At 36.5% G+C, this 72,089-nt stretch overlaps 2 protein-coding genes and 1 pseudogene across 2 annotated transcripts; all 3 read right to left on the reverse strand.

Annotated features, from left to right (window-relative positions):
* Positions 1-7,399: 7,399 nt before the first annotated feature.
* On the reverse strand, positions 7,400-8,367 carry LOC101389399 (olfactory receptor 8B3-like). Its single transcript, XM_004438402.2, has one exon. It carries the CDS (start codon positions 8,342-8,344, stop codon positions 7,400-7,402), a length of 945 nt encoding a protein of 314 aa, XP_004438459.1. The 5' UTR covers positions 8,345-8,367.
* An 18,931-nt stretch (positions 8,368-27,298) lies between these two features.
* Positions 27,299-28,243, reverse strand: LOC101389642 (olfactory receptor 8B8-like). The gene has a single exon (XM_004438403.2). The coding sequence runs from the start codon at positions 28,241-28,243 to the stop codon at positions 27,299-27,301; it is 945 nt and encodes a 314-aa protein (XP_004438460.1).
* Positions 28,244-49,500: 21,257 nt separating this feature from the next.
* Positions 49,501-50,423, reverse strand: LOC101393405 (olfactory receptor 8B3-like; annotated as a pseudogene).
* Positions 50,424-72,089: the final 21,666 nt, after the last annotated feature.

The raw sequence follows: 72,089 nt of genomic DNA on the forward strand, positions 1-72,089 counted from the left end.
GTATTGTGGTTTTCATTTCTAATTCCAATTATCCACTTGCTGGTATATAGGAAAGTAATTGACTTTTGTATGTTAACTTTGTATCCTGTGACTTTCCTATAGTCACTTCTTAGTTCCAGGAGGTTTTTTTGTTCATTTGTTTGTTTTAATAGTTGTTGCTGTCGGTGTTGAGGGATTGTTTACAGAGACAATCATGTCATCTGTGAACAAAGATAGTTTTTTTTCTAATAGGTATAACTAACAAATTTTTAAAGTTACCAGTCCAAGAAGCAATACACACTCAGATATTAGTAAATTTGAAAAACTTTTTATCAGCGCCCTTTGTCCTAAAGAAAATTGAATTGAAGCTATAATGAAATGCCACTGTATACACACCAGAATGGCTAAAATTAATAAAACCAACAAAACCAAATGTACATATGAGTGTGAAACAATGGGAACTTTCATACATTCCTGTTAGGAGAGTAAAATTGTATAAGTGCTAGGAAACAAATTGGTGTTTTCTAATAAAATTACACAGACATGTAGCCTCTGATCCAGACATTTCTCTTCTAGTTCTATATCCAGACAAATTAGTGCATCTTTCAAAAAAAAAAACCCAAAATTATGGGGTGGGCGGATGGCGAAAGGGGAAAAGGGGCACATATATATGGTGATGGATGGAAACTAGACTTTTGGTGGTGAACACAATGCAGTCTATACAGAAGTCAAAATATAATGATGTACACCTGAAATTTATATAATATGATAAACCAGTGTGATCTCAACAAAATAAATTAAAAAAATAACTTGCACAAGAATGTTCATTGAAGTTTTATTTATAGTAGCCAAATTTCTATCAATAAGAGAATAGATTAGTAAATTGTGGAAAATACATTCAGTGAGATAATTCTCATAAAATAATGTTCTGATACATGGACCAATATGGTTGAAATACAAAAATCATTATGTTGAACAAAGAAGGCAGACACAAAAGACTATGAAATAGTATAATTTTATTTATAAGATTTTTAAAACAGGAAAAACTACATTAAGGTGATAGAAATTAGAGCAACAATTACCTCAAGTTGTGGATGGGGGTTGACTATTGACTAACATTGACTGAAAAGGGACATGAGGGAAATTTGTGGGGTCATAGAGATGTTCCACATTTTTTTTGGGTGGTGATTAAATGAATTGATACTTAGGTAAAACGTCGTCAAGCTGTATACTTCATATTTATGTATTTTACTATATATAAACTAGGCCTCATTAAATAAAATTTTAAATATTTTTATAAAACTTTATATTTATAAGTAAAATGTATTTGTGTAAAAATTTATAGAGCTCAATATTTTAAACAATTCATCATTGAGTAGATTTATCAGAACTTATTATGGAAAACTAGTGTGTGATTTTTGTAACACATATTTCAAGGCGTATTAGCGAAGACATCCACCTAAAGTATAACTATACTGTGAATGTCTCCTGACCACTTAATCTAATTTGAGAGCAAAGTTAACTAAATGAGATATTTAACAACTTTAGTATCTGGTGTTGTTGGGCTAGGTTATTGGGATGTAACCACCCACTGAAAACAGCTAAAAACACTGAATAAAATATTCCACAATATTCTATTTTATGACCTAGTTTGTGATTACATAGATTTTTGAAATATTTATTAAGCTGCAAGTGTATCTTTTATGAACTTTTCAGGATTGTGTTATATTTGACGGTAACATCTGAAAAATTGATATATTCATTATCTAGTATATTCATGTAAATTTTTCAAAAGTCAAAAATATCCTTCTGAAAAAGATATATGATATTTTTCTTTTTATTATATAATATCCCTAAATAAAATATAATCGTAATTCTTACTAAAAATTTGTGCTTGCTTCTGGAACATAATTTCTTATATCAGGCTTTGTGCTTGAAACAGTTATTTGCAATTCTTGATCAAGAATTTTTCATAGTTGTATCTCCAATCTCTTTTATAATCACCATCAATGAGAAATTGTGTATGCAAAAGTGATAACATTTCATGGCTGGCCCAGTGGCGCAAGCCGTTAAGTATGCGCGCTTGGCTGCGGTGGCCTGGGGTTCGCTGATTCGGATCCTGGGCAAGCACCAAAGCACCGCTTGGCAAGCCATGCTCTGGCGATGTCCCATATAAAGTGGAGGAAGATGGCCACGGATGTTAGCCCAGGGCCAGTCTTCCTCAGCAAAAAAAGAGGAGGATTGGCAGATGTTAACACAGGGCTGATCTTCCTCACCAAAAAAAAAAAAAAAAAAAGTGATAAAGTTTTAAGTCATTTTTACTACCATTTAAAACTTTGCAATTGAAATTAAATTTAAATAATGTAGGAGTACTTTTCTTTCATTGACAGATTTAATGTTGAACCAGTTTGGAACGAATTTCACTGTTTCACTTCAAATGTTTCAAAATAACAAAGAAGCCCTAATTTGCAGAAGGCTTTTGCATTCTTAGTGCAACTAGTTTAGATGTCACTAAAAGGAAACATTTTATCATTGAAATGGACAGAAGTATCTGAAATGAGAAGACAGAGATTGGGAACGTCAGGTTTCCTTGCCTGGCCTCCCACCACCACAGACTGCAGCACCTAAGGCTGAGCACTGTGCTCGCTGGGCACCCGAAACAAACTCCTCCAGCAGCATCATAGGCCTTTTGTCCACAATGGACACTGTCCTTCTGCACGTGGCAGCTGTTGCTGGTGACAGGTGGTGGAGCACCTCGTTGGTTGGGCTGTTGAATTAGAGCAGCGAATGCCTCACTTGGCTGACCATTGTTGCCTCCAGCCAACGCATGATACGTACCATCCCATCAGACACGTTCCACTCTTGCCCTCCCAAATCATCTATCTAGGCTATGCTCTAGTCTCTATGCCTTAACATGTACTCATATGGGGATTCCATACAAATGAAACAAACTTTTTCCCAATTAAAATTGTGTTTATGAAGCACATACAGAAGGATGATAAAGCCATATATGACACTATTCGTATCTTCAAGAAATTCATCAATTTAAAGATATATTTATTGAAATATCTGAAAGTTGTCTTTAAAAATGCTTAATATATTGAAACAATTTTTACTTCAAAATTTCTAATTTTATTAATTTAAAATATTATTTTATTTTTAATCATTTTAGTTTTATGTGGATTGTGATTTTAACTTAAAAAATTGATATTTTTTTGCCAGTAGATCAAAAGAATGTAAAGTTAACTTGTAAAATAAGCCTGTTGATTTATAGTGCTGAGCCAGACAGTTTGCTGACTCAGACTGTCACCAGGGAGTGCTGGGGACTTGGATATCACATTCATACTACAGGACATGTGTCATGTCTGCAACTCATATTTTGCCTAGTTACACCAACATACACCAAAAAAGTGTGTGAAACTAGTAGTTCAAGGGTGTACATGGCCTATTACTTGGCTGGACAGCACCAATCATTCATGGGGGTTTGCCTCTCTCCTCACTTTTCATACTGCTTTGTTCTGCGCCATTTTAATCTCAGATGGACTCTTCCCATATAGGAAAATAGGACTACCAGAATCCTAGATTTAATCTTACTAATTCAGTAACTCCAAGGGTAAAAAGTAAAGTTTGTTATAAATAATATTGGTAGAAAAGACGATAGTCAAATAACTATTTCTGACTAATCACTGCCATCAGGATTTGGCATGTGCTGATTGCACAAAATTATGTCTTGTGAGGTGGGCAAGTCAAACCATCTAAATCACATAATACGTGTTCCCTGTATCAGACAAATTCCAATCAAAAAAAATAGCATACTATGTACTTCCTAAAGAGGGTATTTTTAAAAAAGAATTGGATATATAGATATTGCAAGGAGGAAAGACCAAAAAGATGAAGCAGAGAAAATATAGGGACTAATAGCTACCATTCCCATGACATAGTGGGACAAATAGAAGGAGAAACATTAACCAGATTTTAGAAGCTCAGAGGAGAAGCTCTATAGGATTCATGCTTAGATTAATGGAGGGTTTGGAGGTGCCTCAGAGCTGGTGCTTGGACCTCTGAAGTAAAGGCCCCACCCAGAGGATGCAGTGTTCAACATGGAGGGAGACCAACAAGAAGGTCTGACAAGTGCTTGAACGACTAAAGGGGCACAGCCCAGGTAATGTAGTGAGAGAGGATGGTATAGCTGGTAAGGGACTGTTGTCCACCTACTGACTATACATCTAAGGGCTGCAGCAAGCTAGACACATTTTGATGTGCTTGCTGGCATTTGCACACCTTCTTTTGGGATTTCTCTTTCAAATCATTTGCTCGTGTATGAAAGGGTCTTTTTATCGTTGAGATATATTTTAATTATTAAGTTGTTATACATTCCGGGTACAATACCTTTATCAGATATATGTATTGCAAATATTCTTCTAGTCTGTGGCTTGCCCATGAATATTTTTTGATAAATAGATTTTCTAATTTAAATCAAGTTCATTTTATCTTTTTTTCTTTAATTTTTAGTGCCTTTTCTTTAGATTTAGAATATGACTAAAAAATCTATGCCTACAATATAATTTTTTATGTTTTCTTCTAGAAAACTTAAGTTTAAACTTTATGTGTTTACTTTTGATCCATTTAAAATTAATTCTTCGCATGATGTGAGATAGAGGTCAAAGTTCATTGTTTTCCTCATGAATAGTTAGTACTTCCAGCATCAATTGCTTAGAATATTTTCTTTTACCTATCGATTTATTTAGTTTCTTGGTCAAAAATCCATTGACCCTGGGCCGGCCCGGTGGCACAAGCGGTTAAGTGTACACACTCCGCGTTGGCGGCCTGGGGTTCGCTGGTTCGGATCCCGGGCGCGCAGCAACGCATTGCTTGGCAAGCCATGCTGTGGCAGCCTCCCATATAAAGTAGAGGAAGATGGGCACGGATGTTGAGCCCAGGGCCAGTCTTCCTCAGCAAAAAAAGTGGAGGATTGGCAGATGTTAGCATAGGGCTGATCTCCTCACAAAAAAAAAAAAAAATCCATTGACCCTATAAGTGAGGATCTGTTCCTGAATGTTTTATTCTCTCCCACGGATTTATTTGTCTATGTTTATAACAAAACCAATATGTCATGATTATCAGAACATAAAACTAAGTTTAAAATCAGTTAGTATAAATCATCTGTGTCATTTAGACTTCCTTAGGAAACAGATTCCAAGAAATGTTAGAGTTGAAAGACATTTATTGTGGTAAATGCCTGTGAAGGATAAAATGGGAGGGAGGCAGAGTCAGAGATAAATGCTTCAGATCAGGTTGAAATTCTGATATCTAAGAATGGAGAGAGAGAAGGAAGGATACGGTAGGAAAATCTCAGATCACAGTGCTGTTCTAAAAAGTCTCAGTCAGGATGATAGGAAGTTCCTAAGGAAAGATTGCCTTTCAGAAGAGACCCATGTTACACAGCAATAGGCCAGCTCCTGTATGAAAACTATGCTAAGCCATTGGCCAAGGACATCTCAGAGTGAGTGTGGACTCTGCCTGAACACCATGGTGGTTCCAAAGGAGTATCAGCTATAGACTTTCATATTGATGCTCCCCGCAACTGGTTCCCTCAAAGGCAGTTAGAAGCACCTCTCTACGGCTGCCCATTCCTCTCCCAAAAAGAAATTAGGCCACAAATTTCTGATTTATTATTGTTATTTTTTATTATGTTTTAATAATTATTATTTATAACATTAAATTTATTATTGTTGTTTTTCAAACAAGATAATCTAATTCAATGAGCATTTCTTGACCCCCCACTATATTTGATATTATTAATATACAAACAGAAAAATCATTGGAGAAATAGGGAAATTATAGGAAAAAGCATCTCATTAAATATATTTATCATCTATTGGTGAGACAAGGTTTAAGTAATTTCACAAAATATTGCTAGAAATATAGTTTATTATCATTAATATACATTTTTTTCATGATATACCTCAATAAATAAGCAAAACAATGGCTAATATGTATCTCCTAACACTATGTGTAGTATTTTCCTTAAGTGATAAATAAAATTTACAGTAAGAACTATATGAGGGCCGGCCCCATGGCTTAGCGGTTAAGTGCGTGAGCTCCACTACTGGCGGCCCGGGTTCGACCCTGGGCACGCACCAACGCACCACTTCTCCGGCCATGCTGAGGCCGTGTCCCACATACAGCAACTAGAAGGATGTGCAGCTGTGACATACAACAATCTACTGGGGCTTTGGAGAAAAAAAAGGAGAAGGATTGGCAATAGATGTTAGCTCATGGCCGGTCTTCCTCAGCAAAAAGAGGAGGATTAGCATGGATGTTAGCTCAGGGCTGATCTTCCTCACAAAAAAAAAAAAAGAAGGAAAAAAAACCAAGAACTATACTATATTTTTCAAAATATTTTGTGTCATTTTAGACACTAATGAATGCAAGTTTTATAATAAACCACTCACCCCCTTGTTGGGATCCTGAGGTATATACATATTCCTCTAATCATCCTCTCTTAATCCTGTGTTTGGCCATAAACAATGGAGTTATTTGTATTCTTGTGAATATTAAATGCATTGGGCTGCTAGAATCTCTCAAAAGCAGGTGGCACGTGGCACAGATTTTGCCATTCTCAAAGGGAACAAGAAAAGTCAGAATAATAAAAGGAAAAGTGTTAAGAAAAATAGAACAAAGGGACAACATCAGGGGATCTGGTCCTACTTTAAGGTACATATACAATTTGCTATGTAGACATTTCTTTGAATTTTGCTGTCTATATGTACCAGTAACAATATTGTCAGGAAGAGAATTCTTCTGTGTGTTATATACTTCTGCAACTAGATCCAAAAGCTCTAATTTTAACTTGGTGTACTTATCAAATGCACCATACTTATCCAGATTAGGATAGCTGTAGAGACAAAAAGAGTTTTAAAAAATAATGAAAAATAGGGCCGGCCCCGTGGCTTAGCGGTTAGGTGCGTGCGCTCCGCTGCCGGCGGCCCGGGTTCGGATCCCGGGTGCGCACCGAGGCACCACTCCTCCAGCCATGCTGAGGCCGCGTCCCACATACAGCAACTAGAAGGATGTGCAGCTATGACAGACAACTATGTACTGGGGCTTTGGGGGAAAAATAAATAAATAAAATCTTTAAAAAAAAAAAAAAAAAAAAAAAAAAATAATGAAAAATATAAGTGCATATGTTCCTTTTTAAAAACATGCTGTTAGTTATGTAGTAAACTTGTACAAGGTGAAGGAGATAGACAAGTGAAAAAAGAGACAAGGTTAGCTATAAGGGAAATATAAGACAGTCATTTACACCACACATATCATGATCTGTAGAAGCAATATGGTTATGGGCAAATCTCACATTGAAAAACAGCAATAAAATTAAACGAAAAATTGAATGTCTTTGCATTAGTGCTCCTTATAGTCAGAACGTGTTTCTCCTCTGAATTTTAATCAGGGATCCCCGCAGTGCAACTCTGATATCCTTGTTCCTCAAACTGTAGATCAAAGGATTGACCATGGGCCCCACATTCGTATAGAACACAGAAGAAACTTTTTCCTGCTCCATAGATCCAGGAGAAGAATATTTAAGATACATGAAAGCTGCTGATCCAAAAAAAAAAGAAAGGACAATGATGTGGGAACTACAGGTACTGAAGGCTTTTGATCTTCCTTCGGTGGATTTGATATGAAGAATGCTAATGATGATAAAGATGTAAGAAATTAGAATGGTAAAACTGGGTACCGTGATATTAATACCCACAACAATGAGAACTACTATCTCATTGACATAGGTGCTGGTGCAAGAGAGTCGGAGGAGTGGGAGGATGTCACACAAGTAATGATTGATGATATTAATGTTGCAGAAGGTTAATCTAAGCATGCACCCTGTGTGGGCAATGGCTCCAGCAAATCCCATCAAATATGCAGCAAAAGTTAGCACAAAACAAACCTGATGGGACATGGTGACCTTGTACATCAATGGATTACAAATGGCCACATAGCGATCATAAGCCATTGAGGTCAACATATAGCATTCAGAAATGACAAAAAAGAGAAAGAAGAAGAGCTGAGTCATGCACCCGACATAGGAGATGACATTCTTCTTTGATATAAAGTTCATCAGCATCTTGGGAGTGAAAACAGAAGAGTAACAGAGATCAATGAAAGATAGGTTGAAGAGGAAATAGTACATGGGGTTGTGGAGGTGAGAATTTAGACTAATAAGAGTGATCAAGCCAAGGTTGCCCACCATGGTGACAATGTAGATCATTAGAAATAGGTAAAAGAGGGGTTTCTGGAGCTCTGGACGGTCTGTTAATCCAGCAAGAATAAATTCAGTCACTAATGAGTCATTTCTAGCCAGCATTCTCAACTTTGGAAATCTGTGAGAACAGAAGAAATTTTCATTAATAAAGGACACAGCTTTGTCCTTACCAGCTCTCATTGATGAGAAAGGGACTCAGACTGGTGGAAATCAAACAAGTCCTCCTTGGCTTCATAGGGTCTAAATGCATTACCACACACTCCTTAACATTAAATCAGTCTGTCTTTTGTCACATGAGATGCATGTGACAAACAACTGCTCCTGTCTTTGTTAGAACATAGAGGGATGAAGTGGCTGAGGAACAAAGCTTCCTGTTGATGAGCTGCAGTAGTGGGGATGTATCCTGCATCTCTCCCTCTCACTCCTCTGATCCTTCACTTCCTCGTTCCTAGTTATCTTTCCGTTATCCTACTAGAAACCTCAATTCCCCTGTGATGACCATCAAGAAAGAGAAGATTCCTCTAGGGTAGAGACCATACAGGTATTCTGGTTCCTAAAGGGAAGTCTCATAGTCTATAGGGTTTCCAGATGCCTTACTGTCAGAATCCATAAAGTCAGTAACTGATAAAAGATATTGAGGAGAGCCTCAGTGGCCTGAGTTTTATAATTAACTGTACATTCCAATGTTTCTACACATTCTCCTCCTTTATTCCATCCTAGCTGGACAGAGAATGAATCAAGGAAGGTGAAAGTGCTTTCCTTGGTTTTGTATTATGGCATAAACAAGAAAAAATTTATTTAGGTGCTGATTAAATTATTTACGTTTGTGAACATGTATCAAGCTGTATACTTATTTTGACATGTAAACTTTTCTATATGTATAGTATATTTAAATAAAAATTTTTTAAGGAAATAAAGATCTCTTCTTCCTCTGATGTTGCCATGTTCTAGATGTCATTTGAAACTGCTATAGTTCTCTTGCTACTGGAGTGAGGATTAATCCAACACAGAGAATATATGCTGAGAATAATGCAGGCAGTAGAGTAAAAGCTCCATACTTTTGACTTTTTTGTTATTCAATGTAAATATTTAACCTCATTTTTTTTTCTTTTTTTGGTGAGGAAGATTGGCCCTGAGCTAACATCTGTGCCCATCTTCCTCTATTTTGTACGTGGGACACCTCCACAGCATGGCTTGATAAGTGGTGTATAGCTCCACACCCGGGATCCAAACCTACTAACCCAGGGCCGCCAAAGCGGAGCGTGCAAACCCAAGCACTATGCTACTGGGCTGGTCCCTATCCTCATTTTTTAAAAACAGAGAGAGTGAGAAAAAAATATAAACTTGATTAACTCACTGTCCTTCCATTGAGAGAATTCAGTGTCAGCCCTTTTGGCAAGTTTCACCCCCACTGTCCTGGAAGAACTCATAACTGAGTAGTTGTAGTCATAGAATGTTCTTCTCCTTTTATTGGCAAAAGAGTCACAGTATAGATCTCACAGTCTGAGTGTTCCAGGAGTCATTCTGAAATGTAGATCAAATTTGTAGTTATAAATTTACTAATATAGTGTGACGCAAAACCACAAACTTGACACCTGAGCTGTCACGTCAGAAAGCACATGGTATTTGCTTAAAGATTATAATTCTTTTATACTTGCTTAGAAATTCAATTATAGGTCTCCCCTAGGACCTTCCCATCATGATAAGCTCTGCAGAGAAGAAATTGGTGTCTGTGTTTACACCCTAATTATGAGAGTAAAAATTAATTTCCCTTCAGGGACTATACATTCCCCAGGGCATAAGAGAAAGGATCCTCTGCTGGCCCTTATAATGATGCAAATAATTAATGCCGTTGAAAGTTTCAATGGTTATAGGTAACATATTAGTTTTAGTAAGAATTTAGACGTTTCAGTAAATTTTACTTATTACGCTCTTTTTTAAAATTTTGTGTACCTTTAAAGAACATTGTTTATGCATATTTTATAGACATATGACAAAAGGACATTTTTTGATTTGTTTCAGAGATCATTGTTTTAATAAAAAGTTACTTGATAAAATAACAGTACATTATTCCATGAGAATTTACTTTAAGTTGTTCTGACTCAATATGCCTTTGCTTTTAACAGACTAAAATCAAACCTATAAAAAAAAAATCACTGTTAATAGGTTTCCATGTCAAGAAAATATGACTTTAGAATTCCCATGTATGTACTAACTTCTATTTGTGCTTGTGAAAAGGTACTTAATTTTATTTTAAAATGAGTATAGATTCACAAGAATTACAAAAATAACACAGAGAGTCCCTGGAACTCCACCCAGCTTCCCACCATGGCAACATCTTCAACAACTGTAGTACAATAGAAAATCAGGAAATTGACACTGTACAATAATGTTAACTAGACTTCAGGACTACAGACGTTATTCAGGTTTTAGCAGTTTTACGTTCATTGAGTGTTTGCATCTTGTGTGTGCGCACATGTGTAGATCTATGTGATTTGATCACTTTTACAGATTGATGTAACCACCACCACCATTAGAATACAGAACCGTTCCACCACAATTTAGGAACTCCTTTATATTACCCCCTTATAGTCACACCCTTCCACTCCAACCTTCATCTCTGTCTTCTGGCAACCTCTAACCAGTTCTCTGCATCTGTGTTTGAGTCATTTGGAGGACAATAAATGAAGTCGTACAATACGTAACCTCTGAGATTGGCTTTTGTCTCTAAGCATGATGCGCTTGGGGTTCATCTCAGTCGTTGTTCTCTCCTGTAACATTTATATTTAAGCTTTATGTGTATGGTTTTCATCCAATTAAAATTAATTTTTGTTTATGATGTGAGGTAGTGATCAATGGCCTGTTCCTTTTATTGTTGAGTTGTATTGCATTTTTTACAATTCAAGATTTTGCAACCTTCTGTAGAAATTTAAATATTACCAGGTTCTTATTTTGATACAAAACTAAATCTGCTTTATTTACTGAAAATTTTTCAGGGGCAGGTGCTAGAAGATCACAGTTGAAACTGGTTCTTCTTGGAATTCTCTTTAGGCCAACCTGAATCAAGGCTCTCATACTTCTCATACTTCCTCCTCTAAGAATAAAGCCTGGGACATCCATATTTTGAGTAGGTCTTATAATCAGTCAAAGACAAGGGGAACAGAAAGTTTGTCCCACCATTACTCTTTGTGAAAGTGTACAACATCATCATTATTAGTCATAAGGAAAATAAATAAATAAATAAATAAATTCAAAGGAAAAGGCCTTTGAATATAACAACATTTCTATTATGTACAATTTATTTTGTTATTTCATTCAATCACAGTCTACATGTGATAGAGTTTCAAAGTTGCAAACCCATACTCTTGTGGGAAAGAAATTAACCAACTAGAGTACAGTGTTTATATATAGCTATTTTTGTCCTTAGCCTTACAATGAGTCAAATAAGCAAATCTCATTGTCATAGAAAGAAGTTTCAAATATACAAAAGGGGGATCTAGAATGAACCCTGCGGTGCTAGATTAGAGTTGGAGATACCATGTTTATATTAAATATATACTAAGATACATAGATACAGAAATAATTATAGATAGACAGATAAATGCGTGATATATAGATAGATGATAGGTAGAGAGATAGGTGATAGATGGATGGATAGATAGATAGATAGATAGATAGATAGATAGATAGATAGATAGATAGAGATATACACAAGGGTTTGAATACTTACATCTATTTACTACCTCTCTCCACTGAGAGGGCCCAAAAGCAGTGATACTCTAGTAACAATGAACACATCCAGCACCCAGATCTTGGTTTCTGAATAACATTCTCTGATAATAGGAACTAGGCTCCTTGAAGAAGTGATTCATTTTAGGGCTGGACCAGGGAAATCACAACATGATCTTGAAGCATCTTGTAGTATCAGAAAGTAAAGAATTTATTTTTTAAAAGAGAAGATCAGTCATGGTGAAAAAGTTCCAGAGTCTAACCTGAGAGCTCTTAAGGACCAAAGCTAGACCAATTTGAGGAACAAAATAAATAACAATATTATTGTATTACAACCCAAAGAATAAAGTAAATATCCATGAGTCCATATTGTTATAAGAATAGGGGAGAGAAAGGACAAATGTTCCTCGAGAAGAGTTTCAAAAGTACATATCTAGATAATCCCCCTTCAGGAAGTATACCTTAATTTCACTCTCTGGGCTTTGTGACTTGATTCCAAAGAATTCAGTGTGGAAAGGGAAAAAGAGTAAATTTACATTGGAGAAAGCTTACATACATCAACTTAACAAGGTGATCAGGGGGCTGGCCCGGTGGCGTAGAGGTTAAGTGCTCACATTCTGCTTTGGCGGTCGGGGTCTGGCAGATTCAGATCCCGGGCGCATACCGATGCACCACTTGTCAAACCATGCTGTGGTGGCGTCTGATATAAAGTAGAGGAAGATGAGCACAGATGTTAGCCCAGGGCCAATCTTCCTTGGCAAAAAGAGGAGAATTGGCATGGATGTTAGCTCAGGGCTGATCTTCCTCACACACACACACACAAAAAACAGGGTGATCAGGGTCACCATCACCAGTGGTAAGTCATGTGGATATCATGTAGACCTTGCTATGATACATACTTCACTCTACATTATTCTTCACAAAACCTATAACCCAGTCTAATAATGAGAAACCACCATACAAACCCAAATAACAGCACTATACAACATATCTCTTCAAAATTGTTATAGTCATCAATAAAAAGGTAAAAACCGAGAAATCGTTACAGATCAGAGAAGACTAAAGAGACATACCAACTAAAAGTGTTGTGGTTTCCTAAATTGGATCCAGAAATAGAAAAATTACATTAGTGGAAAAACTGGTGAAATCCAAATAAAGTCAGTATTTTCATTAACAGTGTTGTTACCAATGTTAATTTCTTAGTCTTTGGAAATCTATCATGGATGTGTAAGATGTTTACACTGGGGGAATTTGGGTGAAGGGTGTATACAGGAGTACTCTGCACTCTCTGCAACTTTTCTATAAATCTAAAATTATTTTAAAATTAAAAGTTTATATAAAAAATCACAGATACCTCATCTCACAAAAAGATATAATATATGATCTTATATAAATAGACCTATCTATAGATTTGAAAACACAAGTTCTTCCTTTCTATAAATATGAAAGCATATTTGTACACACATTTGTCTTTTGAGGGAATGAACAGGAGTCCCACTTCATACATAGGGGTTGTGTCATCCTGGTGGAATGCAATATCCAACCTCCCACTACAGAAGCCACAAGGGAGAGAAACTGTCCCTACATTCCTTGGCAGACAGAAGACAGGCACATTGACCCCAACTCAGCCAATCTCATACTCCCACCTGAGATTAACATCTGGAGCAAATTATGCAAAAATAACGGGACAGTTAGGAACCATTTATGTAGCTGTGGCTGTGTCCAGGGGCTATTTCAGTGGTAAGAATAGGTTGGGGACCTGACAGCTTCAGAGTAGCATTGTAGTCAGACCGTTCCTCTGAAATACATCCTGCTTTTGGCCCCTGGAGTTTGTTTAGTTCTACTTGTCGATGAAAATAATCCATAATCAATCCATAAATCAAAATTAGAATGAGTTTATTAAGGAGCCAGGTTTAAAGACTGTACCCTGAGGTACAGGGTACAGTCTAAGGGCACCTAAGGAAGGAAGGGCACCAAAGAAGTGGGGTGTACAGAGTCGTTATATACCATCTTGGAACAAAAAGCATACATCACATATGATAGGAATGTCCCCTTTACAGCAATCATGAGATTGCTTTGCTGGCACAGCAGGTGAGTGGTCACAGGTGAGCGCAGCAGGTCCGTAAGCAATCCTTAGTTTTTAGGAAGAGATGCTTATCCTTAAGGGAATGCCAATATGGGGGAAGATACATCCTTATCTTTAAGGGCATCATTCTTGTCTTTGGGGAATCATAAATGTTTAAAGCAAATGTACAATGTATGCTCAACAGGTCACGTTAGGCCTTTTTGAAAAAACAAAGTCAGGCCAAATTAGTTTTCAACCAAATGGCTTCTTCATATACTCCAACATATCCTATTGCTTTTCACTTATTTATCATGCCTATTCTCCAACTCTGGTTTTACAAGCTTACACCAAGTCTCTGAATTCCCCATATTCTTTCTATTAACTCCTATTCTATATAAAGGATCTAGAGTCACTTTCTATTGCTTGCCAACATAAACCCTGATACAATATTTTTCCCCATATACATAAGCCAAAGCATTGTCTAAATGACAAAACACACGTTTGTAAAATGGGTTAAATTCTAAGTTAGAAATATGCATAAAAACAGCAATTTTAGGGGCTGGCCCCGTGGACTAGTGGTTTAAGTTCCACGTGCTCCACTTCGGTGGCCCAGTTTCAGACATTCGGATCCCGGGCACAGACCTACATCACTTGTCGGCTATGCTGTAGCAGCGACCCACATAAAAAATAGAGGAAGATTGGTAAAGATGTTAGCTCAGGGTGAATCTTTGTCAGCCAAAAATAAAATAAAATTGTAATTTTAATATATAGAAATAATTTTTACTTCAAAATTTCTAATTTTATTAACTTAAAAAACACTGTTTAATTTTTAATCATTTTAGTTTGATGTGAATTGTGATTTTAATTTAAAAAATTGATACTTTGTGCCAAGTTGATCAAAAGAATATAAAGTCAACCTATAAAATAAGCCTGCTGATTTACATCACTGAGCAAGGCATTTTGCTGACTCAAACTGCCATCAGGTAGTGCTGGGGACTTGGATATCACATCCAGACTAGGAGGCATGTATAACGCCTGTAACTCACATTTTGCCTAGATAAACCAACATACACCAAAAAAAAATGTGTGTTAAAATGATAAGTCAAGGATATACATGGCTTCTTACTTGGCTGGACAGTGACAATCATTAATGGGAGTTTGCCTCTCTTCCCACTTTTTGTTCTGCTTTGTTCTGCTCCATTTTAATCTCAGATAGTCTCTTCCCATATAGTGAAACTAGGACTACCAGAATCCCTAGGTTTAATCTTGCTGATTCAGTAATTCCAAGGAGGAAAAAACAAGGTGGTTAAAAATAATTTTGGCAGGGCCAGCCTGGTGGAGTAGTGGTTAAGTGTGTGCCCTCCGCTGTGGCGGCCCGGGGTTCAGATCTTGGGTGCACACTGATGCACCCTTGTCAAGCCATGCTGTGGTGGCGTCCCATATAAAGTGGAGGAAGATGGGCATAGATGTTAGCCCAGAGCCAGTCTTCCTCAGCAAAAAGAGGAGGATTGGCAGATGTTAGCTCAGGGCTGATCTTCCTCACAAAAAAAGAAAATAATAATAATAATTTTGGCAAAAAAGATGATAGTCAAAAAACTATTTCTGACTAATCACTGTCATCAGGGTTTGGCCTTTGCTAATTGCACAGGATTATGTCTTGTGAGGTGGTGACATCAATGTATCTAAATCAAATAAAATGTGTTCCCTGTATCAGACAAATTCCAGTCAAAAAAAAAAATCACATACTACGTACTTTCCCATGAAGGATATTTAAAAAAGAATTGGATATAAAGATATTGCAACAAGGAAAGAGCAAAAAGATGAAGCAGAGAAAACGTAAAGACTAACAAGGAACGGAAAATACCTACCACTCTCTGGATTGGTGGAACAAAGAGAAAGAGGAAGGAGAACCAGATTCTAGAACCTCAGAGGAGAAGCTCTATATGTTTGGTCCTTGGATTAATGGAGGATTTCAAGGTGTCCCACCACCGGTACTTGAACCTCTGAAGTAATGGATCCGTCTAGCAGGTGCAGGGTCCCACATGGAGCGAGACCAAGAAGAAGGCCTGACATTTGCTTGAACCACTCAAGGGGCACAGCCCAGGTAATGAAGTGAGAGACAACAGTATAGCTGGTAAGAGAAAGTTGTCCACCTACTTAGTATACATCTTACGAGTGTAGCACGTAAGACACACTTACTTATTGGTCTTTTGTCCACATTCCTTTGGGATTATTCTTTCAAATCATTTGCTCATTTGTAAATAATCTTTTATCACTGAGATATTTGTTAATTATTAAGTTGTTATATATTCTGGATACAATACCTATATCAGATATATATTGCAAATATTCTCGTCTCTGATTTGCCTATGAATATTTTTTGATAAATAGATGTCTCATTTAAATGAAGTTAATTTTATTTTTTTTCTTTTAGGTTTAGTGCCTTGTAGAATACGTCTAAGAAATCTATGTCTAACTCACGTACGTTTTTATGTTCTCTTCTAGAACATTTATATTTAAGTATTATGTGTATTGTTTTTATCCAATTACAATTGATTTTTGTGTATGGTGTGAGGTAAAGATCAAAGTTCATTATTTTCTCATGAATAGTTAGTATTTCTAGCCTCAATTACTCTGAAGAATTTCTTTTACTTATGGATTTATTTAGTTGCTTGGTCAAAGATCAGTTGACTCTGTAGTGAGGATCTCTTTCTGAATATTCTATCTTGTCTCCTGGATTTTTTTTGTCTATCTTTATAACAAAACCAATCTGCCATGATTATCAGAACCTAAAACTAAGTTTTAAAATCAGTTAGTGTAAATCCTCTGTGTCATTTAGAGTTCCCAAGAAGCAAATGCTAATAAATGTTAGATTTGCAAGATATTTATTGTGGCAAATGCCTTTGAAAGATAAAATGGGAGGGAATGAGAGTCAGTGATATATGCTTCAGACCAGGTTGGAAATATGACACCTAGGAAAGGAGAGAGACAAGGAAGGATTAGGTAGGAAAATCTCAGATCACAGCACAGTTCAAAAAAGTCTCAGTTGCGATGATAGAAAGTCCCTAAGCAAAGATTGCCTTTCAGAAGAAATCGATGTCACACAAATTGCCCAGCTCCTCTATGACAACCATGCTAACTATTGGCGGGGGATGTCTCAGAGTAAGCATGGACTCTGTCTCAACACTATGATGGATTCAAAGGAGTGTCAGCTGTGGACTTGCAGCCAGTGATGCTCCCCACAATTGACTATCTTGAAGGGAAGTTAACAGACCCTCTCTATAGGTGACACATTCCACTCCCCAAAAGAAATTATACCCCAAAGTTTTTCTGATTATTTATTAATTTATTATCTGTTATTTATTAATTTATTTTATTAATTATTTAAAACATTAAATTTATCATTGTTGTTATTCAAATGAGATAATTCAATTCAACAACTATTTCTCGACCCACAACTCTATTTGATATTTAAAATAGACAAATGGGAAAGTCATTGGAGATATAGGGAAATTATAGGAAATAGCATGTAGTTAAATACACTTATTGTCTTATTGATGAGACAAGGTTTAATGAATTTCACAAAATGTTGTCAGGAATAGAGTTTACTATCATTAATATATACCTATTTCATGATAAACCTCACTAGATAAGTAAAACAAGGGCTAAAATCTTTCTCCCAGCACTACATGCAGTACTTTCCTTAATTGATAAATGACAAAATTTACTGTAAGAACTTTATTACCTTTTTCAAAATATTTTGCATCATTTTAGATTGTAATGAAGCAAGTTTTATAATAAATCAGCCATCCTCTTTATTGAGATCCTAAGATACATACACATTTTCTTCTAATCATCCTCTCTTAATGCTGTGTTTGGCAATAAGCCATGGAGTTATACATTGTCTTGTGAATATTAAAAGCACTGAGCTGAAAGAAGCTCTCAGAAGAAGGTGGCATGTGGAACAGATTTTGCCATACTCAAAAGGAATAAGAAAATTCAGAATAATAAATGGAAAAGTGGTAATAAAAATAGAATAAAAGACCAGCATTGGAAGATCCGACCCTACTTTAAGTTGTATATACAATTTTCAATGAAGACATTTCTTTGAATCCTGATGCCTACGGGTACAGTAACAATATTGATAAGAATGAAAATTCTTCTATGTGTTTCGCACTTCTGTGTCTAGATCAGCAAACTGTAATTTTAACTTGATGTACTTATGAAACTCATCACATTTGTCCAGATTAGGACAGGCACACATCTCCTTTCATGGACATCCTCATACTTACTCAGTAAACTTCTGCAAGGTAAAAAAGATACAGAAGCAAAAAGTGAAACAGGAAAACCTATAAGAGATATAATAAGAAAATTCTATTAAATCACACATAACACATCTACAGAAGAAACAAGGTTATGAACAAACCCTATCTTGAAACAAACCAATACAAATTAAATAAAAAATTGAATGTCTTTACACTATTGCTACTTCTAACTAGAACATGTATTGCCTCTGATTTTAATCAGACCAATCAAAAGTAAAGATACTGAAACAGTAATCAAAAACATCCCAAAAATGCAGGGATGGTTCAACATTCACAAATCAGTCAACGTGATACACCACATTAATAAAAAGGAAGAATAAAAATCACGTGATCATCCCAATAGATGCAGAAAAAACATTTGACAAGATACGGCATCCATTTATGATAAAAACTCTGAATAAAATGGGTATAGAAGGAAAGTACCTCAACATAATAAAGCCCATATATGACAAACCACCATCTTCAATGGTGAAAAACTGAAAGCTATCCCTCTAAGAACAGGAACCAGACAAGGGTGCCCACTCTCATCTCTCCTATTTAACATAGTATTGAAAGTCCTAGCCAGATCAATCAGGCAAACAAAAGAAATAAAAGAGATCCAAATTAGAAAGGAAGAAGTGAAACTGTCACTATTTGCAGAGGACATGATTTTATATATAGAAAACCCTAAAGAATCCACCAAAAACTTTTAGAAGTAATAAACGAGTATGGTAAAGTTGCAGGATACAAAATCAACATACAAAAATCAGTTGCATTTCTATACACTAACAACAAAGTAGCAGAAAGAGAAATTAAGAATACAGTCCCATTTACAATTGCAACAAAAAGAATAAAATATCTATGAATAAATTTAACCAAAGAGGGCTGGCCCCGTGGCTTAGTGGTTAAGTGCGCGCGCTCCACTACTGGCGGCCTGGGGTTCGGATCCTGGGCGCACACCGACGCACCGCTTCTCCGGCCGTGCTGAGGCCGTGTCCCACATACAGCAACTAGAAGGATGTGCAGCTATGACATACAACTATCTACTGGAGCTTTGGGGGAAAAATAAATAAATAAAATTATTAAAAAAAAAAAAAATTTAACCAAAGAGGTGAAAGATCTGTACACTGAAAACTATAAAACATTGCTGAAAGAAATTGAAGAAGACACAAAGAAATGGAAAGATATTCCATGCTCTTGGATTGGCAGAATTAACATAGTTAAGATGTCCATATTTCCTAAAGCAAACTATAGATTCAATGCAGTCCCTATCAAAGTCCCAACAAAATTTTTATAGAAATAGAACAAAGAATCCTAAAATTTATATGGAAAAACAGAAGACCCCAAATAGCTAAAGGAATCCTGAGGGAAAAAAACAAAGCTGGAGGTATCACGCACCCTGATTTCAAAATATACTACAAAGCTATAGTAACCAAAACAGCATGGTACTGGCACAAAAACAGACACACAGATCAATGGAATAGAATCAAAAGCCCAGAAATAAACCCACACATCTATGGGGAGCTGATCTTTGACAAAGGAGCCAGGAACATACAATGGAGAAAAGAAAGTTTCTTCAACAAATGGTGTTGGGAAAACTGGATAGCCACATGCAAAAAAATGAAAGTAGACCCTTACCTTACACCATACACAAAAATTAACTCCAAATGGATTAAAGACTTGAATGTAAGACCTGAAACTATGAAACTTCTAGAAGAAAACATAGGCAGTACGCTCTTCGGTCTTAGCAACAGATTTTCAAGCACCATGTCTGACCGGGCAAGAAAAACAATAGAAAAAATAAACAGATGGCACTACATGAAACTAAAAAGCTTCTGCACAGCAAAGGAAACCATCAACAAAATGAAAAAACAACCTAACAATTGGGAGAAGATATTTGCAAACCATACATCTGATAAGGGATTAATCTCCAAAATATATAAAGAACACATGCATCTCAATGACAAAAAAACTAACAACTCAATTAAAAAATGGGCTAAAGACCTGAACAGATATTTCTCCAAAGATGATATACAGATGGCCAACAGGCACATGAAAAGATGTTCAACATCATTAACTATCAGGGAAATGCAAATGAAAACTACAATGAGATATCACCTCACACCCATGAGAATGGCTACAATTAACAAGACAGGAAACAACAAGTGTTGGAGAGGATGTGGAGAGAAGGGAACTCTCATACACTGCTGGTGGGAGTGCAAACTGGTACAGCCACTATGGAAAACAGTATGCAGATTCCTCAAAAATTAAGGACGGAACTACCATATGTATAGTTTAATATCTAGAAAAACTATATTAAAAAATATGCAAAGAGATAAACTTAGAAAAATCAAAGTTTCACTGGAGAGAAATGAAAATAGAATTGTAAAACAAGTTCAATTAACAAACAGAAAGGCAGAAAAAAGAAAACAGAAATAAAAAAAACAGAAAGAAAGAAAAAGAGAAAACAAATGGAAAACAAAAGATAAAATGGCAGGTGTAATCCCAAATATAATCAATAATTATATCAATAGTAAATATAAATGATCTAAATGTACCAATTAAAAGGCAGATTTAAATCATGAATTAGAAAACATAAACCAATTAAATGCAGTCTACCACATAGTTACTTCAAAATATACTAACATAGGGGGGCTGGCCCCATGGCCTAGTGGTTAAGTTCAGCATGCTCTGCTTCAGTGGCCTAGGTTCGGTTCCCAGGCACAGACCTATGCTACTTGTTGACCGCCATGCCGTGGCGGTGACCCACATATAAAATAGAGGAAGACTGACACAGACATTAGCTCAAGGTGAATCTTTCTCAAGCAAAATGAGGAAGATTGGCAACCTTTGTTAGCTCAGGGTGAATCTTCCTCACCAAAAGAAATAAAATGTAATTTAATTTAATTTTAAAAAATACATATATATATACTAACATAGGGAAGTTGAAAGTAAAAGAATGGAAATAACTCTATCCTGTAAATATTAATCAGATGAAAGTAGGAGTGTCTGTATTTATATTAGATAAAATAGATCAGAGAAAAAAATTATCAGAGATAAAGACATACATATTACCTAATGATAAAGGTTTCAATCTCCCAAGAGCACACAGCAATCTTAAATGTGCAGGCACAAAGAACAGAGCCCCAAAAAAAGTGAAATAAAAACTGATAGCACTGAAAGGATAAAGAGACAAATGCACAGAGACTTCAACACTCTTCTTTCAAAAACTGATAAAACAACTAGACAAAAAAATCAGGAAGAAGGGCCGGCCCCATGACGTAGCGGTTAAGTGCGCTCTTTCCACTGCTGGTGGCCCAGGTTTGGATCCCCGGCATGCACCGCCGTACCGCTTGTCAGGCCGTGCTGTGGCAGCATCCCATATAAAGTGGAGGAAGATGGGGCACAGATGTTAGCCCAGGGCCAGTCTTCCTCAGCAAAAAGAGGAGGATTGCCATGGATGTTAGCTCAGGGCTGATCTTCCTCACACAAAAAAAAAGAAAAAAAAAAGAAATCAGGGAGGATATAGAAGAACTCAAGATCATCAACCAATAGGATTTAATGACATTTATAGAATATTCACTTAATAGCAAAAGAATACATGCCCTTTTCAAGTGTCTGTGGAACATATACAAAGAGTTCCCATATCCTGATAATAAAACAAAGCTCAAAAAATTTAAAGGAAATAAAATCATATTAAATGTGTTCTAAGACCACAGTGGAATTAAACAAGAAATCAGTGATAGAAAGATAACAGTAAAGTCTCTAAAGACATGAAAACTAAACAACACATCTCTAAATAATCCATGGAAAATTATATTGAAGACTTCTGATTTATGATTAGACACATAACGAGCTTGAAAGACAGCACTACTATCATTACAACAAGAAAAAGCTGAACAAACTGAGAATAAATTACCTTGCTGGACCCATCAGAGAACTGAGGTTGAAGGGAAAATTGTCACCGTGAAGTATGGAGATACAGGCTCACCTAGAGAGACAGAGCCAAGATCAGCTTACCTGGGGCAGCCACTGAAGCAATAAACTTGTAGAAACACTTAAATGGTGCTTTTGATGAATTTCTGGAGGCTGAGTGTGGACTGTGGTAACAGTGGGGAACTTCAGAGAACCACAGTTTTAGGGAGACCTCCACACTTTCTTGGACTGTGCCTCTGGAAACCCCACCAGGTTCTCATAGTGAAGATCTGAGAAAGAACCATCATGGCTCTGGCAGAGGGTGGAAAAAGTAATAATTGTGAAATGTACCCAGAGCCTTCTCCAGAACATAGTCCCATGCTCAAAGAAAAAAGTCTTTGCCAGAGCGTTTTCACAGTTGGGAAGAGGACATACCTTCCATTCCAGCCTCTCCTGTACTTCCTATCTTTATCAAAGGAAAAATAAATAGTCATCAGGGGTCAGGGCATGAAGGAAATAGATTAGAAGTGCTGAAGCCAGGGAAGGGAGTAAGGGATCAAGGAAATAAAAAGGATATAACACTGGAGAAACATCTGTGAAAGTCACAGCCTCACTTAAACACTGAGATTTAATCAGGTGATTATAAAATACTCCCACCCCTACACATGGTACTACCATACCGAAAGGAATCCAGTGTAATCAGTGGATTACAGCTGAAAGATTTGCAAGATTAAGACACTCTCTGAGGAAGGGTACTTAGGGAAGCCCAGAGTCAAGCGTGGGAAAACAAACTTGAAATTTGAAGACTCTGGTACCTACAGATTCTACAAAATTAAACACAGCCAAAATTCTAGCCAGAATACCAAAAATTCTTGCACAAATGGCCATTTACCTAAGTTGTTAGTGACCGATACAGCATGTCTATCATTCAACAAAAAATTATAAGGCATGACAGAAGGCAAGATGGAAAAACACTGTCTGAAGGATAATGCAAGCCATAGGAGCAGACTCAGATAAGGATCAGATGTAAGAACTAACAAATAGGAATTTAAAATAACTATAAAAAGTATGTTAATGGCTCTAAGCGAAAAATAGACAATATGGAAGAATAGATGGTTAATATAAACAGGAAGATGGAAACTCTAAGAAAAATTATCAAAATAAAATGCTGGAAATAAAAGGCACGTTAACACAAAGGAAGCATTCCTTCTGTGTGCTCATCAGAACTCAACACAGTATAGAAAATAGTCAGTGAGCTTGAAGATAGATCAATTGAAACTTCTCAAACTCAAATCCAGAGAGAAAAAGGAGTGAAAAAACAGAACAGAACATCCAATAGCTTTGGAATAGTTTCAAAAGTGAAAAATATGCATAATTGGAATATCAGAAGGATAAGAGAGAGTGGAGCAAAAGAAATATTTGAAATGATAACGGCCAAGGATTTTCTAAAATGAATAACAGACACCAAGCTACAAATCTAAGAAGCTCAGAGAACCCCAGCAAGATAAATACCACACACACACACACACACACACACACACACACACACACAGACAACTGGGCTTATATTCCAACTGCAGAAAATTAATAACCTTGAAAGAAGACAAAGGAAGAAATTGTTTTACCTAGAGGGAACGGGGATAATAATTACAGTACAACTCTCATCAGAAATATTCAATCTATAAAAGAGTGGAGTGAAATGTTTAAAGTGTTGAAATAAAAAAATAATCAGTAATCTAGAATTCTGTGTCCAATAAAATTATCCTTCAAAAGTGGAGGTGGCATAACTGCTTTCTCAGAGGAACAAAATCTGAGAGAATTTGCTGCCAGCAGATCTGTCTTGCAAGAGATATTAAAAGAAGTTCTTTAGGCAAAAGGAAAATAATATAGGTCAGAAGCTTGAATTAACATAAAGAAAAAAATAGCATCAAAGAAGGAATAAGCAGAGGTAAAATGAAATATTTTGGTTTTTTATTAATTTATCTAAAAGAAAACTGTGTATTTAAAATAATAATAGTAATAATATATTGCTGATTATAACATGGATCAGTGAAATGAATAACAGCAATGCTATTATGGATAGAAGGGAAGAAGTAAAAATATTCTAAGGTAACCACACTACATATGAAGTGGTATATGTTACTTGAAGGTGGACTTAGGTTAATTTAAAATGTGTACTGTAAACTATAGGGCAACCAGTATAAATATTTTAAAAGAAGTATAATTGATATATTAAGAGAGAAGATAAAATAGAATAATATAATAAAAGGAGTAATATAAAATGCTCAATTAAATCTGGAGAATAAGAAAAAGGAGGAAAAGATAAAAAATAAACAAAGAACAGTTATAAACCTGATAGACATTAATCCAACATGTTAATAATCCCTTTAATGTGAATGGTTGAGATACATCAATAAAAAGACAGAGATTTTCAGAGTGGATAATAAAACAAACCACGACCATACGCTGCTATAAGAAACTCGTTTTAAATATAAAGACTTATGTTAAAATAAAAAGACAGAGAAATATATAAGATGCTATAATACTCAAAAGAAACCTGGAGTACCTGTATGAATTTCAGGAAGCAGACATACGAACAAGGAAGCTCACAGGAACATTTCATCTTTAATTTAATTATAGAGAGACATTACAGAATGATAAAGATTGAACAGGTAGAAAAATCAGTAAGGAAACATGTTACCTGGATGGCAAATCAACTTAATCTCATTTAAATTTATAGAATTGGGAGATGGAATAGCATCCAACAACAGTAATAAACACATTGTCCTCAAGCTCACATGGAACAAGGAGGGGTTTCTATCTCTCCTCACCCAGAATACTGATGAAACCAGCATGGTTTGGATGCCTGGGGCCACCTAAAAAAAAAGGAAAGGGGCAGGCAGCTTGCTGCAGCCAGCTCGGCTCTGTGAGATTGGCTTCTCCTGAGGCTTCTCCACTGGAAGGGGAGGGAGAGGAGTGGAGCATGCCTCCAAGGTACTGGCTTTCCAAGACTTATCCTATAACCTGGATTCCAGTACAGATTGCTCAGAAAGCCCTAACTCTGTACAAACATAAATATTCACTTCTTGACATGTTGACGAGCATTGTTTTTGATAGAGTCTTGAAATTCAAAGTGGATTAAGGAGAAGATTTAAATAAAGAGAGACTAATCTTTCAGTAAAAGTAAGTTTAATAGGTATGCCTTTTGACCATCAAATTTGATATTACTATATTTAGCATTAAATGAGATGTTTATATGATGAATTCACCTCTTTTTAAAAATATTTCAGAGCCAACCATGATGGCCTAGTGGTTATACCTCAGTGTACTTCGCTACGGTGCCCTGGGTTCAGTTCCCAGGCATGGAACCACATCACTCGTCTGTCAGTAGACATGCTGTGGCAGCGACTCACATAGAAGAACTAGAAGGACTTACAACTGGAATATACAGCTGTGTACTGGGGCTTTGGTAAGGAAAAAAAAAAGAAAGAGGAAGATTGGCAAAAGATGTTAGCTCAGGGTGAATCTTTCCTAGCCAAAAAAATATGTATATATATATATTTCATAGAGTTTAGTCAAATACATCATGTATTTGTGAGCCTCATGTATTTAGTAAACATTTTGTGTGTTAGTTTGCTAGGGCTACCATAACAAAATACCACAGACTAGGTGGCTTAAAGAACAGAAATTTATTTGCTCACAGTTCTGAAAGCTTGATGTCCACGAGTCAGCAGGCTTGGTTTCTTCTGAGGCAGTACTCCTTGGCTTGCAGATGGCCACCTTCTCCCTGGGTCTTCACATGGTCTTTTCTCTGTGTGTGCACACTCATGCCCCTGATGTCTCCCTGTGTGTCCAATTTTCCTCTTTGAAGCTGAAATGTTACCTCCTCAGAAAAGCCCTTCCTGACCACCCAATCTAAAGTAACCACACAGTTACTCTCTGTATCATCACTTTAGTTTAAGACACCTGTATAGCATTTTTCTGATCTACTGACATGTATCTGTCTGTTTGCTCATCATCTGTCTCCTCCTCCTGCCCACTTGCACCCCAGCTCCACCTAACTGTAGATAGTTCACCCTATGAGATCACAGACATTGTCTGTCTTGTTTACCACTTTATCGTTAAAGTTTAAACACAGAACTGGTACAGGATAGGTGTTCCTTTTCTATTTATTGATCAAATAAACCACATCATTTGTACACTGTAACCTCTGAGACAAAAGGGAAGATGGAAATAATGAAGGGAAAATGCTGGCTACTAATGAATTAGAATTTTTAAGGTTTATTTATGGAAGGATAAAACTTCCTCTGCTAATAATTGGTAAACATTTCTCATAAAATTCTTCTCAGTGAAGACATAGCAGGTTCTATTACCCACATTTCCTGCCCTGAAGTCCCAAGAAGTAAAATCCAGTGCAGTTTTCCTTTTTACCTGACTGCTCTAAATGGTTATCTTAGTTTCCTTAGTTTTGCCACATTCCCTTAAGACTAAAATAAGAAGAGACCATAAACCAGAGACAGAGGAGCATCTGCCTACATTTCTCCCTTTTTGGGAAACAAAGGAATCTGCCAAACAGAAGCCCCTACAGCACTCAAAAAGACAACCCTCAGTTCCTCAAACACAATAGTATTTCAATAGATATTTATTAAATAAATCAGTAAATGACAAAATCTAAAGTCCACCCAAGTCTATATCTCCATGACAAAGCTTCAGAGGAACTCCAGCCATGGCTCATTCAAAATCTCACAAACTTCCCATTTCTGAATTTATCATCATTCAACTTTTTCTACTTAAAACCTTATAATTTCTGAAAATAAGCTGGAGAATGACAAAATGAACTACTTTCCCTACTTTCCATGAAAGGATGCAAGACTGATTGTCTTCTTTCTTATAATGTCTTTGTTAAGTGACTTATATAATTAACTTAATTTACTCTATTATTAAAATAATTTGCATTTCTATTTTGAATTCTTACTATTTTCCCCATAGCTTTAGACATTCTGAGCCTTTACTAAGATTTGGCATCTATAACTTAGATTCCATTTAGGAGAACATCCTTTTCTTCAAAGTCTTACTCAGTGCAATTTGGACATCTTTGTTCCTCAAACTATAGATGAAAGGATTCATCATTGGCCCCAGAATGGTATAAAAAACAGTAGATACTTTGTCTTGATCCAGAGACTCAGCAGAAGGCTTAAGATACATGAATGCTGATGATCCAAAGAAAAGAGAAACAGCAATTATGTGGGAGCTGCAGGTACTAAAGGCTTTGGACCTGCCCTCTCTAGAACGGATGTGGAGGATGTTGGAGAGGATCAAGGTGTAAGAAACAGGGATAGTGAGACTGGGCACTATGACATTGATGCCCACCACAATGAAGATCACTAGCTCATTGCTGTAGGTGCTTGTGCAGGAGAGCTGGAGAAGAGGAGGTATGTCACACATGAAATGATTGATGATGTTGCCATGACAGAAGGTGAGTTTCAGCATGCATACAGTGTGGGCCATGGCACCCATAAACCCCATCGCATATACACCCACCATCAGCGTGAGGCAGACTTGATAGGACATGGTGACTTTGTAAAGCAGGGGCATACAGATAGCCACATATCGGTCGTAGGCCATTGATGTCAAAATACAGCACTCATCAATAACAAAGAAGGAGAAGAAACAGAGCTGAGCCATACACTCTGCGTAAGAGATGGTGTTCTGTTTTACAAAACTCATCAGCATTTTAGGGGTTATGACAGAGGAGTAGCAGAGATCAATGAAGGAAAGGTTAAAGAGAAAGTAGTACATGGGAGTGTGCAGGTGAGAGTTCAGACCAATCAGAATAAGCAAGCCAATGTTCCCCACCACAGTGACCAGATAGATTCCTAAGAAAACGAAAAAGAGAGGCAGCTGGAGTTCTGGCTGCTGTGTTAAACCCAGCAGGATAAACTCAGTCACTGATGAGTCGTTTCCTGAGGCCATTCTTCCCTGGGACATATCAGCGGAACAGGACAAAAAGATAACATTAAAATGAGTAGCCAGTTCTCTTCACCCAATCCCACTATAATGAGACTGAGACCCAGAATCGGAGAATGAACTGAAGCCCATCCTTCAGTGTACCTTTGTTGTCTCCATTTTATGAAGGTTGAGAGAATGTTTAAAGATGTATATCAAAAAGACATACAGGGCAATTTCTGTAGGGGTAAGATTCAGGAACCCTGTAATCAGTCTTGACTCTACTGCATTTCTGCTGAACTTCTGCTTTGACCATCTACCAGGCCGACCTCACGGACAATGTCATCTCAGCAGAGAGAATATGTGTCATTCCAAGGAGTCCTTGGCTCCTATAGAAGAGATCTGGAAGAATAACAAGACAGACACAGTTCAACACTCACCCTTCTGCATCGGAACTTCAATCCTGCTGAGTTAACTCAGCTCACAGAAAGAATATCATTTCCCTTCCTCCCTTATTGTCACACAGAGGATGTCCAGAGGCTCTCACAGAGGTCCTATTTTCTCTCCCTGCTGGACTTCAAAATAAACTGAGATCCAAAGTCAGATTTGGATCACTATAGGAAGCTTTCAAATGCCAAAATCAAGGTCAGCTCACCTTGTTAACGCTTCTCCACTATTCACAAAGAGGGGCAAGTGGCTCTGATGAATTTTAGGGGTGAACAACCCAAAACAGTGTTATTTTTGTTATTGTTTTGAGTGAGTTTTGGACTAAGGCAGCCGGAGCACAGACCTCAGTATATCAGATTCTGAGAAGCCATGAGTTGCAGATAGGAATTTCTGATTGTGGCTTTTCCCACAGTGTCCTCTCCTGCCTAGAGAGTAATAAATAATATGTGCTGGTGCCTGAAGATCCACCTGCTAATGTGACCCAAGGGGTTTTTATGAGTTGGGGAATCCTAGAGATCTAGTTAAAAATTGGAGGACTATGTTTCCTTAGTGTTTTCCCCAGAGATCAGGCTTTGCAGCAAAAAGAAATTACCTACTCTGCATTTACAGCCTACTTCACGATAATAACATTGGCTTGTTAGGAGTATGCCATTTTACATACATTTTAGTTTCCTACCAAATAAGCACATCCCTAGATAGGAAAGCAGGATGATCTTTCCTACATCCATAATGATTTCTTCCTAGGACCTATCACTATATGAAATAGTATACATTTATTTGTTTGTTGTATATTCCCACCACACACAAACACACATCCATGCACCCACATACGTTTGAATCTAAGCTCCAAATAGATTTTGTATATTTTCTTCATTGCTATTTCTGCAACACCTTAGAGAAATAATTGACATATATATTAGATAATAAATATTCGTATAATAAAAGAATGAATTAATGAGGCCCCCTTTCCCATCTTTCTTGGAACCTATACTGAATACTACTCAAAAATTCTTGCCCTGCAGGCAAAGGCTTATGGAGTGTGAAAGTGTGTTCTTGTGAACCTGAGTGTGGGACAGGAAAAACATCAGTAACGCATGTAAAGGTCATTGCTGAACTTTTAGATGCCATCTAAGAGCACTTCAGATCAGAGTTACTGAGCTTGGAGAAAAGAATATAATTTCCATCCTCCATGAATGTCATATAAAGGACTTGCACAAGCTCTCAGAGAGGTTCCAATGTCTCTATCTGCTGGATGCAGCATAGATTCAGATCAAATTCGGATTTGGGTCAGTATAGGAAGATTTCAAATACCAAAATCAAGGTCAGCTCACTGGAGGAAGCCATTAAGCCACTCAAGATTTTTCCTTCTTTTTTTGGCCCAGGATTGAAATAATCAAAGTACACAGTTAGAAAACTTAATATGGTGGGGGCTGGTGGAATGGACTGCCATAAGAGAGACTGGAGGCAGGGTGAACTGCGAGAGACAACTACAATAGTCAATAAATGATAAAATAAATGCCCTGAATTAACAGTGCTACTGTGAGTTATTCCATGAAGCAAACATATGCAAGAGACGTTGCTAGGAAACTTGTCAGAACTTCTCACAAAGGAGACAGAAATGGACAAAACATTCTCAAAGATACTAGCTTAGGTGTTTGGGTAATTATGATGTCACTAAAAACAGAGAACTCAGAAAACAATGGAAATATTCATAAACATTATGCATTCAGATTTGAACATGGTGGACTTGAGTTTCCAGCTGGACAACAAAGTAGACATAGACAGCCTAAATAAGGCTTAAATAAATCTCAAGAGAAAGACCAAAATAGAGAAAAATTTGGAGATCTTTTCCATAGAGTTTGAAGCCGTGGAACTAGGTGAATTCAATGAGACAGAGTAAAGAGAAAAAGAGCAGAGAGGAAAGAAAAATATTTGGGGAAACCCTCAGAAGAGTTTTACACATAGGATAATTGAAAACCCAGGCATTCCTAAAATGAGTCCCAATTATTGTTCTCAAACCCCTCAAAAATACAAGGAGACCAAATATTCCTCAGGGAAAACTTGAAAATTGTCCCACAAGGTAGACATTCTTTGGGCTACAGCAGTTATGAGGACCTTGGAGATTCATTAAAATGTGTGTTTTCTGTGGAAATGTCAAGAACTCTTATTTAGGTGATGCAAGAACCAGAAACACTCTCTCTAAGTTTATATTACATCAAATCACACTGCAAGAGGGGTTTATGCCAAGATTCTAAGCTAGAACTCAAGGCCATTCTTTCATCTTTAATACAGCCAGTTTAAATATGGGCAAAGACACGATGAGTGTAGAGAGACTCTGAGTTTATTCTTACATTGCAAAACTATCTCAGTACCTTCTTTTCTTCCATCTACATGAGTCACTTTAGCCTAATTAAGTCATAACAAAGTGTGTCCAATGGTTATTGTTTTCACTGAGATATACCACAGCATCTTTTATCCATTCCTGACTCCTTTTTAAGTAACTTAAGCCCAATGTGTTCAAACTTGTCCAAGTCACTGGTAATTTAAGATTTATATTATATTATATTATTATCAAGATGCAGAAAAGAAAACACGTTTTTAACTAAATAGATTTTTAATTTTCAGGATTATGTCACACTGAGCTAAACAGCTACAAATGTCCAGAAACGTTGGCTAATATATTTTTAAATGTAAATATATAACTTGGCAATAAAAAGAAAATCAAATCTTCAAGCGCCAGGAGGGAAAAGGGAAGGCGGAATCTGATTCAGTAGATCTGGGGTGGAGCGCTAGATTCTGTATTTCTAATCCCTCCCAGGTAATGCTAAAGCTGCTGTTCAGAGGATGACCACACGTTGAGTAGAAAAACCTTAGGCTACCCAATATTTTGACTCTGGCACGTGTCTGAAGCTTATTGCAGTTTTTTCACAGGTGAGTGGCTGTCTCAATATAGGTAGGGCAGCCTGTTCTGGGTCTTAATAAAGGTTCATGGGTTTCAGAAAGGTAAAAGAGTCAAACAGACTTTAGCAAATGAAAGGGCAATGGGGATGGTGTGAGGTTGAACGGCAGGGGGTTCCAGTGGGGGAGGGAAGTCAGATAAATGCTGGTGATCTCATCAGATGTGACCTACACAGACCTTGGCTTCCTGGAATGAAAATAAATGAATAACTGCTACATATGTGAACAAGAATAAATATCAAAAACATGATTTTGAATGCAAAGAAAATACAAAAGGATAGGCACAATATGAAAACATTATGTAATTTTTTATACATAGAAAATTATTCTAATTGTAATTTATTGGTGCATACATAGGTAGTAGAATTATAAAAACTGTACTCCGTAGAGGAGGAAAAATTTCTTCTCTACCTTCTTAGGGTCTCCAGCTGGATCTAAGAATTAAGCTAACATAAGACGGATTAATATTAGAAAAACATAAGTTTGGATTATTTATTTACCCGTACATGGGAGCCTTCACAAGAAAAATTAAGACCCAAAGAAGCACATAGAGCCAAATGCTTGTACACTAAATTGGAAAAAGATTAGCAAACTGTGAAAATGTTACAAGACAAAGGGTCTTTGGCTGGGATGAAGCGCCTTGGAAGATAAGGGTTAGTTTGACAAGGTTTGTTTGCACAGATTTCTCTTGGCCTTGACTCCCCCATCTCTGGTGATAAGAATGTTTCTTTCCTCCTGGTGTAGGGAGGACTTCTTTCAAATGTGAATGTTTGCAGCTATAATTTTTTTCTGAGCACTGGCTTTGCTGTATCCCCTTAGTTTTGAGGCCATGTTTTTAGACCTTATTTTTAAAACCAGTTTTATACTTACAGAAAAATAGACAATATAGTACAGAGGTTTCATATATGCCTCTGCACACAGTTTCCCTAATACTAACATCTTACGATAATATGATACATTCATTACAGTAAAGGAACCAACATTGAGGCATTATATTAATTAAAGTCCATAATTTATTTAGATTTTCCTGGCTTTTACCTAATGTCTTTTCCAGTTCCAAGGGCACATCCAGGATGCCATGTTACATTTAGTTGTCATGTCTCTTTGGGTTCCTCTTGGCTGTGACAGTTTCTCACTTTTCTTGTTTTTGATGACCTTAGCAGTTTTAAGAGTACTTGTCAGGTATATTGCAGGATGTCCTTCTATTGAAATTTGATGATTGTATCATGATTGTACTGGACTTATGGCTTGGGAGAGGAAGATCACAGAGGTAATACCCTTTTCATCACATTATATCAAAGATATAGGCTGTGTATATGATTTGTGAATGTTCATGTTGACCTTGATCACTTGGCTTAAGTAGCGTTTGTCAGGTTTCTCCACTGCAAAGTTACTCTCCCCAACCCCAACTTCCACATTGTACTTTTTGGAAGGAAGTCACTATGAGCAGCCCACACTTAGGGAGTAGGAAGCTATTCTTCCCCTCCTTGAGAGCAGAGTATCTATATAATTTATTTGGAATTATTCTGCATAGGAGATCTATTTCCTCCCCCATTTATTAATTTATTGAATTCTTTTATTTATATTCGTTTGACCACATGGATATTTACTTCATCCCTTAAGTTATAATCCAATACTACTTTCCTTACTTTGTTGTTCAAATTTTCCAGATTTGGCCATTGGGAGCTCTTTCAGTTGGCTCTTGTGCCCCTTTGGAAAACCCCCTTGACGTACGTGTGTGTGTGTGGAGAGCACTTCCTTACTTTCCGGCACTACAAGATATTCCAGGCTTATCTTGCTTGTCTCCTGCCCCAGTCATAGAATCAGCCATTTCTCAAAAAAACCTTGATTCTTTTATGTGGAATAGTATTAGAAACCAAGATCGGGATGCTAGTTGTGCTCATTGCTACTGGGGTGTCATTTCTTTAAGGCCCTCTCAGTTGACAAGCAAAGAAATATGTTTTCATACTAACTAACATATATATATATATATATAAAACTATAAATATGTCTATAAGTGACTATCTTTATCTATATTAAGCTAAATGTGAGTACTTACTAATGTCTCCAACTTTAATCTACTACTACACAGATCATTCTAGCCTCCTGTAAATTCTAGTTTATCTGTAAATTCCCACTCCAACAGTGAGAAACCTGGCTCCCACCTTCCACCATTCATTTACTTGGTTGTTCAATAACAGTATACATGTATAGCACTATCAGAATTGTTAACCCACACCCCCATAGGAACCAACTTCACCAACTAGAATACAGTGCTTATGTACAGTTCCTTTTGCTTTTAGTCTCACAAACTTCATTCATTTCTAGCACCTATTCCCATCACCCACTTCACTGGGGTTGTTTCATAAATTTGTAATGCACTTAGATTCCTTTTTCATTATCTTCATTCCTTCTAGAGCTTGCCCCAACCTCATAAATAATTTTTTTAGATTTTCATACGTTAAGCTTCACTCTTTGTGCTGGAATGTTCTATGGGTTTTAAGAAATACATAAAGTCATTTATCCACCATTACTGTATCATATAGAATAGTTCCACGGTCTTAAATGTCCCAAATTTTCCTCTTAGTCATCCCTGCCTGCTCCCTCCAAAACCCTGACAATCCACTGATATTTCTGCTGTCTCTATAGTTTTGCCTTTTCCAGAATGTTATACAATTAGAAACATACAGTATCTACATTTTCAGACTGTTTTTTTTCCCTTGGAAATATGTACTGAAGGCTGCTCCATGTCTTTTTGTGGCATGATACTTTCTTTTTATCTCAGAGTAATATTTCCTTATATGAATGTACCATAGTATGTTGATCCATTCACCTTTTTAAGAACATCTTGTTTCTTTGTAGTTTTTGGCATTCATAAATAAAGCTGCTTTAAATATTCACATGAAGGTTTATGTGTGGCTGTGAACTTTAAAATCAATTGAGTAAATATCTAGGAGCATGATTGCTAGATAGTAAGTTAAGATTATGTTTACTTTTGTAAGAAACTGCCAAAGTGGCTGTACCATTTGTATTACAATCAACAATGAATGAGAGCTCCTGTTGCCCCACATCCTCATGAGCATTTGGTACTGTCAGTTCTTCAATTTTAGCCATTCTAAATGTTATTCTTGTTGCTATTTTAATTTCAAATTATCTAAAAACAAATGATGTCAAGCAAGTTTTCAAATGCTTATTTTTCATCTGCATATCTCTTGAGGTGAGGTATTTGTTCAGATCTTTGGGATTTTTTGATTAAGTTGTTTACTTATTGCTGAGTTTTAGAATTCTCTGTATATTGTGGATACAAGTCCTTTATAAGATATGTTTGCAAATATTTTGTCTCTCTCTGTGGCTTGCTTTTCATTTTCTTAATAGTGTCTTTTACAGAGCAGAAGTTTTCAATTTGGATAAAGTCCAACTTATCAATTTTTTCTTTCGTGAATCATGCTTTTATGTTGCATCTAAAAACTCATCACCAAACCCAAATTCTAATTCAACTAAATTCTGTCTTATGAGATCCTCTAGAAGTTTTGTAGTTTGCATTTTAAATTAGGTCTAGGATCTATTTTGAGGGTTTCCTTTTTTGGAAAAGTGTAAGGTCTGTGTCTAAATTCATGTTTTTGCTTATGGACATCAGATTTTTCCAGCATCATTTGTTAAAAAGAATATCATTTGTCCTTTGAATTGCCTTTACTCTTTTGTCAAAGATCAGTTGACTATATTTTGTAGGTCTATTTCGGGCTCTCTATTCTGATGCATTGGTCTATGTGTCTTTTCTTTCATCAATACCGCACTGTCTTGATTACTGTAGTTTTATAATGAGTCTTGAAATTGGATAGTGTCTGTCCTACAACTTTGTTCTCCTTCAGTATTATATTTGATATTCTAGGTCTTTTGCCTTTCCATATAAACTTTAGAGACAGTTTGTTGATATCCACAAAAGCTTGCTGAGATTTTGATTGGGATCACATTGAATCTATAGGTAAATTTGGGAAGAATTAATGTCTTACATTATTGAATCTTCTAATCCATGAACATGGAATATCTTCCCATTTATTTAGATCCTTTTTGATTACTTTTATTAGGGTCATGTAGCTTTCGCATATAGATCTTGTACATATTTTGTTAGATTTATACCTAAGTACTTCTTCTTTTAGGGGGGAGAGTGTAGGTGTATTAATACGAATAGTATTGTGTTTTTAATTTCTAATTCCAATTATCCAGTTGCTAGTATGAAGGAAAACAATTGACTTTTGTATGTTAACTTTGTATCCTGTGACTTTCCTTAGTCACTCCTTAGTTCCAGGAGGTGTTTTTGTTCACTTGCTTGTTTTTGTAGTTGCTGCTGTCAATGTTGAGGGATTATTTACAGAGACAATCATGTCATCTGAGAACAAAGATAGTATTTTTTCTAAAATGTATAAGTAGCAAACTTTTTAAAGGTATCTTTCCAAGAAGCAATACTCACTCGAATATTAATGAATTTGAAAAAATTTATCTCAGTGTCCTTTGTCCTAAAGAAAATGTAAATTGAAGCTATAATGTGATGCCACTGTATACATATCAGAATGGCTAAAATTAATAAGACTAACAATACCAAGTGTACATGTGAATGTGAAACAATGGGAACACTCATATACTCCTGTTAGCAGAGAAAAATGGTACAAGTACTTTGGAAAACAAATTAGTGTTTTCTAATAAAGTTACACATACATGTAGTCTCTGATCTAGACATTTCTCTTCTAGTTCTATATCCAGAGAAATTAGTGCAGATATAAAAAAAAATTGTGGGGTGGGAGGATGGCGAAAGCGGTAAAAGGGCACATACGTATGGTGATGGATGGCAACTAGACTTTTGGTGTTGAACACAATGCAGTCTATACAGAAGTCAACATATAATGATGCATATCTGAAATTTATAATATGATAAACCAATATGACCTCTTAAAATAAATTTTTTAAAAAACTTGCACAAGAATGTTCACTGAACTTTTATTTATCATAGCCAAATTTCCATCAATGAGAGAATAGATTAGTAAATTGTGGAAAATACATTCAATGAGATAATTCTCAGGAAATAATATTCTGATACATGCACCAATATGGTTGAAATACAAAAATCATGATGTTGAACAAAGAAAGCAGGCAGAAAAGAGTATAAACAGTATGATTTTATTTATAAGATTTTTAAGAACAGGCAAAACTGCTCTAAAGTGGTAGAAATTAGAGCAATGGTTATCTAAAGTGGTGCATGGGGATTGGCTATTGACTGAAAAGGGACATGAGGGAAATTTCTGGAGTCATGGAAATGTTCCATATTTTTTCTAGGTGGTGATTAAATGACTTTATATTTAGGTAAAAGTTTTCAAGCTGTATACTTCATATTTTTGTATTTTCCTGTATGTAAACTATGCCTCGTTAAATAAACTTTGAAGTATTTTTGTAAATGTTATATTTATAAGTAAAATTTATTTGTATAAAGATTTGTAGAGCTCAATATTTTAAACAAGATATCATTCAGTAGATCTATCAGAACTTATTAAGGAAAATTAGTGTGTGATTTTTGTAACACATGTTTGAAGGCATATTAGCGAAGACATCCACCTAAAGTATGACTATACAGTGAAGGTCTCCTGACCACTTAGTCTAATTTGAGAATAAAGTTGACTACATAAGATATTTAACAACTTTTGTATCTGGTATTATTGGGCTAGGTTATTGGGATGTAACCACCCACTGAAAACAGCTAAAAACACTGAGTAAAATATTCTACAATATTCTATTTTATGACTCCGTTTGTGGTTACATAGATTTTTGCATTATTTATTAAACTAAAAATGTATGTTTTATGAACTTTTCAATATTATGTTATATTTGATGACAAAAGCAGAAAATTTGATGTATTCATTATATACTATATTAATGTAAATTATTCAAAAGTCAAAAATATCTTTCTTAAAAGAGATATGTGATTTTTTTTATTAGATAATATTCGTAAAATATAGTCATAATTCTAATGAAAATTTGTACCTGCTTCTGGAACATAATTTCTTTATATCAGGCTTTGTGCTTGAAATAGTTATTTGCAATTCCTGATCAAGAATTTCTCATAATTATATCTCCAATTTCTTTTATAATCATCATCAGTGAGAAATTTTGAATGCAGAAGTGACAGAGTTTTAAATCCTTTTTACCACCATTTAAAACTTTGCAATTGAAATTATACTTAAATAATATAGCTGTTCTTTTATTTCATTGACAAATTAAACGTTGAACCATTTTCACTTTTTCATTTCAAATGTTTCAAAATAACAAAGAAGCCTTAATTTGCAGAAGGCTTGTGCATTCTTAGAGCAATCACATTGCAACTAGTTTAGATGCCAATAAAATGATACCGTGGCTGGAAATGGACAGAAGTATCTGAAATGGAAAGACAAAGATTGGGGCATCTGCCTAGAGCGTGAACATCAGGTTTCCCTGCCTGGCCTCCCACCACCACGGACCACAGCACCTGAGGCTGAGCACTGTGCTCGCTGGGCACCCGAAACAAACTCCTCCAGCAGCTCCATGGACCTTTTCTCCACAATGGGCACTGTCCCTCTGCAGGTGGCAGCTGTTGTTGGTGACAGGTGGTGGAGCACCTCTTTGGTTGGGCTGTTGAAATAGAGCAGCGAATGCCTCACTTGGCTGACCATTGTTGCCTCCAGCCAACGCATGATACGTACCATCCCATCAGACACGTTCCACTCTTGCCCTCCCGAAGCATCTATCTAGGCTATGCTCTAGTCTCTACGCCTTAACATGTATTCATATGGAGATTCCATACAAATGAAACAAACGTTTTCCCAATTAAAATTATGTTTATGAAGCAGATACAGAAGGATAATAAAGCCATAAATGACACTATTCATATCTTTAAGAAATTCGTCAATTTATAGATATAGTAATTCCAAATATCCAAAAGTTGTCTTTAAAAATTCTTAATATATTTAAAATTTTTTACTTCAAACATTCTAATTATATTAATTTAATGAAACTCTACATTTAATTTTTAATCATTTTAGTTTTATGTGGATTGTGATTTTAACTTAAAAAACATAAATTTTTGCCACTTGATCAAAAGAATATAAATTCAACCTGTAAAATAAGCCTATTGATTTATAGCACTGAGCCAGACATTTCGCTGACTCAAATTGCCATCAGGGAATGCTGGGGACTTGGATATCACATTCAGACTAGAAGGCATGTGTCATGCTTGTAACTCATATTGTGCCTAGACGAACAAACATAAGCCAAAAAAGTGTATGAAACTGGTAAGGCAGGGATATACATGGCTTCTTATTTGAATGGACAGCACCAATCGTTCATGGGGGTTTGTGTCTCTCCCTGCTTTTTGTTCTGCTTTCTTCTACTCCAATCTCAGATGGGCACTACCCATGTAGTGAAAATAGGACTGCCCGAATCCTATATTTAATCTTACTAATTCAGTAACTCCAAGGAGGAAAAAAAGTTCATTATAAATAATTTTGGCAGAAAAGACAATAGTCAAATAACTATTTCTGACTGATCACTGTCACTGGGGTTTGGGATGTGCTGATTGCACACGGTTATGTCTTGTGAGATGGGCAAGTCAATCCATCTAAATCACATAAAATGTGTCCCCTGTATCAGACAAATTCCAGTCCAAAAAAATAGCATACTATGTACTTCCTACAGAGGATATTTTTTAAAAAGAATTGGATATACAGATATTATAAGGAGGAAAGAGAAAAAAAATGAAGCAGAGAAAATATAAAGACCAATATTTATATACATATAAAAAATATATATATATTTTCTCAAATATAAAGAAAATATAAATATGGGACTAATAGCTACCACTCCCATGACTAGTGATACAAATAGAAAGAAGAACGTTATCTAGATTCTAGAATCTCAGAGAAGAAGCTCTATAGGATTGGTGCTTGGATTAATGGAGTGTTTGGAGGTTCCCCACAGCTAGTACTTTGACCTCTGAAGTAGAGGGTCTACCCAGAGGGCGCAGGGTCCAAACTGGAAGAAGATCAACAAGAAGCCCTGACAACTCAAGGGGCACAGCCCAAGTAATGAAGTGAGGGAGGATGGTACAGTTGGTAAGGCAGTTTTGTCCACCTACTGACTATATATATAAAAGTTGCAGCAAGTTAGACACATTTTCATGTGCTTGTTGGCAATTGCACACTTTCCTTTGAGATTTGTCTTTCAAATTATTTGTCCATTTATGAGATGGTCTTTTTATCATTGAGATCTCTTTTAATTATTGTTATATACTCTAGATATAAAACTTTCATCAGATATATGTATTACAAATATTCTTCTAGTCTGTAGCTTGCCCATGAATATTTTTTGATAAATAGGTTCTAATATAAATGAATTTCATTATATCTTTTTCTTTCTTTAAGGTTTAGTGCTTTCTTTTAGGTTTAGAATATGTCTAAGAAATCTGTGCCTACAGCAACATACTTTTCTGTTTTCTTCTAGAAGATTTATGTTTAAGCTTTATGTGTATAGTTTTGATCCACGTAAAATTAATTTTTGTGTATGGAGTGAGATAGAGATCAAAGTTCATTGTTTTCCTCATGAATAGTTAGTATTTCCAGCATGAATGGCTTAGAAGATTTTCTTTTACCCATGGATTTATTTAGTTCCTTGGTCAAAAATCAATTGACTCTGTAAGTGAGGATCTGTATTTGAATATTCTATTCTGTCCTATGGATTTATTTGTCTTGCTGTGTAACAAAACCAATTGGTCTTGATTATCAGAACCTAAAACTGGGTTTTAAAATCTCTTAATGTAAGCCCACTGTGTCATTTAGAGCTCCCCAAGAAATAGATTCCAAGAAATGATTAGACTTGCAAGACATTTATTGTGGTAAATGCCTGTGAAGGATAAAATGAGAGGGAGTGGGAGTCAGCAATAAATTCTTCAGACCAAAATGAAAATGTGACGCATAAGAAAGGAGACAGAGAAAGAAGGATTAGGTAAGATAATCTCAGATCACAGTGCAGTTCTAAAAAGTCTCAGTCAGGATGATAGCAAGTCCCTAAAGAAAGACTGCCTATCAGAAGAAACCTGTGTCACACAGAAATTGGTCAGCTCCTATGTGACGATTATGCTAAACCATTGGCTAAGGACATCTCCCAGTAAGTATGGACTCTGCCTGAACACTGTGGTGTTTCCAAAGTAGCATCAGCTATAGACTTTCAGTCAATGATGTTCCCCACAACCGGTTCTCTTGAGCGGCAGTTAGCAGCACCTCTCTATGGATGCCACATTCTACTCCCAAAAAGAAATTATACCCCAAAGTTCTTTCTGACTTGTTATTGTTATTTATTATTATATTTTATTATTTATAACATTAAATTTATTATTGTTGTTATTCAAACAATATAATTCAATTTGACAAGCATTTCTTGACCCTCCACTTGTTTGATATTCTAAATATATACATAGAAAAATCATTGGAGAAATAGGGAAATCATAGCAAAAAGCACCTAGTTAAATGTATTTATTGTCTTCTTGGTGAGACAAGGTTTAAGTAATTTCACAAAATGTTTCTAGAAATATAGTTTATCATTAATATACACTTTTATTCATGATAAACCTCACTAAATAAGTAAAACAATGGCTAACATGATTCTCCTAACCCTACGTGTAGTATTTTCCATGAGTGGTAAAAAACAAAATTTGCAGTAAGAACTATATGATGTTTTTCAAAATATGCGTTGTCATTTTAGATAGTAATGAATGCAGGTTTTATAATACACTACCCATCCCCATTACTGAATCTTGAGATACATACGCATTATTCCTCTAATCATCCTCTCTTAATGCTGTGCTTGGCAATAAACGGTGGTGTTATACGTATTTTTTTGAATATTAAACACATTTCATTGGGCTGACAGAAGCGCTCAGAAGCAGGTGATAAGTGGAACAGATTTTCCTGTTCTAAAAGAGAATAAGAAAAATCAGAATAATAAATGGAAAAGTGGTGAGAAAAATAGAACAAAAAGGCAACATCAGGGGATCTGATCCTGCTTTGAGGTGTATACACAATTAGCTATGAAGATATTTCTTTGAATCCTGCTGCCTATTTGTACCAGTAACAATACTGTTAAGAATGAGAATTTTTCTGTTTGGCACTTCTGTGTCTAGATCAGCAAACTCTAATTTTAACTTTGTGTATTTACGAAACTCACCATATTTGTTCAGATTCAGAATAGCCCAGGAGACAAAAGGAGTTTGAAAAACTAATTTAAAAAATTAGTACATGGGGGCCGCCTGGTGGCTCAGTGGTTAATTGTGGCCCGGGGTTCGCAGATTCGGATCCGGGCGCACACTGACGCACTGCTTGTTAAGCCATGCTGTGGCGCCGTCCCATATAAAGTAGAGGAAGATGGGCACGGATGTTAGCCCAGGGCCAGTCTTCCTGAAGAAAAAAGGGGAGGATTGGCATCAGATGTTAGCTCAGGGCTAGTCCTCCTCACACACAAAAAAATTAGTGCAATTGTTCCTTTTATGAAGATGCTATTAGTTATGTAGTAAACTGGTGCAAGATGAAGGTGATAGAAGCAAAAATTGAGACAAGATCAGCTATAAGGGAAATGATAAGACAGGTCTATGACACTACAAATAACATAATCTGTAGAAGCAACATGGTTATAGACAAATCTCATCTTGGAAAAACACCAATAAAAATTAAACAAAAAGTTGAATGACTTTACATTATTCCTGCTTCTAATTAGAACATGTTTCTCTTCTGGATTTTAATCAGGGCTCTCCTCAGTGCAACTTTGATATCCTGGTTCCTCATACTCTAGATCAAGGGAGTGAACATGGTCTCCACATTTGTATAGAAAACAGAAGATTTTCCTGCTCCATAGATCCAGGTGGTGAATATTTAAGATACATGAAAGCTGCTGATCCAAAAAAAAGAGTAATGATGTGGGAACTACGGGTACTGAAGTCTTTTATCTTCCTTAAGTGGATTTGATGTGAACGATGCTAGTGATGATAAAGATGTAAGAACCTAGGATGATAGTACTGGTTACTGTGATATTAATTCCCATAACAACGAGAACTACTACTGAGTGACAAGGACTTTCCCTTATTCGAGTCTTTATAAGCTAAATAAAGCAAAGGGCATCAAAACTTTGCCTACAGCATGAAGGATACTGCTTCCATACAATAACGACTGCTGGGAAAACCAAAGAGAAAAAGGAGAAGTTGGTACTTGGTCAGAATGATCCTTCTCTCGTCTCAACATTTCTTCATTCACTTGAACCTTTCCCTCACCAGTAAAATTGAAGGCAGTGACCCTAGCTATCTGGTGCTGGCCTCTAATGCAGATTAGAACTGTTGGGGTGGAAATGAGAGCAAAGTTTCTAATCCAAAAATAAGGGACCAGAGTCTAGAAGAGGTTAAGTTACTGCCTCATGCCACGGAGTAAAAGCAGTAAAGCTAGAAGGCTGAGAGTTCCATCCATGGAGAGGGAACTTACTGACTGATATGATGCATCCCTTCAGACCCTTAATCCATCTCTGATCCTTCCTGGGCCCCCCTCAAGAAATACTTTTACCAATTTTACTTGAGTCTCAGGATTGCAATAACAGAAAACAAAGTAGGGTATCCTAGATTCTTGGACTTCCATCTTGAAAAGGAGAACATTAATATAAATGGAATTAAAAAAATGACCCTCCTTAGGCCAAAAAATGTTGGTGCTTCCTTATCATTGTTGTTACTCCTGGAGTCCTGGAAGGGCAACTTCAGGCTCTGAGGTTTGGTTCCTTTGATTCTAAGAGGATGCAGCCCACACTAAATTTCTGATTTGCCCTGGAAATCCTTCAAAACTATAGATCATAAGTTCTGATTATGACATTCAGTCCTCTCAAGCAGACAAAAATAAACAATCTTTATTGTTACAATTTTGCTTCTTTGAAGGACCCAGAAGATCTAATGTGAGTGTAATGATGCAATGCATTCAGTTATCAACAGGACAGAAGCTTGCTCAGTCTCTTCCCCAGGGAACAGATTCTAGGTGTAATGAGGGAACTAGGGAATTGTGATTACATGCAGGGCCATAATCTGTCTTTAGTTCCTTAGGGACCCAAAATTTTACTCAAGTTTTCCCTTCACTATAGGGATTGTACATGCCCTGAGGAAGAGCCAAAACTAAACTCCCATTTCCTTCATAAGATGGCACAAGAGGAAGCCCTGGAAACTCCTACCCTCAAGAACTTGTTGATTCAAAAACGATTCATGTACAGATTCCCTTTGTGAGAAATCCAGATACTAGGTAAGGGGTCTTGCACCCAGTTCAAGCATGAACTAGTCATATTAAAACTGCTAGAGAAATTCAAGATGTCCTCTTCTCTTAATATCTATCCTTACACAGCACCTTGTGATTGGATCAAAATCCTTCATTTCCTAGCTTCTTCCTGGGGGAGAGAAAGAGGTGCAGTATGCCTCCAATGCCCCAACTTTTCTTGGTGCTGTCCAGAAGACTGGCTTCTGGATAGCCTGTCTCAGAAAGCTGAGGGACACAGGACACAGTATAATTTAGCTGCCTACAGTGAGAAAGAACCAAGATGGTGGTTTGGGCTGAAAGTTGTCATAGCTCCTCCCCCTGCCTCAGCACAGAGTTAGCATTGAAAACTGCTTTCTTCCAGCTTCTCCCTGTTGAAGGGGAAAGGTGCTCCATGCACGAATTATCCAAATTATATGGGGTCGCCTGAGGAATAGGCTTCAGTCTTGCTTATTTTAGAGCACTGATGGGACCTGGCTCACTCTGGATGCCTGAGGGGCCGCTAGGAACAAAGAAAGCAGGTCGGACGAACACAAAGTTTAAGAGGCCTCCAGAGTCTCTAGCAAGGCTTATTAGTGTGGATCTTATCCAGCACAGAGACGGTCCCTGAAGATTAGGACAGGTGGCTGTTTTGTCTAATGTGCAGACACCAATGCAGAGAGTTCATGAAAATGACACATCAAAATATTTTCCAAAAAGGAACAGGATAAATCTCCACAAACTGACACTAATGCAATGGACGTATGAGATTTATCAGATAGAGAATTCAAAATAAATATCATATTGATGCTCACTGTCGTCAGAGAACAATACAAGAACTGGGTGAAAATGTCAACAAAGAGACAGAAAACTTAAAAATACTAAACAGAGACCATGGTGCTGAAGAATACAATAACTGAACTTAAAAATTTACTAGAGGGGTTCAACAGAAAACTAGATCTAACACAAGAAAGCATCTTTGAATTTTAAAAAGTGTCATTGAAAATTGTTTAGTCGCAGGGGCAAAACAAAAACGAATGAAAATTAGTGAAGAAAGCTTAAGGGACCTATTGGACACTATCAAGTGGATCAATATACACATTATAGAAACCCCAGTAGTAAAAGAGAGTGAGAAAAGACCAGAAAGCTTATTAAAAGGAAAAAAAAAAAAACACTGAAAAATTCCCTAAACATGGCAAATTCCCATTGCTGTGACCTATTTTTAGAAAGATAAATCCCACAAAAAATGCATTGTGAATATATACACACAATGACTAAGGCTCAACCTCTTCTTCACACTCCCCTTTACTTAACTGAGCCAGCCTGACTTCATCTTCAGACTCAGGTCTATCCTGATTTCCAGGAGCAATGCTTATCCAGGAAGGTGAGTTATAAATGCTCTAACCCAATATTCTGGGACTCAACACAGGTACTTATTGCTGAGTCATATCTAAACTGGAATTACAATTGTGATACCTGGTTCTGATTCAGTCATTGTGGTTTATAATTCCTCTAATGATTGAAGCACAGTCTTTTCTCTATGCCTAAATATTTCCATATTTCTATATTTCATATTTTTTCCATTACAGATATCAAAAATAATGCCTGAAGAATTTCTTCAAAGAAAGACTTTGCAAAGAAAGTAGAAAGGGTTAAGAAAATGAAATTATGTAATGTGAAATGAGAACTACACCCTCTTTACATTCACGTAAACAATAATAATGACATATAACCTACTACAAATCTATACAATGGGATTGTACATTGACCTTCTTCCTCCCACAGACACTGGTGGAAATTCTTCACTGAGTGCGGTAAAGGGATTGTTTCTGCCCTGGACGGTTCTGGCCCGGATTACTCCGTACATTACTCCACCTCTGCTGCTTTCTTCTGTGTGAGCCATTCTGTACTAGGAAGACTGTTCGTGTGTATTTAGGCTTTTATTCTCAGTCTTTGCTTATGGATTAGCTCAATATTTACTTTAAGTAGAGGCAAAAGCTAAATTTTGTAATCTTAATTTATTGTGAAATTTAGCATAAATACATATCAAAGTCTACAAAATCTACTTCAACCATTATATAAAATGAACAGCTTGTAACAATGATGTAGATCTAAAATAGAATATTGTCAACATCCCAGAGCCCTCTATGTGCCCCTGCTTGATAGTAGCTCCATTTATTCTTCCATTCTCCATCTTGACTCTGTTGCAATCACTCTCTGGCTTTTCTTTATAGCTTCACCACTTAAGTAGGGCCTCATGGTCATCTGCATCCAACCCAAGAAGGAGGAAGAGAATGTGGAAATGATTACTATTGTCTACGATTCCGTATTTCCATTTACTGTATAGGCTAGTATAAAATAAGAACATATTCACACATTCTAAATTAGCAAAAGAGCTGTCAAATATAAAACGTGAGAGAGACTTTCTTGATTTTTCTTATTTTAGCATTTGCTTTTATTTGTGTTGTGAAGCATTTTTATTCACTAAAACCATTGGTCATGTTTCACTGATATTTACAGTAGGGTATATTTTGTATAATATTGATAACAATATCCTGATAGATTTAGAATCAAAACACCAAAGTCCTAATCTCAGGTCGATCACTTAAAAGTTGTGATCTTGAACAAATTGTGAACACATCTGAGAATCAATTTCATCATCTATTAAATGAGAACTAAGATTCCCTCTCATGACTTTCTCACATTAATTCCCTGGCGAATACATGCACTGAGAAATGTGACATTGCAGGAAAAACTCAAACACATTTTATAGATGTTATATTAATATTTATATTAACCTCTCTATTAATATTTAAAGTGGTTTAAAAAATAAATAAATAAAAAATAAAGTGGTTTAATTTAACTTGATGTCAGAGACAGACTTGAAACAGCCCAGGTGATTGTCCCAGCCTTCCCACTCACTGAGGAGGATGCGAGTCTCTGTCTCAGAATGTAAAACTACCCCACACTTGAGTGTGATTTTACTGTTTAAAGGGGCATAATTTGTACTACAAAGCCCTGCGTATAAACCAACTACTTCATCCAGTGCTCAGCTCATAATACAGTGAAATGTCTCAATGCTCGAGAGACAAACCAATTATACCACACTTAGTGAAAAATCCCACATCTGACCCCAACATGGACACTAATTCAACAAAATAAATTTTAAGAAGTAATTTTAACTATATAAGACTGATTTTAGAATCTATCTATATGTAGCATGTAGCTCTACTTTGTTGCATTATGAAAATCTGCATTTACATCTTTCTCTTACTGTGATTTATTTATATTTGTGACATATAGCCCAAGGCTACACATTGCTAGGCACATATAGGTACAAAATGCTTATATGTGTGTGTGTGTGTAAAAGATTAGTGAACAGATTTAAGACACACATGTGACCAACTAAAATGATGATAAAATATATAACAGAATGGGTGCACCTCTGCAATGTCTACAAAGGTTCCCAAATAGCGTGGATATTACGTAGTTTTTGACATACACTTTTTTTCAATCAGGAAAATTAATTTTATCAAAACAGATAGTAAGTAAAAGAAAAGCAAAAGGAAAACTCCAGCCAAGATCAACTATTGTATATAAATAGAACTTGTTAAGTGAAAATCAAGCATGTTGATATGTGATCAGGGGATGTGGTACGAGTGGTCACTTAAAACCATAAGTCAAAAATTTAGCAATACTGAACATCTAAAAAACAAACAAGCCCACAAACCAGTTATGTTAAATTTCACAATCCTTAAATCTTGGGGACATTAGAAAACTGGTAAAATAGTAAATATTCTTAAAGTTATCTTAGAAATATTTAAATTATCACTTGATTAAGGATTTTTATAGTAGTTACCTTTTTATCTTTCTCAAAAGAAAACTAATCCAACATCCTATTACAGAAAAGAAATCATCACAATTTGCATTATTCACTAAATATTCCTTTCAAGTTGTCATTGTTCTCCCAGCTGCAATTTGAGGTTTTTCTACCTTAAAATCCATAAGGAAGTAGCATATGGAAGACAATAAAAACAGGAATGACTTAGTTGTTCTCAGGTCCTCCAACCCTATGGGTTTAACTTTTTTCTTATCCAGACAAGTCTTGTGATTTCCATAATATTTTTAAGGCCTTCCAGAAAGGAAATGAAAGTCATAGAAAGGGCTTTCTTTTTCCCATTATTTCACTTTTTAAATTCCTTCATCCTAAGTTGAGTTTTGATTACCACACACTATTTTATCTCCTGAAGTTGCTGTTCTCTCTTTTCATGGTTCCCTCCAAATGTGGTCACCAATTTTGACCTTCATCCCCAAAAACACTATTAATGTATGGTCATGGCACATTGTAAGTTTTATCAAAGCTTTATGGACAGTGGAGGATAATTACAGTATCTAAAGAACAGGGTATAAATTAAAATTATAATGCAGTTTTAATCTCATGGTCTTTCTCTACAGAGGGACTTCCTGTTTACTGGCCATCAGTTTTTTGAGTCCTGGCTTCATGGTCTGTTGCTGGGCTCCTTCCTCTCCCATGCCTTATTCTCTGAATTTCAAGCACTTGCAAACATTCTAAAATCTTTTTTTTTTTCATTTTTCAGAAAAAGTCAGCTCCCTATTTAAGCCAATCATCCCTCAACTATCTTAGCCCGATAGGACTTTTCTTTTAGAAGAAAAAGAACCATCAAACTGTTTTCCTAAACCAAAAAACTAAAACCTCTACACTGAAAGACAATTGTATACAATCCAACAAAGCATAGTCAACTTTCAAAACAGAAAAATTTTCACATATTTCATGATTACTGAAATAAAAATAATAATATGAAGTAGATGAAAAGTATTCTTTGAAGAGTAGTAGACTGGAAATCAGGAGCCTAACAGTATCCAGGTTTTACATTAAGATGCTATATGACTTCGATCATTAACTTCTCTGAGCTTTGGTACCATGTCTATACAATAAATATACATTGACGATCTATTATGTGTCAGTTTCAAATTCACAAAGGTAAATATGAAGTCTCTGCCAAAAGAAGCTTAATGCATAGTGTTTACAGCCAGAAAGTAGATTATATTTTATAGATTTTCTATAACCTGCTCTATCTGTGAAACACTGACATTTAAAGGGGGCACATTCCTGGCCAGTGGAGGATGTAAAGAAAGGAGTAGAAGCAGAGCATCAGATCCTGATTCCAATAGCACATTATAAGTGGCAGATAGAAACTTCCCAATGGCACAACATCACACTAGTGTTACTTTACTTGATCATTTGCAGAACCATTTACCTTTTTCCAAGAGAGGAAAAGAAACTCCATAATGACAATGCAAAAAGCAGAGATAAATTTATTCTTTAATGTTATTCTTGAACAGGTAAAATGGTGACAAGGAGAAGAAATTGTGAAATGATGAGGAAGGAAGATCTACTATTAAAAAATTGAAGACAAATGGAGAGAAGACTCAAATCTCCTTTGCCATGGTAACAAAGATATAGCATAAGAAGGCTTTCACTTAAACTATTGTAATAAAACAAGAGAATCTATCAGTCCTAAACTACATGTACAAAGACACTGCTTCTGATCAACACTTTCTCCTACTCAGGGTTTTTCTCAGAACAATTTTAACATCTTTGTTCCTCAAACTGTAGATTAAAGGGTTCATTGTGGGAACCATATTAGCATAAAAGACAGAGGAAATTTTTCTCTCATCCATAGACCCAGATGGTTTGAGATACATAAATGAACATGATCCAAAAAAGAGAGAAACAGTAATTATGTGGGAACTGCAGGTGCTGAAGGCTTTGGACCTGCCCTCCATGGAGCTGATGCGGAGCATGCTGGAGAGGATAAAACCATAACAGACAAAGATGGGAACACTAGGCACAATGATGTTGATGCCCACCACAATGAAATTTACCAGCTCATTGATGTAGGTGCTCATGCAGGAGAGCTGGAGCAGAGGGAGGAGGTCACAAAAATAATGGTTGATGGTGTTTGCATCACAGAGGTTAGTCTCAGCATGCATCCAGTGTGGGCCATGGCACCAGAAAATGCCATCAAGTATGAAGCAAGCATAAGGCTGGAACATACTTTAGGGGACCTGGTAACGTTATACAAAAGTGGTTTACAGATGGCCACATAGCGGATCATAGGCCATTGATGTCAGCATATAGCATTCAGAAATGACAAAAAAAGGGAAAAAGTAGAGCTGTGTCATGCATCCCATGTAGGAGATAATATTCTTTGATACAAAGTTAGGTGTATTTTGGGTGTAATCACAGAAGAATAACAGAGGTCTATTAAAGACAAATTAAACAGAAAAAAGTACATGGGAGCGTGTAGGTGTGAATTCAGCCCAATTAGAGTTATCAAACCCATATTTCCCAGCACAGTGACCATATACATTACTAGAAACAGGAAGAACAGGGGGAGCTGGAGATCTGGTTAGTCTGTTAATCCCAACAGAATGAATTCAGTCACAAAAGAGCTATTTCCAGGAGCCATTCTTCTTCAAGGGGATCTGTGAGTACAGGAAAAAAAGGGTTACGTTAGAGGAAAACCCAGCTCTTCCCACAGTATTTTGTCCTACAAAAGAGTATATATACGCCAGGAATATCTGAGACTAGCCCAATCCGGACCCATAGAGTCTGCCTTTCCCATTATAATGATACTGAATGACACTAATTTTCCCTCTGTTAGAGCCTTTAAAAGCTAAACATACCAAAGGGCATCATTAACTTATTCTATAGAGGGAAGGCCAGTGCTGCCATTTGCAAACATGACTGCTGAAAAGGGAGGTGTTCAACCTCAACAACCTGATGCTGGCATCTAATGCAGATTAGACTTGGTAGGTTGGAAATGAAGAAGGTTGTTTCTAATCCAAAATGAAGGGACCAATGTCTAGGGGAGATTAAGTTACTGCCCCATGTCACGAAGTAAAAGCCATAAATGTAGAGGACTGTGAGTTCCATCCAAGGGGAGGGAACTTACTGACTGAGAAACTGCACCCTCTGAGCCCGTTAATGTTTCTAAACATTCCCTGTTTTTTCCTGGAACAGATGCTACCTCCAGTTTCACTTGAGTCTCAGAATTGCATAAAATGGGAAAGAAAGGGCCAGATCTTAGATCTCAGGAATTTCATGACACAACAAAAGGGACATTCACATAAATGGGATTTAGAAACTCACCATCCTTAGGCCAGAAAAACTCAATGCTTCCTTTATTTTTTTTTTAATTTTTTGTTTATTGCAGTAACATTGGTTTATAACATTGTAAAAATTTCAGGTGTACATCATTATACTTTTATTTCTTCATAGATTACATCATGTTCACCACCCAAATACTAATTACAACCCATCACCGCACACATGTACCGAATTATCCCTTTCACCCTCCTCCCTCCCCCCTTCCCCTCTGGTAACCACCAATCCAATCTCTGTCCCTATGTGTTTGTTTATTGTTGTTATTATCTACTACTTAATGAAGGAAATCATACGGTGTTTGACCTTCTTCCTCTGAATTGTTACACTTTGCATAATAGCCTCAATGTCCATCCATGTTGTCACAAACGGCTGGATTTCATCCTTTCTTATGGCTGAATAGTATTCCCTTGTGTATATATACCACAGCTTCTTTATCCATTCGTCCCTTGATGGGCACTTAGGTTGCTTCCAAGTCTTGGCTATTGTGAATAACGCTGCAATGAACACAGGGGTGCATGTACCTTTACAAATTGGTGTTTTCAAGTTCTTTGGATAAATACCCAACAGTGGAATAGCTGGATCATATGGTAGTTCTATCCTTGATTTTTTGAGGAATCTCCATACTGTTTTCCATAGTGGCTGCACCAGTTTGCACTCCCACCAGCAGTGTATGAGAGTTCCCTTCTCTCCACATCCTCTCCAACACGTTGTTTCCTGTCTTGTTAATTATAGCCATTCTGATGGGCATGAGGTGACATCTCATTGTAGTTTTGATTTGCATTTCCCTGATAGTTAGTGATTTTGAACATCTTTTCATGTGTCTGTTGGCCATCTGTATATCTTCTTTGGAGAAATGTCTGTTCAGGTCTTTTGCCCATTTTTTAATTGGGTTGGTAGTTTTTTTGTTGTTGAGATGCATGAGTTCTTTATATATTTTGGAGATGAACACCTTATCAGATGTATGGTTTGCAAATATATTCTCCCAATTGTTAGGTTGTCTTTTCGTTTTGTTGATGGTTTCCTTTGCTGTGTAGAAGCTTTTTAGTTTAATGTAGTCCCATTTGTTTATTTTTTCTACTGTTTCTCTTGCCCAGTCAGACATGGTGCTTGAAAATACGTTGCTAAGACGTATGTCGAAGAGCATAATACCTATGTTTTCTTCTAGAATTTTCATAGTTTCGGGTCTTACATTCAAGTCTTTAATCCATTTGGAGTTAATTTTTGTGTATGGAGTAAGGTAAGGGTCTACATTCATTTTTTTGCATGTGGCTATCCAGTTTTCCCAACACCATTTGTTGAAGAGACGTTCTTTTCTCCAATGTACATTGTTGGCTCCTTTGTCAAAGATTAGCTGTCCATAGATGTGTGGGTTTATTTCTGGGCTTTTGATTCTATTCCATTGATTTGTGTGTCTGTTTTTGCACCAGTACCATGCTGTTTTGATTACTATAGCTTTGAAGTATATTTTGAAATCAGGGAGTGTGATACCTCCAGTTTTGTTCTTTTTTCTCAGGATTCCTTTAGCTATTCGAGGTCTTTTGCTGTTCCATATGAATTTTAGGATTCTTTGTTTTATTTCTGTGAAAAATGTTATTGGGACTTTGATAGAGATTGGATTGAATCTATAGATTGCTTTAGGAAGTACGGACATCTTAACTATGTTAATTCTTCCAATCCAAGAGCACAGAAGATCTTTCCATTTCTTTGTGTCTTCTTCAATTTCTTTCAGCAATGTTTTATAGTTTTCAGTGTACAGATCTTTCACCTCTTTGGTTAAGTTTATTCCTAGGTATTTTATTCTTTTTGTTGCAATTGTAAATGGGATTGTATTGCTAATTACTCTTTCTGCTACTTCGTTGTTAGTGTATGGAAATGCAACTGATTTTTGTATGTTGATTTTGTATGCTGCAACTTTACCATATTTGTTTATTACTTCTAAAAGTTTTCTGGTGGATTCTTTAGGGTTTTCTATATATAAAATCATGTCATCTGCAAATAGTGACAGTTTCACTTTTTCCTTCCCAGTTTGGTTCCCTTTTATTTCTTTTTCTTGCCTGATTACTCTGACTAGGACTTTCAGTACTATGTTAAATAGGACGGTGACAGTGGGCATCCTTGTCTGGTTCCTGTTCTTAGAGGGATAGTTTTCAGTTTTTCACAATTGAGGATGATATTAGCTATGGGTTTGTCATAGATGGCCTTTATTATGTTGAGATACTTTCCTTCTATACCCATTTTATTCAGAGTTTTTATCATAAATGGATGCTGTATCTTGTCAAATGCTTTCTCTGCATCTATTGATATGATCATGTGATTTTTATTCTTCATTTTATTAATGTGATGTATCACGTTGATTGATTTGCGAATGTTGAACCATCCCTGCATACCTGGAATAAATCCCACTTGATCATGGTGTATAAGCTTTTTAATGTACCATTGTATGCGATTTGCTAGTATTTTGTTGAGGATTTTTGCATCGATGTTCATCAGTGATATTGGCCTGTAATTTTTGTGTGTGTGTGTTGTCCTTGTCTGCTTTTGGTATCAGGGTAATGTTGGCTTCATAGAATGAGTTAGGGAGCGTCCCCCCACTCCTCAATTTTTGGAAGAGTTTGAGAAGGATAGGTATTAAGTCTTCTTTGAATGTTTGGTAGAATTCACCAGGGAAGCCATCTGGTCCTGGACTTTTATTTTTGGGAAGGTTTTTGATTACTGTTTCGATCTCCTTACCTGTGATTGGTATATTCAAATTCTCTATTTCTTCTTGATCCAGTTTTGGAAGGTTGTATGATTCTAAGAATTTATCCGTTTCTTCCAGATTGTCGAATTGGTAGGCATATAGCTTTTCACAGCATTCTCTTATAATCTTTTGTATTTCTGAAGTGTCTGTTGTAATTTCTCCTCTTTCATTTCTGATTTTACTTATTTGTGCCTTCTCTCTTTTTTTCTTGGTGAGTCTAGCTAATGGTTTGTCAATTTTGTTTATATTTTCAAAGAACCAGCTCTTGGTTTTATTAATTTTTTCTATTGCTTTTTTAGTCTCTATTTCATTTATTTCTGCTCGATTTTCATTATTTCCCTTCTTTTACTGATTTTGGGCTTTGTTTGTTCTTCTTTATCCAGTTCCTTTAGGTGCATTTTTAGTTTCTTTATTTGAGATCTTCCTTGTTTGTTGAGGTAGGCCTGTATTGTTATAAACTTCCCTCTTAGAACCGCTTTTGCTGTATCCCATAAATTCTGGCACGTCGTATTTTCATTTTCATTTGTCTCCATGTATTTTTTGATTTCTTCTTTGATTTCTTCGTTGACCCAGTCGTTGTTCAGTAGCATTTTGTTTAATCTCCACGTATTTGTGGCTTTTCTGATTTTCTTCCTATAGTTGATTTCTAGTTTCATACTGTTGTGGTCTGAAAAGATGCTTGGTATTATTTCAATCTTCTTAAATTTATGGAGACTTGTTTTGCAGCCTAATATGTGATCAATCCTCGAGAATGTTCCATGTGCATTTGAAAAGAATGTGTATTCTTCAGTTTTTGGATGGAATGCTCTGTGTATATCTACTAGGTCCATCTGTTCTAGTGTGTCGTTTAAGGCCAATGTTTCCTTACTGATCTTCTGTTTGTATGATCTATCCGTTGGTGTAAGTGGAGTGTTAAAGTCCCCTACTATTATTGTGTTACTCTCTATTTCTCTTTTTACATCAGTTAATAATTGCTTTATATGTTTAGGTGCACCTACATTGGGTGTGTAGATATTTACAAGTGTTATATTCTCTTATTGGATTGTTCCCTTGATCATTATGTAATGCCCTTCTTTGTCTCTTTTTACAGTTTTTGTTTTAAAGTCTATTTTGTCTGATATGAGTATTGCTACCCCAGCTTTCTTTTCCTTGCCATTTGCATAGAGTATCTTTTTCCATCCCTTCACTTTCAGTTTGTGAGTGTCTTTAGGTCTGAAGTGTGTCTCTTGTAAGCAGCATATATATGGGTCTTGTTGTTTTATCCAATCAGCCGCCCTATGCCTTTTGATTGGAGCATTTAGTCCATTGACGTTTAAAGTAGCTACTGATAAGTATGTACTTACTGCCATTTTTTAACTTTTTTTTTCTCAGTGTTTTAGTAGTCCTTCTCTGTTCCTTTCTCCTTCTATACAGAACTGATGGTCCCTTTAGTTTGCCTTTGTCTGAAAGCTCTAGTTTTTAACGCCCCTCCTCCCTCCTTTTATGTTTCTGATATCATATCTAACCTCTATTTTGTGCATTTGTATCCATTACCCTCTTATGGAAATAGATAATTTTTCCTATTTGTGGTCTTCTTTTTTTCCCTTAAATCAGTCCCTTTAACATTTCTTGTAGCACTGGTTTCTTGGTGACAAACTCCTTTAATTTTTGTTTATCTGGGAAATTTTTGATCTCTCCTTCCATTTTGAATGATAACCTTGCTGGGTAGAGTATTCTTGGCTGTAAGTTTTTTCCTTTTAGCACTTTAAATATATCTTGCCACTCTCTTCTAGACTGTAAGGTTTCTGCTGAGAAATCAGCTGATAGCCTTATGGGGTTTCCTTGTATGTAACTTGTCTTTCTCTTATGGCTTTTAGGATTCTCTCTTTATCTTTAATTCTGGACACTTTGATTATGATGTGTCTTGGTGTGGGCCTCTTTGGGTTTATCTTGTTTGGGGCTCTATGTGCTTCCTGTACCTGGATGTCTGTTTCCTCTCTTAGGTTAGGGAAGTTTTCATCTATTATTTCTTGAAATAGATTCTCTGCCCCTTTGTCTCACGCTTCTCCTTCCGGGATACCTATAACATGGATGTTAGTGCGCTTGATGTTGTCCCAGAGGTTCCTTAGACTGTCCTCACTCTTTTTAATTCTTTTCTCTTCTACCTGTTCAGCTTGGGTAATTTCTTCTAGTCTTTCGTCCAGCTCGCAGATCCATTCTTCTGTATCCTCTACTCTGCTTTTGAGTCCCTCTAGTGAATTTTTCATTTCCAGTATTGTATTCTTCATTTCTGATTGGTTCTTTTTTATATCTTCCATTTCTTTGTTGACATTCTCACTGAGTTCATCTATTCTTCTCCCCAGATCAGTGAGCATCCTTAACACTCTTTGTTTGAACTCTCTGTCAGGTAGGTTGCTCATTTCTGTTTCACTTAGTTCCTTTTCCAGGGTTTTGTCCTGTTCCCTTACTTGGATTTTATTCCTTTGCCTCCTCATTTTGCCTCTTTCCCTGTGCTTGTGTCTACGTATTAGGTAGGTCAGCTACATCTCCTGCTCTTGGATAGGTGACCTTATATAAGTGATGCCTTTGGAGGCCTGTTGTATGCTTCCCTCAGTTCTCAATGTTCCAGGGGTGGCCCCTATGCGGGCTATGTATGTCCTTCTGTTGTGGCCTGTTTGTTCTCCCTGTAGGCACCCAGGGAGGCTGAGTTATGCTCCTGGCAAGCTGTTGTAATGCTCAGCTGCTTGTAGTTGTTGTGGGCCCTTCAGTCTCTTTATCAGGTGTGGGGAGCCCAGCACAGTTGGCTGCAAGTTCTAATACCACATTTGTGTTGCAGTATTTCTTTTAAGTGAGTAGGCCCCCAGTGTGGCAGGTTGTTAGGCTCAGTGGCTTACAAATGCTATAAGCCTCCAGCCTTTAGATCTCTTGTCAGCTTTCTGAGGATTGTAGCTGGGTGGGACTGGCCTCAGGCACTGGAGCACCCAATTGTTTCAGGCTTTGGAAGGTGGGGCAATCCCCCTATGTGGTTCTTTGAGAAGCACAAGTCCTCTGTAGCTGACAAGACCTACCACCCACAGGTCCACACACACAGTCAACACAGTCCTGCCCCGTGTGCACGCCCTGACCTCCTGAAGTGGACCCAGTCTCTCCACGGCCAGAGCCCCACACACTCCACCACCACCCCACACTCTCCACCTGCTCCTTGTGCATGCCTTGCCCCACTGAAGTGAGCTCAGTTGCCAGGCTGCTGAGAATCCAGTCACTAATCTATGCAGGTCCACAAGTTGTCTGAGGGCTTGTTGTTGGGTGGGGCCAGTATCTAGGGTCGGGTGCCTCCCCTTGCTGAGCTGGATTAAATCGGTCCTCTAGTAGGTAGGGCCAACCTGTGGAGGCCCCAGGGAGAACTCCAATGGCGTCTGTGTCAGCATGCCCACACCAGGCCACAACAATGACCGCCGCCAATGTCCCAGTCGCTGGAGAGGTCTCACCTCTCATTGCAATGCACTCAGATCCTATCAGGTGAGTCTCTTTTCACCAAAGCACTGTGCACCTTTCTTTCTGGTGATTTTAGGTTGCTTTCTGAAATGGATGAGCTAGCATGTGGACCCTTTAAGAGCCTGTTTTAATTTTTTTGTGAACCAGCTTTTCTGGGTGTACTCCCCAATGCTTTAGTAGCAGGCAAAGTCAGATATTATGCCACTCGTCTCGACTGTGCTTGGCACACAATACCCACAGCAGGGGCACTCTCCAGCTCAGGGACCCGCTCCTCCAGGGATGGCTGCAGACTTGTGGGCTGCTTCCGGGCGGCCGTGAAGCACTGCGGCTTGTGAAGGTGGTGTTTTTTCTCTCCAGAAGGAAGTTTCTGCCTCTTCCATCTCAATTAGGATTGTCCTTTGTTGCAGGAGTTCCTCTGATCCAGTTTTCAGTTCTGTCTCAAGGGTGATTTTTCCATGAGTAGTTGTAAATTGGTTCTGTCTGTGGGAGAAGGTGAGTTCAGAGTCTGCTTACGCCGCCATCTTGACTTCTCCCCTAGACTTCATTTCGTATATGCCCTGTAAATCTTTTTGAACTACAGAGCATAATTTGTGAATATGATTTTGAGACCTCTCAAGCTGCAGACAAAAAGAAACAATCTTTACTCTTATCACATTTACCACTTGATAAGTTGCAGATGGAATGAATTAATGTGAGTCATGATATAATGCAGTTGCTTATAAACAGGGGAGTAGCTTGCTCAGTCTCTTCCTCAGGGAATAGATTCTACGTGTAAAGGGGAAATAAGAAGGTTGTGTTTACGCGTTGAACCATGATCTCTCTTTAGTTCCTCAGGGACTCAATACTTTACTGAAGTTTTCCTGTCACTCTAGGGATTGTACATCTCCCAAGACAGATCTAAAAATAAATTCCTGTCTCCCCATCATCTTCATCTCTAAAAGAAAATCTGTTGAATTGTTTCTTTTCCTCTTTCTTCTCACATCCTAAATGGAAAATTTTCTGCAAAGGTTCTACCTACAGGATTTTTTATTTCTTTATTTGAAATTGTTCAAGAATTGCAATATATCACTTCAATTGTTCTCTCTCCTAAGCTATCTCTGAAATAATTTGAAATGTCTTATATCCTTTCCAAAGTTGAACATTTTAAAACCTACCAGAAATTTCTATCTGACTCTTCTGCCTGGATGTTATAGTAATATTTCAGTGATTGAGGTCTTTATTTCTTCTCATTGTGAAAAAGAATAGGGGCTGTGGAATTAGGGAGTGTGTGTATAAGTCCTATTTCCACTCTTACTGACTATAATACCCAGATCAAATTACTTAATCTTTGCTCCTCTGGTTCATCTTTGTAAAATAGGAATGGTAAAAATAGCTTCTATTTCATTGGGTTGTTATAGGATTGAAAGAAGAAAATGTAAGTAAAATGGGTAGAACAGTGCCCGGCACATGGTACATAGTCAATGTCAGCTGTCATTATTTATATTCTCATAAATTCTGGCAGATCCTTGATCATAACACTCATCAGACTTTTTGTTGTTGTTGTTGTTGAGGAAGATCGGCCCTGAGATAATATCAGCCAATCCTCCTCTTTTCGCTGAGGAAGACTGGCCCTGGGCTAAATCCATGCCCATCTTCCTCCACCTTATATGGGACGCCTGCCACAGCACAGACTGACAAGCGGTGTGTCCTTGCATGCCTATGGTTCCTAACCGGCGAACTCCGGGTCCCCACAGCAGAGCACGCGCACTTAACCGCTTGCGCCACCGGGCTGGCCCCTCATCAGATTTTTTTGCCCTTTAATTCCTGTGTTCTCCAATAAACTGTAAGTTCCATAAGAACAAACATCTTTTCTGTCTTGTTTACTTGCTAAGTACAGTACAGAGTACACAGTCGCAACTCAATATCTATGAAAAGTATATTGCCCTTTGGTTGAACACCTTCAGAATATTTTCCATATTCCTCACAGGCTAAGAAATAAGAGTCCACAACCACAATGACCACCACCCATTTTCCTCAGCAACTGAACAAGTCCAGGCACTTTTCGGGTTTTAAATTAACTCTACTACTGAATTTTACTGACTTCTATTTTTCTAGCATTTCCACATACTACCTCTTATTTAGCCACCTACACTGCTTCTAGAATAACCTCTGAAAGCACAGATCTGTTGTTCACTAGTTCAAAACTTTCAGTGGTTCTTCATTACCCACTGGTAAAAGAAAGTATAAGTATAAAAACTATAGTTCAGCCTCAGTAAAAATTAAAGAAGAAATTGGGTCCAAGTTATTCATTTTTTCCACATCTTTAGGATGTATAATTGACAAAAATTTTTTATAGTTAAGGACATGACTTGATTTTTTGATATTCATAAACATTGTGAAATAATTGTCACAATCAAGCTAATTAAAATATCCATCACTTCACATTGTTACCATTTCCTTTTTTGTGTGTGTGATAACATTTAAGATTTACCCTCTTATCAAATTTCGAGTATGTGATACAGTATTGTTCATATAGCCACATCAGTGTACATTAGATCTCCAGAACTTATTCATCTTGAATAATGGAAATTTTGTACCACTTGACCAACATTTTTTTCCTCCCCTCGGACTCTGGAAACCACCATTCTACTCTCTGCTTCTATGAATTTGACTAGATTCCTCATATAACTTAAATCATCCAGTATTTGTTTTCCTGTAACTAGTTTATTTCACTTAGCATAATGTCTTCCATGTTGTCGCAATTTGCGTTATATCCTTTTTTATTTTTAAGGCTGAATAATATTCCATTTTGTGTATATATCACATTTTCTTTTCTATTCACCTGTCAACAGACATTTGGTTTGTTTCCACATCTTGGCTATTGTGAATAATGCTTCAGTGAACATGGGAGTGCAGAATCTCTTTGAGAAACAGATTTTATTTCTTTTGGATATATACCCAGAAGTGGGATTACTGGATCATAAGGTAGTTCTATTTTTAATTTTTTGAAGAATCTCTATACTTTTTTCCATAATGCCTGTACTAATTTTACATTCCCACTAACACTATACAAGGGTTCCTTTTCTCCACGTCCTACCAACACATTAACTTTCATCTTTTTGATAATAGCCATTCTAACAGGTGTGAGGTAATATCTCATTGAGATTTTCATTTACATTCCCCTGATGATTAGTGATGTTGAGTACCTTTTCATTTTACCTATTGGCCACCTGTATGTTTTCTTTAGAGAAATCTCTATTCAGTTCCTTTGCTTATTTTTTATGAGTTATTAGTTTGATGTTGTGGTTGTTGTTGTTGACTTTGGTATTGAGTTTAGGAGTTCCTTACATATTTTGGATATAACCTCTTATTAGATATATGGTTTGTAAATATTTCCTCCCGTTTTGTAGGTGGCCTTTTCATTTTGCTGATTATTTCCTTTGCTGTGCAGAAGCTTTTCATTTTGACGCAATCCCACTTGTCTATTTTTGCTTTTGCTGCCTTTGCTTTCTACGTCATGTCCAAGAAAATCATTGTCCAGAACAAAGTCATAAAGCATTTTTTAAGACTCTATTTTTAGAGTAGTTTTAGGTTCACAGTAAAATGGAAAGGAAGGTGCAGAGATTCCCATTTACCCGATGCTGCCACGTGTGCATAACCTCCCCATGAAGGACATTGAAACTTTTCCCCTATGTTTTCTTCTAATTATTTACAGTTTAAGGTCTTATGTTTAAAATTTTAATCCATTTTGAGTTGATTTTTGTATGTGGTATGAGATGAGAGTCCAATTTCATTCTTCTGCTTGTGAATATCCAGTTTTTCCAACACCATTTATGGGAGAGACTATCCTTTCCCCATTGTGTGTTCTGGGCACCCATGTGGAATATTAATTGACCATAGACGAGTGGGTGTATTTCCAGGCTCTCTAGTCTAGACCAATGGTTTATGTGTCTGATTTTATGCCAGTTTCATTCTATTTTGATTATTCTAGGCTTGTAATATATTTTGAAAACAGGAAGTGTGATGCCTCCAGCTTTCTTCTTATTGCTCAAGATTGCTTTGACTATTTGGGGCTTTACGTGTTTCCATATGAATTTTAGAATAGTTTTTTCTACTTCTGTAGAAATGCCATTGTGATTTTGATAGAGATTACATTGAATCTGCAAATCACTTTATTTTTTATTATTATTATTATAATTTTTTTTGATGAAGAAGTTGGCCCACTGTTAACATCCACTGCCAATCTTCCTCTTTTTTCTGAGGAAGATTAGCCCTAAGCTAACATCTGTGCCCATCTTCCGCTATTTTGTATGTGGAATATCACCACAGCATGGCTTGATGAGCAGTGTATAGGTCCACGCCCAGGATCCGAACCTGTGAACCCCGGGCCGCTGAAGCAGAGTGCATGAACTTAACCACTACACCACCAGGTTGGCCCCAAATCACTTTAGATAGTATGGACACTTTAACAATATTAATTTTTCCAATCCATGAATATAAGATGTCTTTCCATTTATCTATATTTTCTTTGATTTCCTTCATTGACTTTTTAATAAATTTAAGTGCACAAGTCTTTCACTTCTTTGGTTGAGTTTCTCCTAAGTATTTTATTTTTTTGTTGCTACTGAAAATGGATATTTTTTAAATTTTCTTTTCAGGTATTTCATCATCTGTGTGTAGAAATGACTGATTTTTTTATGTTGATTTTGTATCCTGCAGCTTCACTGAATTTGTTTATTGATTCTAACAATTTTTTTTGTGGAGTCTTTAGGGTTTTCAGATCATGTCAATTGCAAACAGAGATCATTTTACTTCTTCTTGTCCTATTTGGATAACCTATGTATCTTTTTCTATCCTAATTTCTCTGGCTAGGATTTCCAGTACTATGTTGAATAGAAGTGGTGAGAATGAGCATCCTTGCCATGTTTCTGATCTTAGAGAAAAAGCTTTTAGTTTTTCACCTTTGAGTGTGATGTTAACTGTGGACTTTCCTGTTTGACCTTTATTATGTTGGCATACATTCCTGCTATACCCAGTTGTCGAGTGTTTTTAGCATGAAAGGTGTTGGATTTTATTAAGTTTTTCTTCTGCATCTATTGAGATGATCATATGATTTTATCTTTCATCCTATTAAACATAAATAAACATTTATTGATTTGTTTATGTTTAACCATCCTTGTATCCCAGGAATAAATCCCATTTGATCATGGTGTACGATCTTCGTAATGTACTGTTGGATAGAGTTTGCTAGTATTTTATTGATAATTTTTGCATCAATATTCATCAGGATATTGGCCTGTAGTTTTCTTTTCTTGTGGTGTCTTTGTTTGGTTTCAGTGTCAGGATGATGGCTGCCTCATAAAATGTGGTTAGAAAAATGTTCTGTTCTTCTCTATTTTCTGGAAGAGTTTAAGAAGAATTAATATCAATTCTTCATTGAGTGTTTGGTAGTATTCACCCATGAAGCCATCTAGTCCTGGCATTTTTATGTTCGGAGGTTTTGGATTATGTATTCACTCTCTTTATTTGCTATTGGTCTTTTCTGGTTTCTATTTCTTCTTTATTCAGTTTTGGTCGATTGTCTGTTTCTAGGAACGGATCCATTTGTTCTAGGTTATCCAATTAGTTGTCATATAATCTTCATAAAATTCTCTTATGATCGTTTTAATTTCTGACTCATCTGTTGTAATATCCTCTCTTTTGTTGCTGGTTTTATTTATTGGAGTCTTCTCCCTTTTTTTTCTTAGTTAGTTTGGCTAAACCTTGGTCCATTTTGTTTTCTTTTCAAAAAACAACTTTTAATTTTGCTGATTTTTTTATTGTTTTCCTATTCTCTATTTGCTTTTCTTCTGCTCTAATTTTTATTATTTCCTTCCTTATGTTATCTTTGGTCTTAGTTTGTTGTTTTTTAGTTCACTGAGGTATAACGTTAGGTTGTTTATTTCAGATGTTTTTTTTTTAATGCAGGCATTTGTCACCATAAACTTCTGTCTTAGAACTGCTTTGCTGAATCCCTAAATTTTGGTATGTTCTATTTTCATTTTCAATGTCTCAAAATACTTTTAAATTCTCTTTTGATTTCTTTTTTGATCCAGTAATTCTTTAGGAGTATATTGTTTACTTTCCACATATTTGTGAATTTTCTCATTTTTTTACTACTATGGATTTCTAGTATCATTATATTGAGGTCAGAAAATATACTAGGAAGTGTTTGTATATTCTTAAATTTGTTAGAACTTGTTTTGTACCCTAAATCTGATCTACCCTGGAGAATGTTCTGTGTGTACTTGAGAAGAATGTATATTTATTTACTGTTCTACATATGTCTGTTAGGTTCATTTTGTCTCTAGTGTTGTTCAAGTTGCAGTTCTTCATTGATTTTCTGTCTGGATTTTCTCTCCATTGTTGAAAGTGGGGTATTGATGTCCCCTACAATATTGTATTGCTGTCAATTTCTCCTTTCATGTCTATTGATAAGTGTTTTATATATGTCTGATGTTGGGTATACATATATTTATAATTGTTATAAATAAATAAATTGTTATATCTTTCTACTGAATTAACCTCTTTATACAATGACCTTTTTGTCTCTTTTTGACAGTTTTTGACTTAAAGTCTATTTTTTCTGATACAAGTATTGCCACCTTTGCTTTCCTTTGGCTACTATTTGCATGGAATATCTTTTTCTATCCCATGATGTTTGGCTTATGTGTGTCCTTAAATCTAAAGTGAGTCTCTATGGAGACACAGTGGCATGGACTTTGAGAAACTCTATCAGATGCGGTCAGTGTTGGTAAAGACTAGGGGTCCTCAGTGGTGAAGTTTGCTGGGATCCTCCCACTCTCCTTTTCCCCACTGGGGGATGTCACACAAGAGGAATCAAGGGGATTCCTCCTGATGCCAGCAGTGGGGTGAGTGCATATGTGGTGGCAGCACCAGGACCTAGGGAACAAGACACATGCAGTGATAGCATGCCTGGGCCTGAGGCACATGTGATCATGCTGGCAGGAGTGTGGTCAGCAGCTCAGGCCCTGGATGTACACAAGTGTGGCTCTGGGTCCAGGAGGCCACAGCAGCGGGGACTCCCAGCAGTGCCATCACCTGCTCTGTGTTTGTGAATGCCAAGTGGGTTCTTGGTGGTCAAAGCTACAGTTGTTCACAGTGGCAGCAAGTGTTGCTGAGATCCTCAGTGGCGAAGGCTGCTGGGGTCCTGTTCTCATCTCCCATGAGGATCCCTCTTGGCACCAGTCTATACTGGCATGAGGGATGGGGTGATACAGGTAAAATGCTTCCTGTGGTTTTCTATGCAGCCATCTCAGTTTTTGTGCTCCACAGGCTTGATGCACCTTTATAATTGCACTCCAGAACTCTCCCAGAGCTATTTTAATGCATGGGTAGTTGTTAAATCAGTGGGAAGACAAGGACTGAAACCTTCTACTCCACCATATTGTTGATTTCGTTCACAACTCAGAGTTATATTTGTTGAGAAGGTATTAAGAACTGTTTCTTATGATTTGAGTATTTTGGGCACATTAAGTATTATGTGCTCCCTTAGCCTTCTCAGCAAATATAAGAAAGAATGTTGGAAATGTTTACATTCAGACACCATAAGGGGATAATGAAGAAAGAATACTAGACAGATGAACCAAAGATAATACATACAATTTAAATTTCAATCTGTACAAATTTACTTTATCATCATAATAAATTAGTTTCTTTCTTCAGTGTTTACCAAAAAAGAGCAAGAATCTCCTTCAGGATAGTCATGTGTTAAAATAAAATGCTTTTTAATTTAATATCTGAAGAATGTAAATTTCAACCTATATTATCAGTTCGAAAGTTTCTAGGTTCAAGTTTCTAGGTTCAAGTAACAGAATGCTATAGGAGACTATTTTTCTCACATAACAAAAAATCTGGAGATAGGGTGTCCTAGGATTAGTTTAGCAACTAAACACTCTCAAGGATCCAGACTCTTCTATTCTACTCTCCTCAGACTGTTTACCTTAATCTTGAGGCTTGATACCTCATGGTCACAAAATGGCTCTTGTAGCTCCATGAATCACGTCTAAACACAACTATATCAAAAGCAGAAAGCAAGACAACAAGGTGAAAGAACTCATATATTTCTCTCTTTATATTTTGAAGTGAATCTTCTCCAGAATTCAATAGATCACTTCTCTTTACGCATTTTCAGTCATGTGTCTATGCCACATGGCTACCAAGCTATAAAGAGAACTGACAAAATAAGTATCTCCCATTTTCAGTCCCTATCAGCAGCATTCTTAATAGTATCCAAAGTTAAGGAAATATTATTATTATTATTTGCTGGGAAAGATTCACATTCAGCTAACGTCTGTTGCCAATCTTCCTCTATTTTTTTTTCCTCCGCAAGGCCTCAGTACATGGTTGTATATTCTAGTTGCAGGTCCTTCTAGATCTTCTATGTGAGCTGCTGCCACAGCATGGCTACTGACAGGCGAGTGGTGTGGTTCTGTGCCCAGGAACTGGACCCAGGCCACTGAAGCAGAGTGAACTGAACTTGTACCACTAGGCCATCAGGGCTGGCTCAAGAGAATATTATTAATTATATGAATTTAGGTTAGAAATTCCCCCAGGAAACACAAAAGTGCTCGTGATATTTAAAAAAGAGACACTAGGCTTTTCACAGTTATCCTTGTACCAATCTACATGCCCCATCTCAAAGAAAGTCTGACTATAGGCAATAAAGCTTCAAATGCAGTTTATGATATATAAGAGCTGACTCATGGCAAAGCAAAAAGGGAAAACTGCGTCTTCAGGGGAAAGCCTTCTTACGAATTTCAAAAGCCCTAAAAATAAGAATTTTCTTTTATATCAAAACAACTATAGTGTGAAAAATAAATATTTCTCAATCTACCTATAAATTAAAGAATATAGTTATGTATTCTAAGTAGGTCCCTATCATAGAATGGAAAGTTTCACATTTGGATATTAATGTTTTAGTAATAATTTAGTGTAGTGTAGGCAACTGACAGATTTTTTTTTTTTTTTTTTTTTTTTGTAATGCAAGAGCCTGACATTAAGCTTTTGATTTCCCAGGCACCACTACAAATACAGCTGTCTCCAATAAACATATTGCCAGCTACAGGACTAAATAAAGAGCCAGGCCATCCCACCCCAAAGTTCCCTTTGGTTTAGAGATCTCTGTTTCACTTAGATAATTGACTGCTTATTTTTCCCTTCCCCCACTTTAATTCCCATTCCTGTGTTTTAAATCACCAAGAAAGAGTAAACCTGCAGAACCCAAGGCCCATGCTCTCTCTTTCTCTACCCATGAACTCACTGTGTAGCCCCAGGTATTCCGTGTACCCTCCAGCCTTGTAAGTAATAAACTTTGTCTTTTTGAGTTTCCTGATGATTAGTGCCGAGGTGCATCTTGCAATCATAATAAGAACCACAATGGCCAGTCCAGCTGCAACATCAGTTCTGAAAGGGGAAATATCCATGAGGACTCAGGTGAGCGCCCCCAGGCATTTTTAGCTGATAGCATCACTATCAATAGGCTGAGGCACACAACAGCTACATAAACAGCTCCCTCTGATGGGGACTTTTGACTTAGACACGATTCAAATTAGTTTTAAAAATTTAGGAATATCCCAATATAGGCTCTTATGAAAGTATTAAAAATTAAATTGATATCTTTGATATATTTTAGTCTAATTTTTTTTAATTTTTTATTTATTTTTTTTTTATGAGGGAGATCAGCCCTGAGCTAACATCCATGCTAATCCTCCTCTTTTTGCTGAGGAAGACCGGCTCTGAGCTAACATCTATTGCCAATCCTCCTCCTTTTTTCCCCCCAAAGCCCCAGTAGATAGTTGTATGTCATAGCTGCACATCCTTCTAGTTGCTGTATGTGGGATGCGGCCTCAGCATGGCCGGAGAAGCGGTGCCTCCGTGTGTGCCCGGGATCCAAACCTGGGCCGCCAGTAGTGGAGCAAGCACACTTAACCGCTAAGCCACGGGGCCGGCCCTAGTCTAATTTTTAAAACTGAAAAAAACTTATAAATTGAAACAGCAGAAGAAAATGTTGTTAACTGTCTTGCACTCTTCTTTCACTTCCCCTTATCTCGCTCTGGGAAGCATTTGAGATTTTAGAAGGGGTGTTAAGAGCTGAGCGAAGAAGTGTTTCAAACAGTTCAAACAGAGAAAAGCTTAAAGGCTCTTTCTCTTTTCTGCCCACTTTCACTATTCTTTTTCTGGGTGATCACAAATAATGAAAATTGCAGCTTGAAAACATTCCAACACCACACACCTTTATTTTTAACTATTAACCAATGAGAATAAAAACTCTTAAAGAAGTAATGGAAGTGTAGTAAAGATCTCAGAAAAATGACCTGTGAAAGAAAATGCAAAGATTTAAAACATAGAGACGAACTGACTGCATATAAATACATGATACATATGTCTTTATATATATATTTTTTTATATATATGATATATATATTTCAAAGAAATAAAATTTATTATATCACGCATATTACTTTATAATCATTTAGAGCAAATCACTTCCTTTCCCTTTTTTCCAATTTTTTACTATGGTAAAATACACAAACATAGAATTACCATCTTATCCATTTTTATATGTACAGTTCAGTAGTATTAAACACATTCATAATGTGCTACCATCACCACCATCTATCTCTAAAACTCATTTAATGTTGTAAAACTGAAACTCTATACCCATTAAACAATAACTCCCCATTCCCCTATGCCCTCAGGAATAATAACCAACATTCTACTTTCTGTGTCTATGATTTGACTATTCTAACTATTTCATGTAAAAGGAATCATACGATATTTTTCTTTTTGTAACTGGCTTATTTTACTTAGCATAACGTCCTCAAGATTCATCGTATTTTAGCGTATGTCAGAATTTTCTTCCTTTTTAAAGCTACTCAATATTCCATTGCACATGTATACCACATTTTGCTTATCCATTCATCCGTCAATGGACATTTGGGTTGCTTCCATATTTTAGCTATTGTAAATAATACTGCTATGAACATGATTGTACAACTATCTCTTGGGTATCCTACTTTGAAAACTTTTGGATTTATACCCAGAAGTGGAATTGCAGGATCATATGGTAATTCTATTTTTGGTATTTTGAGGAACTACCGTGCTATCTTCCACAGCAGCTGTACCATTTTACATTTCCATTAACAGTGCACAACGCTTTCAGTTTCTTCACTTTCTTGCCAATACTTGCTATTTTCTGGGGTTTTTTGATAATAGTCATTCTAATGGTTGTGCAGTGGTATCTCATTGTAGTTTTGATTTCCATTTCTGTAATGATTCGTGTTGTTGCGCATCATCTTTTCATGTGCTTATTGGCCATTTGTATATCTACTTTGGGAAAAATATCTATTCAAGTCCATTGCCCATTTTTGAATCAGATTGTTTGCTTTTTGTTGTTGAGCTTAGGTAGTTTTCTATATATTTTGGATGTTAATCCTTTATTAGATATATGATTTGCAAATATTTTCTACCTTTCTTTGGTTTGCATTTTTATCCGAAGATAATATCTTTTGGTGAACAAAATATGTTTAATTTTCATGAATTCCAATTTACCTATTTTTTTCTTTTGATGCCTCTGCCTTTGGTGTCATATCCAAAAAAATAATTACCAAATCCAATATCGTGACTCTTTGTCCTATGATTCTTCTAAGAGTTTTATACTTTTAGGTCTTATATTGAGAGCTTTGATCCATTTTAAGTTAATTTTTTGTATATGGTATTAGGTAAGGGTTCAACTTCACTCTTTTGCATGTGGATATCCAATTTTCCCAGCACCATTTTTTGCAAAGACTGTCCTTTTCCCATTGAATGATCTTGTCACCTTTGTCAAAAATCATTTAACCATATATACAAGAGGGTTATTTCTATTTTTTTCTTTTAATTTTTTGTTTATTGCAGTAACATTGGTTTATAACATTGTAAAAATTTCAGGTGTACATCATTATACTTCTATTTCTGCATAGATTACATCATGTTCACCACCAAAATACTGATTACAACACATCACCACACACACGTACCGAATTATCCCTTTCACCCTCCTCCCTCCCCCGTTCCCCTCTGGTAACCACCAATCCAATCTCTGTCCCTATGTGTTTGTTTATTGTTGTTATTATCTACTACTTAATGAAGGAAATCATACGGTGTTTGACCTTCTCCCTCTGACTTATTTCACTTTGCATTATACCCTCACAATGTCCATCCATGTTGTCACACATGGCTGGATTTCATCCTTTCTTATGGCTGAGTAGTATTCCATTGTGTATATATACCACAGCTTCTTTATCCATTAGTCCCTTGATGGGCACTTAGGTTGCTTCCAAGTCTTGGCTATTGTGAATAATGCTGCAATGAACACAGGGGTGCATGTACCATTACAAACTGGTGTTTTCAAGTTCTTTGGATAAATACCCAACAGTGGAATAGCTGGATCATATGGTAGTTCCATCCTTGATTTTTTGAGGAATCTCCATACTGTTTTCCATAGTGGCTGCACCAGTTTGCACTCCCACCAACAGTGTATGAGAGTTCCCTTCTCTCCACATCCTCTCCAACACATGTTGTTTCCTGTCTTGTTAATTATAGCCATTCTGACGGGCATGAGGTGATATCTCATTGTAGTTTTGATTTGCATTTCCCTGATAGTTAGTGATTTTGAACATCTTTTCATGTGTCTGTTGGCCATCTGTATATCTTCTTTGGAGAAATGTCTGTTCAGGTCTTTTGCCCATCTTTAATTGGGTTGGTAGTTTTTTTGTTGTTGAGATGCATGAGTTCTTTATATATTTTGGAGATTAAGCCCTTATCAGATGTATGGTTAGCAAATATCTTCTCCCAATTGTTAGGTTGTCTTTTCGTTTTGTTGATGGTTTCCTTTGCTGTGCAGAAGCTTTTTAGTTTGATGTAGTCCCATTTGTTTATTTTTTCTATTGTTTCTCTTGCCCGGTCAGACGTGGTGTTTGAAAAGATGTTGCTAAGACCGATGTCGAAGAGCGTACTGCCTATGTTTTCTTCTAGAAGTTTCACAGTTTCAGGTCTTACATTCAAGTCTTTAATCCATTTGGAGTTAATTTTTGTGTATGGTGTAAGGTAAGGGTCTACTTTCATTGTTTTGCATGTGGCTGTCCAGTTTTCCCAACACCATTTGTTGAAGAGACTTTCCTTTCTCCAGTGTATGCTCTTGGCTCATTTGCCAAAGATTAGCTGTCCATAGATGTGTGGGATAAGACCTGAACAGACATTTCCCCAAAGAAGATATACAGATGGCCAACAGGCACATGAAAAGATGTTCAACATCATTAACTATCAGGGAAATGCAAATCAAAACTACAATGAGATATCACTTCACGCCTGTCAGAATGGCTATAATTAACAAGACAGGAAACAACATGTGTTGGAGAAGATGTGGAGAGAAGGGAACTCTCATACACTGCTGGTGGGAGTGCAAACTGGTGCAGCCACTATGGAAAACAGTATGGAGATTCCTCAAAACATTAAGGATAGAACTACCATATGACCCAGCTATTCCACTGCTGAGTATTTATCCAAAGAACTTGAAACCACCAATGCATAAAGATACATGCACCCCTGTGTTCATTGCAGCGTTATTCACAATAGCCAAGACTTGGAAGCAATGTAAGTGCCCATCAAGGGACTAATGGATAAAGAAGATGTGGTATATATACACAATGGAATACTACTCAGGCACAAGAAACAATGAAATCCAGCCATTTGTGACAACATGGATGGACATTGAGGGTACTATGCTAAGTGAAATAAGTCAGAGGGAGAAGGTCAAATACCGTATGACCTCACTCATTAAGTAGTAGATAATAACAACAACAAACAAACACATAGAGACAGAGATTGGATTAGTGGTTACCAGAGGGGAAGAGGAGTGGGCGGAAGGCGAAAGAGATAATTCGGCTCATGTGTGTGGTGATGGGTTGTAATTAGTATTTGAGTGGTGAACATGATGCAATCTATGCAGAAATAGAAGTATAATGATGTACACCTGAAATTTATACAATGTTATAAACCAATGTTACTGCAATAAACAAGCAAAAAAAAATTTCATTGAAGTGTCCCCAATATTCTATGTTGTAGATATAGCAAAACTTATCCATCTACTCCATACTGATATAAAATTCCTGTTTTTCCAGTTTTTTTTTTACCATAAAGGCAATGCTAAAATAATAACCATTATGCATACATCTTTATATGATGGGAGCTTTATTTCAATGAGATAAATTCCCAGAATGTTGTCTTTCAGTTTAATATGTATGTTCAGATGAGTTTCCCAAAGGCTATTGTAGTTCATATTCCTGTAGGTTATTTATGAAACAATCTATCCTTCTTTCAGCATTTATAAATTGCATTCTCCTAAATATTAATCAGCTTTGAGCTTCTCTTCATAAATTTGTAAACTTTTGTAATTTTCTTTTCTTCGATTTTAATATTTACGTCTTTTCCTCATTTTCTGTGGGTTTTTATTTCCCATTTGGTCAAATTGTATAAACATAATGAATATTAATCCTATATCTGTCACCTGCATTTAAACTCCTCTTTTTCTTAATCCTCTATCGTCCACTGATTTGCTTAAGTATCTATTACAAAAGAAAATTTTAAAATTTTTATAAAGTCGACTACTTCTACATTTACATACATAATATACACATAATTGCCCCATATATCACTGCTATGACACTACCACCT

Source organism: Ceratotherium simum, chromosome 7, assembly GCF_057802395.1.
Source record: "Ceratotherium simum simum isolate JZ-2026a chromosome 7, ASM5780239v1, whole genome shotgun sequence".
Classification (NCBI taxonomy): domain Eukaryota; kingdom Metazoa; phylum Chordata; class Mammalia; order Perissodactyla; family Rhinocerotidae; genus Ceratotherium; species Ceratotherium simum.

Coding starts and splice junctions, on each gene's coding strand:
- LOC101389642 (XM_004438403.2), bottom strand. CDS start 28,243: ATGTCCCAGGGAAGAATGGCCTCAGGAAACGACTCATCAGTGACTGAG.
- LOC101389399 (XM_004438402.2), bottom strand. CDS start 8,344: ATGCTGGCTAGAAATGACTCATTAGTGACTGAATTTATTCTTGCTGGA.